At 43.2% G+C, this 72,089-nt stretch overlaps 2 protein-coding genes across 3 annotated transcripts; one reads left to right on the top strand and one right to left on the bottom strand.

The window, feature by feature from the left end:
- Positions 1-17,516: 17,516 nt before the first annotated feature.
- LOC140185540 (target of rapamycin complex subunit lst8-like) lies at positions 17,517-51,589 on the bottom strand. Of its 2 annotated transcripts, none has more exons than XM_072238872.1 (8): positions 51,432-51,589; positions 43,516-43,567; positions 42,911-43,073; positions 41,881-41,956; positions 39,977-40,129; positions 32,975-33,099; positions 18,538-18,701; positions 17,517-17,635 (listed from the first exon to the last, which is right to left on the bottom strand). In XM_072238872.1, the coding sequence occupies exons 1-8, from the start codon at positions 51,558-51,560 to the stop codon at positions 17,517-17,519; spliced, it is 981 nt and encodes a 326-aa protein (XP_072094973.1). In that variant the 5' UTR covers positions 51,561-51,589. The 2 variants fall into 2 exon arrangements, with proteins under 2 accessions (XP_072094973.1, XP_072094974.1); XM_072238873.1 differs by having other exon boundaries at positions 43,516-43,564.
- A 1,048-nt stretch (positions 51,590-52,637) lies between these two features.
- Positions 52,638-62,140, top strand: LOC140185539 (mitochondrial cardiolipin hydrolase-like). The gene is given in 3 exon segments (XM_072238871.1): positions 52,638-53,040; positions 61,907-62,090; positions 62,092-62,140. Coding segments are annotated over 3 exon segments (636 nt in total).
- Positions 62,141-72,089: the final 9,949 nt, after the last annotated feature.

Raw genomic sequence — 72,089 nt, 5'->3', positions numbered from 1 at the left:
AACTTTTCTGGAAATGGGGTTTGTAGATGCAGTTTAGCTCTGCATTCCTCCAGTGTTCATTATCCTGTCCATGTCTGATATGCCTACTGGGCTGACCACCTTTTCTTTTCAATGTTTGACTGGAACATCCCCTGAAATGTACATCCACTTTGTGCCCCATTTCCTTACCTAACCCCTCGCTAAGATCAGTAGCAAACATTCCCACCAGGGCGTTAGTCCTGTTTCAGTTTAGTACAACTTGTCCATCTTGTACAGGTGCCACCTTTCCCAGAAACAGTACCAGTGGTCCACAAATCCAAAGCTGTCACTCCTACACTGTCCCTTCAGTCGCATATTCATCTGACCTATTCTCCATTTCCAGTACCACACTAAAGGGCACCAGAAATACTCTAGGGAATATATTATCTAGCTCTCTCAATTCATGTTATCACAGATTAATTCTCCTTTTATCTATGTCTTTCATACCAATATAGACCATGGTCTCTGGCCATTTAATCCTATCCTTTTTAAATGTCCTGCAGCTGCTCAAGGAGGCAACACACCTTGTTTTTGGTCACAAAAACATTTACCTGCTCCCATCATAATGGAATCTCCTATCACTTTAGCTTCCCTCATCCTTTTCTCTCTTCCTACGCAACAAATATAGCTGTGATATCACAAACTTTGACATGGCTGCCTTCCTTTGGGAGGCCACCCCTCAGTTAGTTTCTACAGTATATCTATTTAAAATGGGGGGGGGAGCAACTCCTGCACTACCTGCCTGCACCTATTGCTCAGTTGGAATACAATTTTAAACAAGGGGGGACAGTGGAAACCCGATTGGCTGAGGACTAAATGATCAGGAGGAACGGAAGATGGGAGTTGAAAAAAAAATAAATATATTACATACATACACACTTGGCAGGGCAACTGGCTACAGCACTTGAGCAAATGCTATCTTGATATCACTTCACCTTTGTAATTCAGCCCTTTAATGAACGTTTGGACTGTTTAAGATGAAGTCTGGACTAAGTGATCTGCTGAACCCCAGACTGGCACCAGTGAATAGGTTATGGGCAGGTAAATGCCATTGAATCAGTCTGTCAATGACAACTTGCATTGCTTTGCCAAGTGGACTGAATGTGCAGTAATTAGCCAGAATGGACTTGTACTGCTTTGTGTGAACAGGACTTGCTTGTTTGTCGGAGGGATGAACAGTTTAGTGAGGAGCACGTGGTTTCAAAGATCAGGTTTGAGTTCTGCAGCTGGAATGTTGTCTGGTCCCATGCTGCATTTGGTGTCCAGCATGTATGTTGTCCTGGTACCAATTTTCTCACTTGCCTCTTGATACAATGTGAGGGAATATAATTGGTTGGAAACTGCCTTTGATAATATGAGGTCAAAGCCAAGATGGAACAACTGTTCAGCACTTCTGGCCGAACAAGTTTGTGATCACCTCCGCCTTGCTGTTTATTTATTTATTTTTTGAGATACAATGTGGAATAGGCCATGCTGCCCAGCAACCCCCGATTTAACCTTAGCCTAATCACGAGACAATTTACAATGACCAACTAACCTACCACCCAAGACATCTTTGGACTGTGGGAGGACACCAGAGCGCCCACAGGAAGCCCACACAGTCACAGGGTGAATGTACAAACTCCTTACAGGCAGCAGTGGGAATTGAACCTGGGTCACTGGAACTGTAAACTCTGTGATACCACAACATAATTGTGCTGACCTTTAGCACTCGCACGCCGGGCCCTGTCATTGTCGAGGATGGGGATGTTCCTCAAGCCTCTTCTTCCACCAGCTGTTTAACTTTACACAATTCTGGCCAGATGTGTTAGGAATGCTGAGTTTCAACCTTACCCATTGTTTGTGACATCTCCTAGCTCTGCATGTTCCATGTGCAAGGAATCCTTTATTTGCAGCTTCACTGAGCTGGCATCTCTTCCTCCTTAGGTATGCTTAATGCTCTCATTTTGTTTATCACTCAGTAAAAGTAATGTCAAAAGTGAAAAACAGAATAAATTACCGCGTGAAACTGGTGGGCAACAGGGATGAATGAGAGAGAGAGTTGACGAACAGAGTTTTCCATTTTGAAAGCTGGAATACGAGAGAGATGAGTTTCAATGGGAGATGCAATGGATCGGAGAATTAAGCCTGAATAGGAGTGATGAGCTGTGATTAGAAGATTGTTGGACTGAAAGAAAAGGCTAATGAATCAAAGTATTGTCCCTTACTTGCCTTCAATCCAATTTTCTGTGTTCCTTGAAGCAAAAAAAATAGCATCAAAATAGTGCTTCATACTGATGTAACACTCAGGGCTCGTGTTTATCTAGGGGAAACCCCGTCCACCCGCCAAACGATGTCTCAGGTTTGCGTAGTTGCTGTGTAATGCACCTTGGTTCAAATTCACACATCAAATATCAGACAGCACACGACGATTTACAGATTACACTTTATAGATCTTACTGGAACTATGTAATTAATAGAGATACAATATAAAAGGCAAGTAAAAGGTGCCAAACTTATCAGAGTTCAACCACTTCATGCACAACCGTTGGAGCTCAACTAACGGGGCCTTCTTTCCACCATGCGATCTTCTCCGACCCCCTCGACCCACCGCCTGGGACCAATCACGGTGGTTGACCAGAGCACGTCTAGCACATCCTTCCTCTTCGGTTCTCCTCCCAAAAAGCCTGCGCACTCACCCAGGTTCCCACACATGCAGATAGAATAATATGGAGACTCATTGGTTCATTCTTACTCTTATCAATAATATAACCCAAACAAGCAGGGAGAGAGAGAACTCCTTACATCACAGTTATCATTACAGAAAAGCCATTTTATATAACATACAAAGAAGCCATTTTAGACATCTCAGCCGCCGGTGTAACCAAGACCCAATTACACTGAGGTGCCTTAGAAGGAAAAGAAAAGCCATATTGTGCACAGTGCGAGTTAAGCAAGAAGACCAAAGTCAATGGTTAAAGAAGAGAATATTTTGCAGGGAACTAGTGTGTATATCAGAAACAATGCTGAAGGTTAAGAGGATTTTGAAATCAATAAATGGGGCGATAGGAAGCCAGTGGACGATTTAAATAGCGCAGAGGTAGGATGTACACACCACAAATATTTGCTGTTTCTTATTTTAGTTCAAGCAGCTGTTGATGTGGAGAAATGAAACTGAGTTCTCCAGATTGTATCTTGAGATACGTAGTAAAAGCAATGTGGACCTGCTACCTTTGGGAGAGCACATTGACAGCCTCTGTAATCACTCGCCTATTTACTGGCTCCAGAAAAGTAACAGTGAGTACTACGTTTTCTTTTACATTTCAATGATTACACAATGCTATTTTCTAAAATCCTAAGCTTCAGATTAGGAATGACATTCTTTCAGCCAGTTCATTTATACATGACAAAGCAGCTCAGATACCGTATGTAGTTTTTTAAACCCTGCCAGGCAAGCAGAATTGCTTATTGTTAGACAGTGCCTCAACAATTGCCATACAGTATCATGCAGTCATGGTGATGGGAGCAGGTGATACATATAATCTTCGATATCTAATGCTATAATATTTGGCAGTGCTTGTGACTCAGTTGCCCAAGATGCAGCTACTCTGTTTATTAATTAAATGTGCAGAAAGCAGGCTGAAAGACTGAAGTCCATCAGAGCTGCTGGTTCCTTTTCTCATGCTGTTACCCTTCATTTCCACAGGGCCTTCAAGGCTGATCTACTTCTGCATTGACATCTGCTTTCCAAATAATGTCTGAGTCTCAGTATGTTTTTACTATCTGCCAGATTAAACTGCATTTTTCTTCATACCATGGAACCATAGAAACTACAGCACAGAAACAGGCCTTTTGGCCCTTCTTGGCTGTGCCGAACCATTTTCTGCCATGTAGACAATATCCACTGCCTTCCCTTCATCCACTTTCCTGGTAACCTCCTTGAAAAACTCCAATAGATTGGTCAAACATGACCTACCACGCACAAAGCCATGTTGACTCTCCCTAATAAGTCCCTGTCTATCCAAATGCTTGTAGGTTCTGTCTCTTAGTACTCTCTCCAATAACTTACCTACTACCGACGTTAAACTTACCGGCCTATAATTTCCCGGATTACTTTTCGATCCTTTTTTAAACAACGGAACAACATGAGCCACTCTCCAATCCTCCGGCACCTCACCTGTAGACAGCGACGTTTTAAATATTTCTGCCAGGGCCCCTGCAATTTCAACACTGGTCTCCTTCAAGGTCCGAGGGAACACCCTGTCAGGTCCCGGGGATTTATCCACTTTAATTTTCCTCAAGACAGCAAGGACCTCCTCCTCTTCGATCTGTACAGTTTCCATGATCTCACTACTTGTTTCCCTCAATTCCATAGACTTCACGCCAGTTTCCTTAGTAAATACAGACGCAAAAATCCTATTTAAGATCTTCCCCATTTCCTTTGGTTCCGCACATAGCCGACCACTCTGATCTTCAAGAGGACCAATTTTATCCCTTACAATCCTTTTGCTCTTAATATACCTGTAAAAGCTCTTTGGATTATCCTTCACTTTGACTGCCAAGGCAACCTCATGTCTTCTTTTAGCCCTCCTGATTACTTTCTTAAGTATTTTCTTGCATTTCTTATACTCCTCAAGCACCTTATTTACTCCCTGCTTCCTATACATGTCATACAACTCCCTCTTCTTCTTTATCAGAATTGCAATATCCCTTGAGAACCAAGGTTCCTTATTCCTATTCACTTTGCCTTTAATCCTGACAGGAACATACAAATTCTGCACTCTCAAAATTTCCGCTTTGAAGGCTTCCCACCTACCAATCACATCCTTGCCAGAGAACAACCTGTCCCAATCCACGCTTTTTAGGTCCTTTCTCATTTCTTCAAATTTGGCCTTCTTCCAGTTCAGAACCTCAACCCTAGGACCAGATCTATCCTTGTCCATGATCAAATTGAAACTAATGGTGTTATGATCAGTGGAACCAAAGTGCTCCCCTACACAGACTTCCATCACTTGTCCTAACTCGTTTCCTAACAGGAGATCCAATATTGTATCCCCTCTAGTTGGTCCCTCTATATATTGATTTAGAAAACTTTCCTGAACACATTTTACAAACTCTAAACCATCTAGACCCCTAACAGTATGGGAGTCTCAATCAATGTATGGAAAATTAAAATCCCCTACCACCACAACTTTATGTTTCCTGCAGTTGCCTGCTATCTCTCTGCAGATTTGCTCTTCCAAGTCTCGTTGACTATTGGGTGGTCTGTAATACAATCCCACTAATGTGGCCATACCTTTCCTGTGTCTCAGCTTCACCCACAAGGACTCAGTAGACAAGCCCTCTAATCTGTCCTGCCTGAGCACTGCTGTAATATTTTCCCTAACAAGCAATGCTACTCCCCCACCTTTCATTCCTCTGCCTCGATCACATCTGAAACATTGGAACCCTGGAATATTAAGCTGCCAGTCCTGCCCCTCCTGTAGCCAAGTTTCACTAATTGCTACAACATCATAATTCCACGTGTCAATCCACGCCCTCAACTCATCCGCCTTCCCCGCAATACTCCTAGCATTGAAATATATACACCTCAGTCATGTTTGTCTTAATGTTAAAACACAAAATTAATGTTCCACTGTGCCACTTCCTTTAGTTCTGCAGTCTTAAGTCCCTTCATTCTCAGTACTTTTTCCAGTTTTCTGATAATTATTGAGCTCATTGTCGGGGGAGAGAAAGCACATTCCCCATTCTCACCCACTGAAAACCTGGAACTAACTGGAACAAGACATAGGGATTCTTGTTGTAATGGTAGATATTGAATGGGTGAAGACAGGATGAAAGGAAGGGAGCAATTGGAGAGGAAATAACTTTCAGGTAAATGTTGGTTTGATGGATCACTTCAACACCATTGTTTTTCCTGTTATTTTCAAAATCAAGATCTTTCAGTTCTTAAGTTAAAGTTTTTAATGTGACCAAAGTTTGACATCTTACTTTGGAATTCTAACACTAGAATATTGGTACATGTTATACAGATGAAGTATTTATTAATCTGCTGTGCTTCTCGGAGAACAAAATAAAACTGATGAAGTCAATCAGGAAAAGGTTTTGTGGCAGAATATGTATTACAGTACATTGAATAGATTAAAAATTGTACAGAAAGAGAAATATTTAAAAAGTGAGGTAGTGTCCAAGGGTTCAATGTCCATTTAGGAATCGGATGGCAGAGGGGAAGAAGCTGTTCCTGAATTGCTGAGTGTGTGCCTTCAGGCTTCTGTACCTCCTACCTGATGGTAACAGTGAGAAAAGGGCATGCTCTGGGTGCTGGAGGTCCTTAATAATGGATGCTGCCTTTCTGAGACACCACTCCCTAAAGATGTCCTGGGTACTTTGTAGGCTAGTGCCCAAAATGGAGCTGACTAGATTTACAACCTTCTGCAGCTTCTTTCGGTCCTGTGCAGTAACCCCTCCATACCAGACAGTGATGCAGCCTGTCAGAATGCTCTCCATGGTACAACTATAGAAATTCCTGAGTGTTTTTTTTGACATACCAAATCTCTTCAAATTCCTAATGAAGTATAGTCACTGTCTTGCCTTTCTATCGATATATTGGGACAAGGTTAGGTTCTCAGAGATCTTGAAACCCAGGAAAATGAAACTGCTCACTCTCTCCATTTCTGATCCCTCTAAGAGGATTGGTATATGTTCCTTCGTCTTGCCGTTCCTGAAGTCCACAATCAGCTCTTGTGTCTTTTTTTGCCTTAAGTCCTGCTGCAATCACGTTGCTTCTTCAGCTCCACCACCCCTCCACCTATCTTCGTATCATCTGCAACCTTTGCCATGAAGCCATCTAAACCATTGACAGTGTGAAAAGTAATGGTCCCAATACTGACCCCTGAGGAACACCACTGGTCACCAGCAGCCAACCAGAAAAGGCCCCCTTTATTCCCACTCACTGCTGCCTCCTGCCTGTTAACAATTCCTCTATCCATGCCAGTATATTTTCTGTAACACCATAAGATTTCTCGTTAAGCAGCCTCATGTGAGGCACATCATTAAATGCCTTCTGTAGTAAATAACATCCACTGCTTCTCCTTTGTCCACACTGCTTGTTACTTCCTTGAAGAATTTTAACAGATTTATCAGGCAAGATTTCCCTTTACAGAAACCATGCTGACTTTGACTTATTTTATCATTAGTCTTCCAGTACCCTGAAACTTCATCCTTAATAATGGACTCCAACACTTTCCCAACCACTGAGGTTAGACTAACTGGCCTATAATTTCCTCTCTTTTGTCTTTCTCCCTCCTTAAAGTGGAGTGACATTTGCAATTTTTCTGTCTTCCAGGACCATGCCAGAATCAAGTGATTCTTGAAAGATCATGACCAATGCATCCATTATTTCTTCAGCAACCTCTCTCAGAACTCTGGGATATAGTCCGTCTGGTCCAGGTGACTTATCCACCTTAAGACCTTTCAGTTTGCCTAGTACTTTTTCCCTTGTAATAGCAATGACATTCACTCTTGCTCCCTGACAATCACGGACCTCTGGCATACGGGTAGTGTCTTCCACCGTGAAGACAGATGCAAAGTAGTTATTAAATGCTGCCATTTCTTTGTCCCTCGCCAGCATGATTTTCCAGTGCTCCCTTTTATCCTTTGTATAACTGAAAAAACTTCTGGTATCCTGACTTATATTATTGGCTAATTTACCCTCCTTTTCATCTTTTCCCTTAGATCTTTTTTCGTTGACTTTTGTTGGATTTTAAAAGCTTCCCAATCATCCCTTCCCACTAACTTTTGCTTCCTTGTATGCACTTTCCTTGGATTTTATGCAGACCTTAACTTCCTTTGTCAGCCACGGTGGTGCAGAAGGGAGAGAAGAAGAGGAGAAATGCGGTAGTCATAGGGGATTCCATAGTGAGGGGAACAGACAGGAGGTTCTGCCAGCCTGATAGAGATACCCGCATGGTGTGTTGCCTCCCAGGTGGTAGGGTACAGGATGTCTCGGATTGGGTGCAGAGTATTCTGAAGGGAGAGGGGGAACAGCCAGAAGTCTTGGTAGACATTGGTGTTACGAAACTAATGTTTTAGAAACAAACCACACTGGAGTCTGGATTTGATGGTAAAACCACTATCTTTATTAGTATCTACTTATAATATCGTAACTTAACCAAGATAAACAAATGTTAACAGTGTTATGTGTATATAGTGTTGGCGCGTGGCCGAGTGGTTAAGGCGTTCGTCTAGTGATTTGAAGATCACTAGTTCGAGCCTTGGCTGAGGCAGTGTGCGTGTCCTTGAGCAAGGCACTTAACCACACATTGCTCTGCGACGACACCGGTGCCAAGCTGTATGGGTCCTAATGCCCTTCTCTTGGACAACATCGGTGGCGTGGAGAGGGGAGACTTGCAGCATAGGCAAATGCTGTTCTTCCATACAACCTTGTCCAGGCCTGCACCCTGGAAACTTTCCAAGGCGCAAATCCACGGTCTCATGAGACTAACGGATGCCTATGTGTATATATGTGTGTAATATAGCTCCCAAACTAAGTTAAGCTTGGGGAAACAAAGCTTAGAGTCTTGAGATGGTAAAGTATGAAAGTTCAGTTCATCCATGGAATAAATGGTGAGAGAGAGGTTTGTAATCCAGGGTAAATGTAGAGAGAATGCAATTACGTCGAATTCCACAGCTTCCATGATGGTAATTAATAAACGTCAGTTGTCGAAGATCCTCCGTCGAGCCATTCCAAATCCACGTACGAATTACCACCAGAATGATCTGTCACAGGGGTGTCGTCTTCAAGGGGTTAACCACATAATGTACCCAGGCAAGGGTTAACTTCGAGTAGTCCCACAGGACATTCCTTAATCCACTCCTATGTATTACATGAAGTGACCGCCACACATTCAATGTGATAATCAACTCAGCCTTGTGGGTGTAGCAGAGTTCCAAATCCCCAGCACCGACAAGCTGGAGCTGCTACCCTTTTCCAGGTCCACTCCTCTCTCCCTTCTGACTGTCTGTGTCCTTGCTTTAAAGGTAAACAAGCTGCAAATCAGTCAGTGAACAACATCATAGTCCTGCCTCACTGAAGCGCTCTTTTAAAGTGACAGTCCACAGTAAATGAAACCTATGGGTTCGTAACATTTGGTACCAGTGACATAGGTAGAAAAAGGGAGGAGGTCCTGAAGAGGGAATTCAGGGAGTTGGGTAGGAAGCAGAAAAACAAGACCTCCAGGGTAGTAATTTCATAGTAATTTCAGGATTGCTGCCTGTACCACGTGCTAACGAGCGCAAGAATAGCATGATCAGGCATATTAATGTGTGGCTGAGAGACTGGTGTAGGGGGCAGGGCTTCAGATTCCTGGATCATTGGGGCCTCTTTTGGGGGAGGTACGACCTGTACAAAAATGATGGGTTACACCTGAACCCAAAGGGCTCCGAAATCCTAGTATGCAGGTTTCATAGAGTTGATAGGGAGGGATTTAAACTAATTTGGCAGGGGGATGGGAACCGGACTGATAGGGCTGAGGAAGGGGAAAATGGAAATAAATCAAAGATAGCGTGCAACAGTGATGATAGAAAGGACAGGCAGAGATGAGGCATAATCACAGCCAGTGGCATGAGTTACAGGGCAATAGAGGCATGGTGCAATTAAAACAGAAAGCAACAAATACTGGACTGAAAGTGTTGTATTTGAATGCATGCAGCATAAGAAATAAAATGGATGATCTTGAAATTCAGCCACAGATTGGCAAGTACGACATTGTGGCCATCTCTGAAACTTGGCTAAAAGATGGCTGCCATTGGGAGCTGAATGTCCAAGGATATATGGTGTATTGGAAAGATAGGTTAGTAGGCAGAGGTGGTGCTGTGGCCCTGTGTTTATACATTTAATCATTATATATTTAATCATTAAAAAGGGATGACATAAGATTGGATGGTGTAGAGTCTCTATGGGTTCAGTTAAGAAATGGCAAGGGTAAAAGGACCCTAATGGCAGTTGTATACAGGCCTCCAAACAGCAGCCAGGATGTAGATTACAAATTACAGCAAGAGGTAGAGAAGGTGTGTCAGAAGGGCAATGTCATGATAATCATTGGGGATTTTAACATGAAAGTGGATTGGGAAAACTAGGCCAGTACTGGACCTCAAAAGAGAGAATTTATAGAATGACTAAGGGATGCCTTTTCAGAACAGCTTGTTGTTGAGCCTACTAGAGGATCGGCTGTGCTGTGTTGGGTGTCGTGCAATGATCCGAAGGTGATGAGAGAGCTTAAGGTTAAGGAACCCTTAGGGAACAGTGATCACAATATGATCAAGTTCACTTTGAAATTTGAGAAGGAGAATCTAAATTCCGGTGTGTCAGTATTTCAGTGGAATAAAGGAAATTACAGTGGCATGAGAGGGGAACCGGCCAGTGTTGACTGGAAAGGAACACTAGCAGGAAGGACAGCAGAGCAGCAATTGCTGGAGTTGCTGTGAAAAATACGGGAAGTGCAAGACAGATATATTCCAAATAAGAAGAAAATTTTGAATAGAAGAAGGACACCACCATTGCTGACAAATGAAGTCAGAGCCCAAAGTAAAAGCAAAAGAGACAGCATACAACGAAGCCAAAGCTAGTGGGAAGATAGAGGATTGGGAAGCTTTTAAAAACTTGCAGAAGACTTGCAGAAGTCATTAGAAAGGAAAAGATGAATTGTGAAAGGAAGCTGGCGACCAATATCAAAGAAGGTACTAAAAGCTTTTAAAGTATATAAAAGGTAAAAGAGAGTTGAGGGCAGATATAGGACCCATAGAAAATGACGCTGGAGATATTGTAATGAGAGATGGTAGAGGAACTGAATGCGTATTTTAGACCATAAGACCATAAGACAAAGGAGCAGAAGTAGGCCATTCGGCCCATCGAGTCTGCTTCGCCATTTTATCATGAGCTGATCCATTTTATCCGATTTAGTCCCACTGCCCCGCCTTCTCACCATAACCTTTGATGCCCTGGCTACTCAGATACCTATCAATCTCTGCCTTAAATACACCCAATGACTTGGCCTCCACTGCTGCCCGTGGCAACAAATTCCATAGATTCACCACCCTCTGGCTAAAACATTTTTTTCGCATTTCTGTTCTGAAAGGGCGCCCTTCAATCCTGAAGTCATGCCCTCTCGTACTAGACTCCCCCATCATGGGAAACAACTTTGCCACATCCACTCTGTCCATGCCTTTTAACATTCGAAATGTTTCTATGAGGTCTCCCCTCATTCTTCTAAACTCCAAGGAATACAGTCCAAGAGCAGACAAACGTTCCTCATATGTTAACCCTCTCATTCCCGGAATCATTCTAGTGAATCTTCTCTGTACCCTCTCCAACGTCAGCACATCCTTTCTTAGATAAGGAGACCAAAACTGCCCACAGTACTCCAAGTGAGGTCTCACCAGCGCCTTATAGGGCCTCAACATCACATCCCTGCTCCTATACTCTATTCCTCTAGAAATGAATGCCAACATTGCATTCGCCTTCTTCACTACCGACTCAACCTGGAGGTTAACTTTAAGGGAATCCTGTACGAGGACTCCCAAGTCCCGTTGCATCTCAGAACTTTGAATTCTTTCTCCATTTAAATAATAGTCTGCCCGTTTATTTTTTCTGCCAAAGTGCATAACCATACACTTTCCAACATTGTACTTCATTTGCCACTTCTCTGCCCATTCTTCCAATCTATCCAAGTCTCTCTGCAGACTCTCCATTTCCTCAACACTACCAGCCCCTCCACCTACCTTCGTATCGTCAGCAAACTTAGCCACAAAGCCATCTATTCCATAAACTAAATCGTTGATGTACAATGTAAAAAGAAACGGCCCCAACACTGATCCCTGTGGAACACCACTGGTAACCAGCAGCCAACCAGAATAGGATCCCATTATTCCCACTCTCTGTTTCCTGCCAATCAGCCAACGCTCTATCCACGTATGTAACTTTCCTGTAATTCCATGGGCTTTTATCTTGTTAAGCAGTCTCATGTGTGGCACCTTGTCAAAGGCCTTCTGAAAATCCAAATATACAACATCCACTACATTTCCCTTGTCTAGCCTACTGGTAATTTCCTCAAAAAATTGTAATAGGTTTGTCAGGCAGGATTTTCCTTTAAGGAATCCATGCTGAGTTCTGCCTATCTTGTCATATGCCTCCAGGTGCTCTGTAACCTCATCCTTGACAATCGACTCCAACAACTCCCCAACCACCGACGTCAAGCTAACAGGTCTATAATTTCCTTTTCGCTTCCTTGCCCTCTTCTTAAACAATGGAAGACATCTGCAGTATACCGGACATTCAAGAGTGTCAGGGAAGTGAAGTATGTGCAGTGAAAATTATGACTGTGAAAGTACTCAGGAAGCTTAATGGTCTGAGGGTGGATAAATCTCCTGGACCTGATGGAATACACCCTTGGGTTCTGAAGGAAGTAGCTGGAGAGATTGCGGAGGCATTAACGATGATCTTTCAAGAATCAATAGGTTCTGGCATTGTACCGGATGACTGGAAAATTGTAAATGTTACTCTGCTATTTAAGAAGGGTGGGAGGCAGCAGAAGGAAACTACAGACCTGTGGATGGGATGCTGTTGGAATCGATTGTTTGGGATGAGATTATGGAGTACCTGGAGGCACATGACAAGATAGACCAAAGCCAGCATGGTTTCCTGAAAGGACAATCCACTAACTTCTGCAATTTTTTGAGGAATTACAAGCAGGGTAGACAAAGGAGATGCAGTAGACGTGGTGTACTTGAATTTTCAGACGGCCTTTGACAAGGTGCCACACATGAGGCAGCTTAGCAAGATAAGAGCCCATGGAATTACAGGGAAGTTACTAGCATGTTTGGAACATTGGCTGATCAGCAGAAAACAGTGGGAATAAAGGGATCCTATTCCGGCTCGCTGCCGGTTACCAGTTGAGTTCCACAGGGGTCAGTGTCGGGACTGCTGCTTTTTAGAATGTATGTCAATGATTTAGACTGAGATTGATGGATTTGTGGCTAAATTTGCCAATGATACAAAGATAGGTGGAGGAGCGGGTAGTGTTGAGGAAACAGAGCCTGCAGAGAGACTTGGATAGTTTAGGGAAATGGGCAAAGAAGTGGCAAATGAAATACAATGTTAGGAAGTGCATGGTCATGCACTTTGGTGGAAGAAATAAACGGGCAGACTATTATTTAGATGGGGAGAGAATTCAAAATGCAGAAATGCAAAGGGACTTGGGAGTCCTTGTGCAGGAAACATAGAACATAGAATAGTACAGCACAGTACAGGCCCTTTGGCCCGCAATGTTGTGCTGACCCTTAAACCCCGCCTCCCATATAACCCTCCACCTTAAATTCCTCCATATACCTGCCTAGCAGTCTCTTAAACTTCACTAGTGTATCTGCCTCCACCACTGACCCAGGCAGTGCATTCCACGCACCAACCACTCTCTGAGTAAAAAGCCTTCCTCTAATATCCCCCTTGAACTTCCCACCCCTGACCTTAAAGCAGCGGTCCCCAACCACCGGACCGCAGACCGGCATTGGGCCGCAAAGCATGTGCTACCGGGCCGCGAGGAAATAATCTGATTTGGTGATATGAATCAGCTGCACCTTTTCTCATCCCCTGTCACGCCCACTGTTGAGCTTGTACGCACGCGAGGTCATTACCCACGTAGAAACATAGAAAGTAGGTACAGGAATAGGCCATTTGGCCTTTCGAGCCTGCACCACCATTCAGTATGATCATGAATGGTCATCCATGTCAGCGCAGGAAGGAGATCAACTCCTCGGGCTTGCAAATGACGGCGGGCTGAAAAGTATGTTTGACATGACATCTCTGCTGGCATTCCGGATCAAAGTCAAGGCTAAATATCCTGAGATAGCCATGAAAGCACTGAAAACGTTGCTTCCATTTCCAACATATCTCTGCAATGAATGCAACGAAAACTAAATTGCGGAATAGACTGGACATAAGGAACCCTCTTCGAGTATCGCTGTCTCCCATCACCCCTCGATAGGACCGTCTTGTTGCAGGGAAACAAGCCCAGGGCTCCCACTGATTCAGCGATATTGGTGCGTTGCAATGATTTTATATGTTCATACGAGGAAAATATGTGCTGTGTGTTTAATATTCAAACGTTACTTAAAGTGTTATGATGCTATTGACCTACTTATATAACCACGTAACAATTACAGCACGGAAACAGTCCATCTCGGCCCTTCTAGTCCGTGCCGAACGCTACTCTCACCTTATCCCACCGACCTGCACTCAGCCCATAACCCCCCCATCCCTTTCCTGTTCATATACCTATCGAATTTTACTTTAAATGATAATATCGAATCTACCTCTACCACTTCTACTGGAAGTTCGTTCAACACTTACTTCAAGCTCCCCTGTCCTCCCCTGATAATTGACTTAGCACTATATTCATGCGAGGAAAATATGTGCTGTGTGTTTAATATTAAATTCATTAGATAAACCCTTTTAGAAATGAAATTGAGTGTATTAGCCACTTATCACCTATATTCCGGTTGTGATTAACACCCCCCCCCCCCGAACAGAATCGCCAAAAACGATTTGTAGAAAAAAATTGGCACATACACGCATGCGCACACAGGTGCCTGTGCAAGGCTTCATGGTCATGGTAGTCTTTCTTGGGGTAAACCCAACGTATTTGACTGCTACTCTTGTCCGTTGGCAACCCTACCCACCCCCGGTTGGCCGCTCCGCAAGAATATTGACAATATTAAACCGGTCCGCAGTGAAAAAAGGTTGGGGACTCCTACCTTAAAGCCATGTCCTCTTGTATTGAGCAGTGGTGCCCTGGGGAAGAGACGCCGGCTGTCCACTCTATCTATTCCTCTTAATATCCCGTATACCTAAAGGTTAACCTCCAGGTTGAGTTGACTTGTGAGACCACATTTGAAGTATTGTGTGCAGTTTTGGGCTTCTTATTTTAGAAAGGATATACTGACATTGGAGAGAGAAGGTTCACGAGAATGATTCCAGGAATGAAAGGGTTACTGTATGAGGAATGTCTGGCAGTTCTTGGGCTGTATTTCCCTGGAGTTCAGGAGAATGAGAGGGGGATCTGCTAGAAACATTCTGAATGTTAAAAGGCCTGAACAGATTAGATATGGCAAAGTTATTTCCCATGGTAGGGGAGTCCAGGATAAGAGGGATTGACTTCAGGATTGAAGGATGTCCATTTAGAACTGAGATGCAGAGAAATTACTTTAGTCAGAGGGTGGTAAATCTGTGGAATTTGTTGTCACGAGCAGCTGTGGAGGCCAAGTCATTGGGTTAATTTAAGGCGGAGATAGATAGGTTCTTGATTAGCCAGGGCATCAAAGGGTATGGGGAGAAGGCAGGAGAGTGGGGAATGACTGGAAGAATTGGGTCAGCCCATGATTGAATGGCGGAGCAGACTCGATGGGCTGAATGGCCTACTTCTGCTCCTATATCTTATGGTCTTATTGTTGCCCAGCCCTGCCATTTGAGAACAACTTCTTCTGTGGGACACATCTATCCTGCTCCTTGTAAACTATTCTCAGAAACTTCAGCTACCTCTGTTCTGCCATCATCCCCTCCAGTATCCTCTTCCAATCCACCTGGGCAAGCTCCTCTCTCATGCCTCTGAAATTCCCTTTGCAATACTAATACATGTGACTTGTGCTTCTCCCTCTCGCACTGCAATATGAATTCAATGATTTGGGAATGATATCCCTATCTTCATGGGGCCTTCTGGAAGCATCCAACAGGGGAGACAGATCTCAATTTAATACATACACCCAAAAGAGGACTCCATTAATATTCACCCTCTGACTGACCCTCCCTTACTTGAATGCAATTTAAATATTCAAGCCAAAGAAGATCAATGGGATGGTAGAAGAAAAAGTGATCTAGTGAATAGGATCTATATGGGGTCAGGTCCCTGGGGTCAGTTTCTGCACTTGGACCTAGCAGCTGCTTAGAAAACAGGAACTGCAGCTGGGTGAGTGTAGCTCCAACAATCAAGAAGCTTGATAGGATCCAGGTCAAAACAACCACCTGATCAACACTCTTAAACAGTCAATTGGTTACAGTGCAAACCACTTACACATTTTCAAACTTCCTTTGAATGCCCCTCTCAGATCTGTGACCTCCACTACCTTAATGTAAAAGGGTAAAATGCTCATGGGAATGTTACAGCCTGCAAATTCCCCTTACAAGTTGCTCACTAATCTGGCTTGAGAAACACTGTTAATTAACACTATTAAAATCATGGAAATCCTCAGCCAGCATTTGTGTGGGACAAACTTCACTATAAACACTGCTGAGGTGCTGAAAATTTAGACGGGCCTTCCCAAAGACCCTCACATTGCATACATTCATTAATACAATGTAAGCCATAAAACACCAATAGAGGCTGAGAGGATTTGGTTCAGATTCAATTACTGAGCAGTAGAATAATAGGTATTAACTTTGAAACATTAATTAGGAAAGCAGTGACCAATCAAATGCAGATATGTAACTTCTCTCAAGTTTTAATGATTACACACAGCACCAGATTAATTATTCAACATCACCAGCTGCACTGATTTATAGCACTAGGTGCTAAGCATTTGCCTCCAGATGCCCATAGAGGAAAAACTATTTTCATCATATCTTCTTGAATGAACAGCTTAGGTAGGAGACCCAAGCAACACACAAAACATGCTGGAGGAACTCAGCAGGCCAGGCAGCAAAAAATGCCTAGCCTTCTTTGGCTTGAATATTTAAATTGATGCTGCCTGGCCTGCTGAGTTCCTCCAGCATGTTTTGTGTGTGTTGCTTGGATTTCCAGCATCTGCAGATTTTCTCTTGTTTACGTAGGAGACCTATTGCTATTGCCATTCGCTTCGACTGAATTACCAAGGGAACAAGCAGCATATGATGATACTGGAGAGAATAACTTTAACAATATTCTTAACTTGTATGAATGTTGCATAACAGTTTTACATGTCTTCATGCTGCACAAAATATTCTTAGTTTATTATACTGGCGCACAAATTCAGGATATCTGATGCAATATTACTATGCGTTAATTATATTGCATGAGGTATCCAGAACTCATTCTTCAAAACTACCATCTTCACTAACTGTAATGGACCTTTTCACACTAATATCCCTTTAAATGCTACAAATCTTACAGTCCTCGTCAGAATGTCCCGGTTTGGGAGAGCTGCTGGTTACTTTAACATAGTTCAAATGCACAGCACAAACCTTTCACTCACCAACATTCTGCAACTCTGAAATCCTGGTGTCAGAGCTGAGGCTTACTAACTGTTGTGTAAGTTACTGTCTTGCAGCTCAAGTGACAGAATCAAGTCTGGTATTAGAATATGCAGAAAGGCTCCAGCCCACAGCAACTCGGATCATAGTGACTCATTACAGCAAATGGACAGGAATCCATTTTAATGTGCTTGGAGTGGAAAAGGACACGGAGAAGGAAAGATGGGCACGCATCCTTTGGAGATATTCATCCCAGGACACTGTCATTGAAGGCCAAGCAAACAACTGCTTTCTGATGCCCACTGTACTCCCGTTTAATTTCACCAGTCTCCACACACCACAACCGGGCAAGGTTATCTGAAGAAGCTGTGTGTAGAAAGAAAGATGTTAGCCTTTTTGTGTAAGTGAAAGCTTGTAGATTACAATCATGTATATTGCAAACTCCATCCTCTCAAACAAGCCCTCTTGCTGGATAGTCACCAAAGCAAATGAACAGCTTGTATGGGTTAACATACATTTAAAAATAACAAAATAGTATCTCCCACTTATGCAATGCCATTCAAAACTACAGGATGTGCCTGCACATTTTTCAGCTAAATACTTCTGAGGTATATTCACTCTTATAACGCATTAGTCAAATCAGACTTGGATAGGTTTTATGATGTTGGTTGAAAGACTAATGTTGAATAGGGTTGAAGAGACCACCCTAATAGTCTTCAGGATGCCTCCATAAATTTTTTGTGTCTAAAAGAAAAAAATGGGATTTCAATTTAACACCTTACTTCCAACAAAACAGCACTCCCTTTTATTGCTATGGAATGATAGCCATGTCAAACCTTGGAGTGAGAACCACACTCACAACTTGCTGACTCAGAGCGGAGACTGGAAACTAAAATGTGGACAACTGCAGAATTTCTTAAAAGGGTACGTAAAGTTATCCAGCCACAAATGCAGTCTCATTCCTAATCCAACACAACTCTAAAAAGATTTCCTACGATACTTCTGATGTCCACTGCCCAAGGGATCTAACTTTGGTATTATTAGATTAGATTATGTTGGCAAACAAGGAATCCTTGAGACATTTTCCCAGCGGTCTAGATTACAAATTATTCCAGGATCCTAATTGTACTTTGGAGACCCAAGAGGGACATTGAGTGAGTGCATCTACTCTATATGAAATTGGCTACTGATAACAGAGCAGAACTATGTACTGGAATAAACAGTGCTTAAATAGCAGCAATCCCTTATTTGCATAGTTCACTTCTAACCTGTGACAATATATTGTGAGTCCGCTGAAAATGCACAGTCCCACATCCAGCCACATGACGTCTCTCCAGGATTATTGCTCTTGATGCTGAGCTCAGTCATTAGGGAGAAGTTGGAGGTCCTCCATATTTTGCAGGTCTGGTCAGCTGAGCACGTGGCAAGAAGTCTGTTGGTAAGGAATAACAGAGCTTAACGTAGTATATAATAGTATAATATATCACACAATTGTAGGAGAGCTGAAACAGGAATAAAATGATACACAACGAGAGATGTTGGAATGATCGTTCCATAATACATATTCTTTGCAACAGTTGTCAGATACTGTTAGAATCACAATTAAACCAGCTCAGCTCCATTTAGATGCTGGTCCAACGGTGAGGAGAGAATTAAATCAGCAGGACTAGTGCAAAAGCCAAAGTTCTAACCAGAAAAGTAGACACTGTGAAGAAAGGATGAAGAAGAAACTAGATACGACACAATCACTACAGATGTATTTGTCAAATATATGCCATTCAAGTCTGCTCCACTATTTAATAAGATCACGGCTGCTCTGATAGTAATCTCATCTACACAGTCCTATCTTTCCATGGTAGATTTTCACCTTCTTGCTTCCTATTGCAGCTGTTATCAGATTCCATCGAGACACTTAGCAGGAGTTCGTCAACATTTCTGATCCAGTCAGTAACGTCTCACACCTAGAAGGCTCAGCAGGTTTCCTTTCCACTGAAATTCAGAGCTGACACTGTCACTGAATAGATTATACAATACAAAGCTATAACTCCATGTATCTGAAAACTATAAGCAGATTGTGGTAGAGGCATTCCTGACTGAATTTAAAGAAAATACTCGTTTATGTTGTCATGTGGGAACGTAACTGGGAAGTTAACAGCATTCCCTTCTCAGTTACCTGTTCTGTAAATGCCTCAAGGAATAAATAACAGAAAACGTGCTCATAGGCTTCTGTGGTAAACCATGTATATATGTTGTAACTCGGTTACCTGTCTGGACACACCCCTCTGCTGACTGCCCCTGTGGCTCCTCCCACAGAGTCCTGTATAAAGGTGTTCGCCTTGCCCCTCCCCCTCAGTCCGGGGGCAGACACTCACTGTGGAGATCGTATTGTACAGCGAATAAAAGCCTTTCAGTATTTTACCAAACCTCAGTCTTTTGGAGTAATTGAAGGTGCATCAGGTTCTTAGTGTGACTCCAGAACCACCGCTTAAATGTTTTGCAACTACGTAACTGATTATGTCTGGAATCTTGGCGGCCATTTTCTCATAGTGAGATGCCCCCAATGACACTGAAACAACCGATCCACCAACATGTTTCAATAGTGTTGATTCAGCTAAGAGTCTGATTCCTCTGCTTCAAGAAAAATAAGCAGAGGCACAAAAAGGCTAAGATCAATTCAATAAACAGGTGGTTTACATTGAGGGCTTAGGAAAGTAGCAGCAGAACCAATGTATACTTGATCTGACAGAGCAAAGCATATAGGCAGCACAATCATCTTAGTTTACTCTTGCCTTAAACTTTAGTAGAAGATAATACAAATGCAAGATATGTACAGTTTTCACATACAGTGCCTATGAAAAGTATTCACACCCCTTGGAAATTTTCATGTTTGTTTTACAGCATTGAATCACACTGGATTTCATTTGTTTTTTTTAACACTGATCAACAGAAAAGACTTTTGTTCAAAGTGAAAACAAATTTTTACAAATTGGTTTAAATTAATATCAATTATTAAACACAAAATAATTGATTGCATAATTATCTACCCCCTTCAAGTCAGTGTTTAGTAGATGCACCTCGAGCCTGTGTGGATAGGTCTCTGTATCAGCTTTGCACATCTGGACACTGCAATTTTTCCCTATTCTTCTTTACAAAAGTGCTCAAGCTCTGTCAGATTGCATGGGGATCATGCGTGAACAGCACTTTTCAAGTCCAGCCACAAATTCTCAATTGGATTGAAGTCTGGACTTTGCAGGACATTAATTAACGTTGTTTTTAAGCCATTCCTGTGTAGCTTTGGCTTTATGCTTGGGGTCATTGCCTTGCTGGAAAACAAATCTCCCAATTCGCAGTTCTCTTGCAGAGTGCATCAGGTTTTCTTCCAGGATTTCCCTGTATTTTGGTTTTTACCCTCTACCTTCACAACCTTTCTAGGGCCTGCTACAGTGAAGCATCCCCACAGCATGATGCAGCCACCACCATGCTTCACGGTAGGGATGGTGTATTCTTGATGATATGCAGAGTTTAGCTTCTGCCAAACATAGCATTTAGTCTGATGACCAAAAAGCTCAATTTTGGTTTCATCAGACCATAGAAGCTTTTTCCAACTGACTTCAGAGTCTTCCACACGCCTTCAGGCAAACTCTAGCTGAGATTCATGTGAGTTTTTTCTCAACAGTAGCTTTCTCTCTGCCACTCTCCCATAAAGCTGCGACTGGTGAAGCACCCGGGCAACAGTTATTGTATGCACAGTCTCTCCCATCTCAGCCACTGAAGCTTGTAGCTCCTCCAGAGTTTTCATAGGTGTCCCTCACTTATCCCACTCTTGCACGGTCACTCAGTTTTTGAGGAAGGCCTGCTCTAGGCAGATCTGCAGCTGTGCCATATTCTTTCTTTTTCTTGATGATTGACTTAACTGTATTCCAAGAGATATTCAGTGACTTGAAAATTTTCTTGTATCCATCTTCTGACTTGAGCTTTTCAATAACTTTTTCGCGGAGTTGCTTGGAGTGTTCTTTTGTCTTCAAGGTGTAGATTTTGCCAGGATACTGATTCACCAGCAGTTGGACCTTCCAGATACAGGTGTGTATTTTACTACATTCAATTGAAACACCATGACTACACCAGTGATGTATCATATTGGTGTGTCATATCAAAGGGTCGGGGGGGAGGTGAATACTTATGCAATCAATCATTTTGTGCTTTATATTCATAATTAATTTTGATCACTTTGTAGGAATTTGTTTTCACTTTGACACGATCCTTTTCTGTTGATCAGTGTCAAAAAAAGCCAAATGAAATCCAGTGATTCAATGTTTTAAAACAATGTCTTACCAGCAGGATGCCATTGTCTACCTGCTGAACCGTGTCTACGCCCAGCCAGACAAGCCAGCGAGCACTGTGAGGGTCATGCTTTTTGACTTCTCCAGTGCGTTCAACACCATCCGCCCTGCTCTGCTGGGGGAGAAGCTGACAGCGATGCAGGTGGATGTTTCCCTGGAAACATGGATTCTTGATTACCTGACTGGCAGACCACAGTACGTGTGCTTGCAACACTGTGTGTCCGACAGAGTGATCAGCAGCACTGGGGCTCCACAGGGGACTGTCTTGTCTCCCTTTCCCTTCACCATTTACACATCGGACTTCAACTACTGTGCAGAGTCTTGTCATCTTCAGAAGTTTTCTGATGACTCTGCCATAGTTGGATGCATCAGCAAGGGAGATGAGGCTGAGTACAGGGCTACGGTAGGAAACTTTGTCACATGGTGTGAGCAGAATTATCTGCAGCTTAATGTGAAAAAGTCTAAGGAGCTGGTGGTAGACCTGAGGAGAGCTAAGGTACCGGTGACCCCTGTTTCCATCCAGGGGGTCAGTGTGGACATGGTGGAGGATTATAAATACCTGGGGATACGAATTGACAATAAACTGGACTGGTCAAAGAACACTGAGGCTGTCTACAAGAAGGGTCAGAGCCATCTCTATCTCCTGAGGAATGAGGTCCTTTAACATCTGCCGGACGATGCTGAGGATGTTCTACGAGTCTGTGGTGGCCAATGCTATCATGTTTGCTGTTGTGTGATGGGGCAGCAAGCTGAGGGTAGCAGACGCCAACAGAAACAAGAAACTCATTCGTAAGGCCAGTGATGTTGTGGGGATGGAACTGGACTCCCTGATGGTGGTGTCTGAAAAGAGGATGCTGTCCAAGTTGCATGCCATCTTGGACAATGTCTCCCATCCACTACATAATGTACTGGTTGGGCACAAGAGTACATTCAGCCAGAGACTCATTCCACCGAGATGCAGCACAGAGCGTCATAGGAAGTCATTCCTGCCTGTGGCCATCAAACTTTACAACTCCTCCCTTGGAGGGTCAGACACCCTGAGCCAATAGGCTCCTGGACTTATTTCCTGGCATAATTTACATATTACTATTTAACTATTTATGGTTTTATTACTATTTATTATTTATGGTGCAACTGTAACGAATACCAATTTCCAGCGGGATCAATAAAGTATGACTACGACTATAAAACATGAAAACTTCTGAGTGGGGTGGGAGGGGGGATGAATAGGCACTGTGCATTTACTGAAATAGCTCTGACGAAAAGAGCAAGTGGTTAAAGCAGATATGAAAACAACGTTGAAGAGATATTAAGACAAGCACATGAACAGGCAGGAAATGGAGAGATATAGACCACATGCTGACATATGGGACTAGTTTAAATGAGCATCATGGTCAACACAGACAGCATGGGCAAAAAGGCCTGTTCCTCTAAACTACTAACTGAGAGGGAGAAAGTTGCAAAGAGATACGCAGGGGAATGGGACTGATGCGTATACTCTGGGAGCCACTACTGAATGGTCTTCTTCAATAAGACTTTCCATTCTCATAGTTCCTTGAGGAAAGAGAGAATTGAAAGTCTTATTATAGTTTATTTAATCTTTTGGTCTTATAACTCTGACTCTGATGTAAGTTGTATACATTTCTCTGACATTAAATGTACCTATTGAACCTATTGATACAGTCTGCCTAGGTAGTTGCCCAGAAATTTAGATTTATTGGTACACTCTGGGCCACACAGTTTCATCCAGCACATCCAGTGTATAGTCCTGGAAGGCCTCCTCATTTTCTGGCTTGGGATAGATTTCCCATCAGCTGTCAAGACCTTCAACATCATGAATGCTTGTCAAAGATTTCACAAATGTTCAAAATTCACAAAGAATCTTTCAGAAATAAAACTTTAAACATAAAAGACTAAATATACATTATACTTAGAAACATTTAAAGTTACAAGTGAATCATAGAGAAATCTCAATGATTTAATTGCAACATTTACTTACATTTCACTCAGCAATAGTTCCTACTTTTGAATGGTTTGAGTGTATTAGCGTAAGGATAACTTGACTGAAGTGTCATGGAAGTCTGCATTTGGGAATAGCCGGGTCACAGGCAGATCTGATCAGAAGATTGGCTCCAGTATTTCTACTGCACACTTCACTGTTTGCAGTTATTGTTTACCCAGGGCTCACTTCCTCATAAGTTACTGTGCAAATAGGATGATGTTTTGGATCATAAGTGTGGTTGTTTATAGTAGGTTCAAATATATGTCCCTAACACCCATGTAACCCTCAGATTCGGCTAGTGGCAAAAACTAGCCCATTCTCATGAAACTCATGAAAGTCTCTTGATTTTCAAAAGGATTTTCAAAAGGCTTTTGACAAGGTCCCACACAGGAGATTAGTGTGCAAACTTCAAGCACGCGGTATTGGGGGTATGGTATTGATGTGGATAGAGAATTGGTTGGCAGACAGGAAGCAAAGAGTGGGAATAAACGGGACCTTTTCAGAATGGCAGGCAGTGACTAGTGGGGTACTGCAAGGTTCAGTGCTGGGACCCCAGTTATTTACAATATATCTTAATGACTTAGATGAGGGAATTAAATGCAGCATCTCCAAGTTTGCGGATGACACGAAGTTGGGCGTCAGTGTTAGCTGTGAGGAGGATGCAGAGTGACTTGGATAGGTTAGGTGAGTGGGCAAATTCATGGCAGATGAAATTTAATGTGGATAAATGTGAGGTTATCCACTTTGGTGGCAAGAAGAGGAAAACAGATTATTATCTGAATGGTGGCCGATTAGGAAAAGGGGAGGTGCAACGAGACCTGGGTGTCATTATACACCAGTCATTGAAAGTGGGCATGCAGGTACAGCAGGCAGTGAAAAAGGCGACTGGTATGCTGGCATTCACAGCAAGAGGATTCGAGTACAGGAGCAGGGAGGTACTACTGCAGTTGTACAAGGCCTTGGTGAGACCACACCTGGAGTACTATGTGCAGTTTTGGTCCCCTAATCTGAGGAAAGACATTCTTGCCATAGAAGGAGTACAAAGAAGGTTCACCAGATTAATTCCTGGGATGGCAGGACTTTCATATGATGAAAGACTGGATCGACTAGGCTTATACTCGCTGGAATTTAGAAGATTGAGGGGGGATCTTATTGAAACGTATAAAATCCTAAAGAGACTGGACAGGCCAGATGCAGGAAGATTGTTCCGGATGTTGGGGAAGTCCAGAACGAGGTGTCACAGTTTGAGGATAAAGGGGAAGCCTTTTAGGACCGAGATGAGGAAAAACTTCTTCACACAGAGAGTGGTGAATCTGTGGAATTCCATGCCACAGGAAACAGTTGAGGCCAGTTCATTGGCTATATTTAAGAGGGAGTTAGATATGGCCCTTGTGACTAAAGGGATCAGGGGGTATGGAGAGAAGACAGGTACAGGGTTCTGAGTTGGATGATCAGCCATGATCATACTAAATGGCGGTGCAGGCTCAAAGGGCCAAATGGCCTACTCCTGCACCTATTTTCTATGTTTCTATGAAACAGTCTAATGCGCAACATTGAAGCTCACAGTTTTCCTGTCTGTTCGCTCTCCATTGATTTTCCACCGGTCGCCGACTCCCGACCCCATTCCAAGTCCACTCCATTCTGCGGTCTATGACTTCCCCATTCTGGCATCTACTCTCTCCACCTTCCGCCAAACAAAAACCCGCGAAAACTTCTCTCGGCCCCACAAGAAAGAAAAAACACGCCTCTCATTGGACGGTGCACATTCCAAAGCCCCTGTAATCTCTAGTCATAACCCAAACACTGCTGTTACAGAGAAACCATTACCTTAGCATTGCAGAGTAGCCATTACATTAGCAGTGAAACCTTACAGAGCATTACACTCTCCCCCCACCAAATTTAGTCATGTCCTCATGACGTTGAGATAATTTGCCAACCCTTCCTGCAAGGCACAAAGTCCAATCCAGGTGTAAAAGGCAGTGACAAAGCTCCCCAAAACAGTAGGGGCCACACTCTGTTCCCCCATTGCTACACTGGCCAGCCTATCCAGTGGTCTTCTAACTCTCCGAGACCTCTGTTCCCCCTTACCTAACTCTTCAGGTTCAGACACGACTGGGGATACTTCTGGTCTACCTGGCGATGCCTCCCTGGCCTATCACTGGTGCCCACCTGCAGCTCCTCTGTACCGTGGCTAAGCCCCACTTCATCCCTTGCAGGGTCCAGCTGCAACCCAGGCTGTCCAGATAGCACCACCCCCCCCACACCCCCACAACTTCACTGGACTCAGTGGGAGAAGAGCTGGGAGTCTCTTTGTCAATCAATGGGGAGTTAGCAAAAGGCAACATATACCACACATCCAGGCCCGCCAAATCAGTATCCCTCTCAGGGGTGGGGGCTTATCCTCTCCTGCTGTTGGCCCTGCAGTCGCCCCAGATCACCGCAGAGTCCTCTGACTAGGTACCAAGTCGGGCTCTTGTCCCAGAGGCAGCAGGTGGTTCCGATGGAGAATCTTGACAGGCCCATTCCCATCCTCCGGTTTCACCCAGAAAACTGGTAGGCTTCGCATCTGACTCTCCACCACAAAGGGCGTAGCCACCCAGCAGTCAGCCAACTTATGCTTGCCAGGTAGCCCCAAATTCCTTATGAGGACTTGGTCTTCCGGCAGGAGTTGGGAGAACCTCACCTATTGATCATACCTCCTCTTATTTCCTTGATTCTGCTTGGCAGCTGCGACCTCAGCGAATTCACAAGCCCTTTTCAGCTTCCTTCTCATATCAGACACATACTTCAGATAAGTCTATGGAATTAGGGGAAACAAGTAGTGAGATCATGGAAACTGTACAGATCGAAAAGGAGGAGGTCCTTGCTATCTTGAGGAAAATTAAAGTGGATAAATCCCCGGGACCTGACAGGGTGTTCCCTCGGACCTTGAAGGAGACTAGTGTTGAAATTGCAGGGGCCCTGGCAGAAATATTTAAAATGTCGCTGTCTACAGGTGAGGTGCCGGAGGACTGGAGAGTGGCTCATGTTGTTCCATTGTTTAAAAAAGGATCGAAAAGTAATCCGGGAAATTATAGGCCGGTGAGTTTAAGGTCGGTAGTAGGTAAGTTATTGGAGAGAGTACTAAGAGACAGAATCTACAAGCATTTGGATAGACAGGGACTTATTAGGGAGAGTCAACATGGCTTTGTGCATGGTAGGTCATGTTTGACCAATCTATTGGAGTTTTTCGAGGAGGTTACCAGGAAAGTGGATGAAGGGAAGGCAGTGGATATTGTCTACATGGACTTCAGTAAGGCCTTTGACAAGGTCCCGCATGGGAGGTTAGTTAGGGAAATTTAGTCGCTAGGTATACGTGGAGAGGTGGTAAATTGGATTAGACATTGGCTCAATGGAAGAAGCCAAAGAGTGGTAGTAGAGAATTGCTTCTCCGAGTGGAGGCCTGTGACTAGTGGTGTGCCACAGGGATCAGTGCTGGGTCCTTTGTTATTTGTCATCTATATCAATGATCTGGATGATAATGTGGTAAATTGGATCAGCAAATTTGCTGATGATACAAAGATTGGAGGTGTAGTAGACAGTGAGGAAGGTTTTCAGAGCCTGCAGAGGGACTTGGACCAGCTGGAAAAATGGGCTGAAAAATGGCAGATGGAGTTTAATGCAGACAAGTGTGAGGTATTGCATGTTGGAAGGTCAAACCAAGGTAGAACATACAGGGTTAATGGTAAGGCACTGAGGAGTGCAGTGGAACAGAGGGATCTGGGAACAGATACAAAATTCCGTAAAAGTGGTGTCACAGGTAGATAGGGTCGTAAAGAGAGCTTTTGGTACATTGGCCTTTATTAATCAAAGTATTGAGTATAAGAGCTGGAATGTTATGATGAGGTTGTATAAGGCATTGGTGAGGCCGAACCTGGAGTATTGTGTTCAGTTTTGGTCACCAAATTACAGGAAGGATATAAATAAGGTTGAAAGAGTGCAGAGAAGGTTTACAAGGATGTTGCCGGGACTTGAGAAACTCAGTTACAGAGAAAGGTTGAATAGGTTAGGACTTTATTCCCTGGAGCGTAGAAGAATGAGGGGAGATTTGATAGAGGTATAAAAAATTATGATGGGTATAGATAGAGTGAATGCAAGCAGGCTTTTTCCACTGAGGCAAGGGGAGAAAAAAACCAGAGGACATGGGTTAAGGGTGAGGGGGGAGAAGTTTAAAGGGAACATTAGTGGGGGCTTCTTCACACAGAGAGTGGTGGGAGTATGGAATGAGCTGCCAGACGAGGTGGTAAGTGCGGGTTCTTTTTTAACATTTAAGAATAAATTGGACAGATACATGGATGGGAGGTGTATGGAGGGATATGGGCCGTGTGCAGGAAAGTGGGACTAGGCAGAAAATGGTTCGGCACAGCCAAGAAGGGCCAAAAGGCCTGTTTCTGTGCTGTAGTTTCTATGGTTCTATGGTAAGTCTTTGGTGGTAAGTCACCCTTGTCAGTACCAAAACAAAGGTCAATGGGCAACCTTGCCTCACACCCAAATATCGGATAGTATGGCGAGTACCCAGTAGCTTCATTTCATGTACAGTTGTAACTGTGGACCAGATGTCCAATATGTTGACTCCACCTGCTCTCCTTGTTGATCTCCAAGGTCCTGACCATGTCTAGCAAGTTCTGATTAAACCTCTCTGACTGGGGATCACCCTATGGGTGACAGGGCGTAGTCCTCGACTTCTCGACTCCAAGCGTGCCCAGTAATTCATGGATGAGTCTGCTCTCGAAATCCTGTCCCTGATTACTATGTATCCACCTGGGAAGGCCATAATAAATGAAATACTTCTCCCATAACACTTTGGCCACTGTGGACGCCCTCTGGTCCTTGGTAGGGAAAGCCTGCGCACATTTGGTGTAGTGGTCCGTGATGACTAAGACATTCGCTGTGTTGCTGGCATCGGGTTCTATTGACAGGAAATCCACACACACCAGGTCCAGGGGCCCTGCACTCTGCAAGTGGGGCAAAGGTGCTGCCCACATAGGCAGCATCTTCTACCGTATGCATCAAATGTACCACTTACAGTATTCTTCAATCTCAGACTTCATTCGGGGCCAGTAAAACCAGTCTATGAGCAATCCACAGGTCTTTTCAACCCCTAAATGTCCAGAATCTTCATGAAGTGACTTCAACACAATCCTCCGATACTTCTCTGGCAGAACCAGCTGTGAACGCCGAGGTCAGGATATATGTTAGGGAATTGCTGTCCGTCCTCACCTCAAACTTGACACTATAGAAATAGTCACTCAGCTTATCCACCACAGACCATTTCAACTCCAGAAACTCCAATTTGTGCGTGGGATAGTTTTTCCTCGGAGGGCGACAGACTCGGCTGACAAATGCAATGGGTCTCAACCCGGTGCCCTGATCCTGATACAGTATGCCCCCTTAGCCCTCTCGGCTGGCATCCATGTGCAGTACATACGGCAATCGGGGGGTCTGCAAAAGCCAGCACCGGCGCCTGGGTCAGCAGCTCCTTCAGCGCCTGAAAGGCCTCTTTACATTTTGCATCCCATCTTGGTCCAAAGGGCTCTGATGGGCGAAGATACTCTCCACCCTCCTGTCCTTTTCCCCCTCCCTTTCTTCCCCAAGGGAGGGTAACCACACAGAAGCTGATTCAACAGGTGACGCACTTTTGCGCAGCCTTTCACGAACCTCCGAAAGTAACCACAGAACCCAAGGAACGAGCGCAGAGTGCTCACAGTCTGGGGTCTTGGCCAGGTGGTCACCGCCTCTATCTTAGCAGGATCGTAGCTACTCCATCCGAGAGACTATGTGCCCCACATAGCTAACAGACATCTTGCAGAAGAGGCACTTGTCCAGGGAAAGTCTTAACCCTTCAGCCTTCAGGCAGCCCAACACCTTCAGCAGCCTCACTTCATGTTCTTCCAAGGTGGACCCAAGCACTATGAGGTCATCCATATACACTAATACCTCAAGCAAGTTCATATCCCCCACTGTTTTCTCCATGACCCACCAGAAGGTTGCAGGGGCTCCCGATATGCCCTGGAGCATCCTTTCAAACAGGAAGAATCCCAGTGGATATATAAATGCTGTCTTCTCTTTGTCAGCCTCACTCAAGGGGATCTGGTAATTTCCACTCCTCAAGTCCAGCACACTGAACCACTTCACACCACTCAGACAGGCCAGTGCGTCTTCGATCCTCAGGACAGTATACTGGTCAGGGACTGTACGCCTATTCAGAGTCCAATAGTCCACACACGTGTACCTTCTCATTCTTTCTGTCCACTACTATTGGAGACGCATAGGGGCTTTGGGACTCAGTGATGATCCCAGCTTCCTTCAACTTACACAAATGCTGCTGCACGTCTTCTACCTCTGCAGGGGCCAGGTGCTGGGACCTCTCTGAATAAGGTGTCCTCGGTCACCCGGATAGTGTGACGAGTGCTCTTGGAACAACCCACATCAAACTTGTCAGCGGAAAAGACACTTTCCAGCTTCAACATCTTCTCTACCAACTTCCCCTTCCAACCCACAGGAACCGGCGAGTCCCCGAAATTGAATGACTCAGCGGTCAACTTTCCCCCTTTTCCCATTGTTTCTCCCCGGCTTGTCTCACAGGGAAACTAGACATTATGGTCACAGGGAACAAATGCACCAGGGGCATCCCCTGCTCGAACGTGACCTCCCTCTTCGTAATGTTCCTGACAATCACTGCCATCCTGCTTGCCTGTACAACCGAGGGCTTCTGCAATTCGGGCCTCACCAGTACCTCAACAGGAAATCCTGACTCCCTCCCGTGGTCTTCTAAGAGGACCTCATTCTCAGGTATTCTGGGAAATTTGGGGTCCCCATCACTCTTGATACTTCCCCAGGCCATAACACTTTTGGCTTCGACTGGGTGAATCACACAGTCCCTCGTCTAAAGTCAGTACCCAGCCCAATGCAGCCATGCACTTCTTCAAAAGCAGCTCGAAACACCAGGTGCACAGACAATGTTCCCAGAAAGCTCTCCCCAGCCTTCTCCTTGCAGGACCCCATCAGCCTCCTCGCCAGAGGACTGTTGGTCCCCACCAGGATTGAAATACTGCCCTTGTCAGTGGGGTCCGGACAAACCAGCACTAGTGTATCAAGGACCTCAGACACTCCCATGTCAACCTCTTAAAACTCTGGTTTCACTGACAAATAACCATTGTATGGATAATCACCTGCACTAAGACCCCAGATCTCTAATGCACTGAATGGTGTCAATGGTAAATGCGTCAGATACCGGTTGTAAAATGAACGGTAGAACAACGTGACCTGTGACGCAGTGTTGAGTATGGCTTTAACATAATTACCTTCTATCGGAAACAATACACTGGAGCATAGCACCACTAAGCCTTCAGGAATAAAGTCTTTCACTTTCGGGGGTTCCTTGGTATATTGCTGGGAATGTATTCCCCCAGAGACACCAGGCTGTTCCCTCACTGGGTTGCCTCTAAGTTTTCCCAACAACTCTCTCTGCTTAGGTAGCCGGGGGCTTACTCCCCTTCTCGTATGACACTGGCTGCTAGCCAGCTCTCTGCATTGTCCGTCCCCTTAGGGGATCCGCACTCCTCCCATCAGCTCCATCATATGGTGGGGGGGGGGGGTCACACCCACTGATAACAGCCAAGACATCTCAGTTCTCAACTCTGCCACCATCTTTTCTACCATCCCCGGGACATGCTATCTATGGTCACCACCACAGGGGACAACTACCGAGGACTGTACCCTGCTGACTGAGGCCTCTCACGCCTCTGGCGCATTCTCCTCTTGAACTTCTTCAATCAGTTCAACAAACGAGGGAGGGGGATGCATCTCACGACAGTCGGTGACCCCAAGCGATCAGGTCCTGGGACTGGGTGCCCTTTACTATCTGGTCCATTATTAACCGATCCACCTGAGACTTTTGAATGGCCCCTCTGCGCGGTAAGTAATTTAGCTGCCTCCCTAACTGAAAGATGCAGGCAGAAAGCTTCTCCCCCTTCTCCTGACACATGTTCTGAAACACTGCCATGAGCTCCATTGGGCTTCCTGTCAAGCCAACGGCATTTTCCAGTGCTTGCATGTAATCGCCCATAGTTGCTAGGGGATACCGTAACCTGACGGCTCTCACAACGTCAGCAGCCTGCCCACTCAAACTCTCAACCAATCTCTGTCGCTTTACATCATCAGAGCACTGCCACTCATCTAACAACTGAGAAGTCCGCTCCGCCCAAGTCTCATACTCCTCTTCTCCTTTAGGGGTGGGCTTTGTTCCTGAGAATAGGCGGAGTCTACCATAGCTGGGACTTTGGCGAAAATGCCCAGATTCAGAGAGGCAAGGGCGAATACTAACTCAGCATTCTTACTCTTCCCTGGGAGATGGGGACTAATTAGACATTCTAAATCCGACCACTCCTTTCCCTCACTCCCCAGAAATGATAGAATCCTGCCTTTGAAACCTCCATCCCCAGCTGTGGGAAACTCGACTTGTGATTCAGCCTGCTCCACCACCGCTGGTCTGCATTAAAACGAGAGCTGAGCCCGCTATTTTATCAAACCTCTGCTCACAATTGCAACTTTAACAGTACTTAACAGGCAAATTAACAATTCATCTGGAGTACGAATACCTCCCGCACTGGTTCAATGTTCAGGGTAATCACACAGCATCCAATGAAATCAATCCCGAATGATACCCCCACAATTGCAACCCTCAAGTTCCACTAGCGGCTTACTCTGGGGAGACAGCCTCCGGCCTGGCCAAACTTGAGAAATCTTGTTTGAGTGGATGCTGCGTGACGTGTTCCCCTGTTACTGTACCACGAAATAACAAACAGTACACAATATGCGATTAAACAATTGAGCTTTATAATTCTTAATTTGACTATAGGGTCAGTAAAGAAACAAAAAAAGAAAAAGGGCCCATTCTCATGAAACAGTCTAATGTGCCATGTTGGCACTCACGGTTTTCCCATCAGTTTTCCCATTGGTTTTCCCCCTGGTCGCTGACTCTTGACCCCATTCCAAGTCCATACAGTCCTGCAGACTATGACTTCCCCATTCTGGCATCTTCTCTCTCCATCTTCCGCCAAACAAAAGCCTGCGAAAACTTCTCTCAGCCCCACAAGAAAGAAAAAAACATGCCTCTCATTGGATGGCGCACATTCGAAAGCCCCCCTTAGCTCAAGTCATAACCCAATCACTGCTGCTACAGGGAAACCTTTACATTAGCAGTGAGATATTAGAGAGGCCATTACAGAGAAACCTTACAGAGCACACCCATGTCCCCCAAACAAAATTTTGAGTAACAAGTATGCTGGGGATTAGAATGCCACAAAAAAGGAAAACACTTACATGGAACCCGGGCTGAACTTACAGCGAAGAGCATAGCGTTTGTGAGCTGGAATTTTGGTCTTAGGAATGAGTTGACTAACATCATCACCAATGCCCCCTGTCAGGTTCCACACGTAGCAATTACCCTAGTAGGAATGAATGAAGAAAGCAGATAGTGACCCAGAAATATCAGGGCAAAAATAAAAAGAAGTAAAGATGAAGGATTAGCTTTGTCACATATACATCAAAACATTGAAACGCAGAGTGAAATGCATTGTATGCATCAATGACCAACACCGTCTGAGGATGTGCTGGGGGCAGCCCACAAGCATCGTCAGGCTTCTGGCACCAACATAGCTTCCCCACAAGTTACTAACCCATATGGAATGTGGGAAGAAAGCCACACAGTCACTGGGAGAATGTACAAAATGCTTCAGACAGCCCCAGGAATTAGCGCTGTCAAACGCTACTCTAACTGCTACACTACCATGGCACTTGAGAATATCCCTGAAATCTGAGAGACAAAACAAAGTGCTAGAAACACACAGCAGGTCAGGCAGCACAAGTGGGAAGAGAAAGATTCCCCTCAACCTCACCTTCTCCCCTCCAGCCTCCACATTCCACAGATCACCAGCTTCAACAAAATTCTTCCACAAGACATGTGGAAGACACCTCCCATCTCCGTAATCCAAATGTGGATTTTCCTTTGTGATTACCTAGTCTATTTTTCTGTTCCTAGCAACCATCCCTTCCCTTCCCATTATCTTATGAACCAGGGGACTTTGAAAGATGGCTCAGACGCTTTGAGACCAAGCTTCAGAAGAGCATCAAGTAAGCACACTGATACACTGCATGGGGGTCAAAGCAGATGACAAGCAAAACAAGGAGCAGTTACAATGTCCAACTGCAGGATAAGCAGCAAGTCTCCATTCCACATCAAAGAGCCCTGTCCAGCAAAAGAAGTGAAATGCCACCAATGCAATAGAGTTGGCCGTTATAAAAGCCAGTCTCGCTCAAAGACATTTCTTCAGGAGGTAGGTCAAAGAAGACCATGATTCATACAAAGAGAGAGCTTTTCTTGGGGCTCTAGATTCAAATAGACAAGGCTGGTGTACTACAGTTCAGTTGCAAAATGAGGCAGAGGCATTCAAAATGGACACTGGGGCAGATATCACAGCCATCTCCAAATGCCTGTTCATAAAACTAATGAAGAAAACAGGCATTACACTAAATCTGACAAACAGAGTGCTCATGGGATCAGGGAAACACAAGCTCAGTGTGAAAGGGATGTTTTCTACCTCTATCGTAAAAATGAGAAACTGTTAAGAGAGGATATCTATGTTCAGAATCTCTCCTCACTATTGCTGGGACGACATACATCAAGAAGATGAACCTCATTGCAAGGTTGGATTCACGAAACAATGCTCAGTGGCAGAAGTACCCAGAATTGTTCACGGGCTAAGGGTGCTGAAAGAAGAGTACCTTATCCAACTAAGGCCAGGAGCAATGCCCTACTCTCTGACCACAGTGAGGCGTATACCAGAGTGAATAGACCTACTAACTGGTGTGCTGGCATTGTTCCTGGTTCCCAAGCCAGATGGCACAGTGACGATCTGTGTTGATCTAACAAAATTGAGTAATGCAGTGAGGTTGGAGAAGTTCATTCTACCCTCTGTTAAGCACACTTTGGGTATGCTGGGTGGAGCAAAGGTCGTCACCAAACCTGATCCATTTTGCTCCTGAGTCACAGAAGTTCACAACCTTGATCACACCATATGGAAGCTATCCTTCAAGAGACTCCCTTGTGGCATCTCATCAGCCCCTAAACTCTATCAGATGAGGATGAACCAAATTTTGGAGGGAGTAGTCTGCCACATGGATGATTTACTCATCTTGGGAGGCTCAGATGAGGAACATGACAAAAGAATGCAAGCTGCCTTGGTCAAACTGAAACAGGCTGGAATCACCCTCAACAAAAATAAATGAGAACTTGCAAAGTTGGAGGTGAAGTTCTTGGCCACCAACTATACTCAGAGGGAGTGCAACCAGATTCAGACAAACTGGCAGGAGTTCATGGACAACCTATGAATGTATCAGAGATTCGCAATTTCCTTGGCATGGTAAACCATCTGGAGTTCATTCCCGATTTGGCACAGAGAACAAAGCCACTATGTGACCTCCTCTCTCAGAGAAAAATTTCTATTCAAAAGGTTCAAAGGAACATCTAAACAAGCCTGATGCATTTTGGAAACAAGTCCTGTGGACTGATGAAGTTAAAATAGAACTTTTTGGCCGCAATGAGCAAAAGTATGTTTGGAGAAAAAAGGGTGCAGAATTTCATGAAAAGAACCCCTCCCCAACTGTTAAGCACCGGGGTGGATCAATCATGCTTTGGGCTTGTGTTGCAGCCAGTGGCACGGGGAACATTTACTGTTAGAGGGAAGAATTAATTCAATTAAATACCAGCAAATTCTGAAAGCAAACATCACACTGTCTGTAAAAAAGCTGAAGATGAACAGAGGATGGCTTCTACAACAGGATAATGATCCTAAACACACCTCAAAATCCACAATGGACTACCTCAAGAGCTGCAATCTGAAGGTTTTGCCATGGCCCTCACAGTCCCCTGACCTAAACATCATCGAGAATCTGTGGATAGACCTCAAAAGGGCAGTGCATGCAAGACGGCCCAAGAATCTCACAGAACTAGAAGCCTTTTGCAAGGAAGAATGGGTGAAAATCCCCCAAACAAGAATTGAAAGACTCTTAGCTGGCTACAAAAAAGTGTTTACAAGCTGTGATACCTGCCAAAAGGGGTGCTACTAAGTAACCATATAACAATTACAGCACGGAAACAGGCCATCTCTGCCCTTCTAGTCCGTGCCGAACTCTTACTCTCACCTAGTCCCACCGACTTGCACTCAACCCATAACCCTCCATTCCTTTCCTGTCCATACATCTATCCAATTTAACTTTAAATGACAACATTGAACCTGCCTCAACCACTTCTGCTGGAAGCTCGTTTCACACAGCTACCACTCTCTGAGTAAAGAAGTTCCCCCTCACGTTACCCCTAAACTTTTGTCCTTTAGCTCTCAACTCATGTCCTCTTGTTTGAATCTCCCCCATTCTCAATGGAAAAAGCCGATCCACGTCAACTCTATCAATCCCCCTCATAATTTTAAACACTTCTATCAAGTCCGCCCGCGCGTGCGCAGCCCTCCGGTGAAAATGATATCGTATCCGTTAAATAGGGGCCGTGGACAATTCTGATTTGATGGAGACGGACGTGAAAGCACAGAGGAACATCTGGAGAAATTTCTGAAACGCAGGTTCGCTGCTGTTGTTACTGCGCAATCGAGAATCTTCTGGAGGGAAGGCCTCAAAATCCCCGGCTTTGCCTGCTGTTGGTGACCGAGATTGAGGTTGAATCGTTCGGATAGAGATGGTGCTCGGTACTCGGTGTCAGAGAGCTGATCGGAGGCTCGAAGTTTTCGGACGACTCAGAGTCGGACTGTGGTCAGGCATGGCAGGGAGAGTTTTTCTTCCTTCTCCCGTCTGCGTGAGATGTGGGACATTTGAGAGACTGAATTTTTTACTGTGCTCATGGACTGTTCTTCATCAAGTTATGTTGTAACTATATGTTATAATTATGTGGTTTTGTTAGCTTTTTCAGTCTTGGTCTGTCTTGTGTGTTGTGATATCACACCAGAGGAAATATTGTATCATTTCTTAATGCATGCATTACTAAATGACAATAAAAGAGGACTGCATGTCTTCATAACCTAAACCTTCTACATTCCAAAGAATAAAGACCCAACTTGTTCAACCTTTCTCTGTAATTTAGGTGATGAAACCCAGGTAACATTCTAGTAAATCTTCTCTGTACTCTATTTTGTTGACATCTTTCCTATAATTTGGTGACCAAAACTGTACATAATACTCCAAATTTGGCCCCACCAATGCCTTGTACGATTTCAACATTACATTCCAACTCCTATACTCAATGCTCTGATTTATAAAGGCCAGCATACCAAAAGCTTTCTTCACCACCCTATCCACATAGGGTTGACATGGACTTCAACTACTGCACAGAGTCTTGTCATCTTCAGAAGTTTTCTGATGACTCTGCCATAGTTGGATGCATCAGCAAGGGAGATGAGACTGAGTACAGGGCTACGGTAGGAAACTTTGTCACATGGTGTGAGCAGAATTATCTGCAGCTTAATGTGAAAAAGACTAAGGAGCTGGTGGTGGATCTGAGGAGGGCAAAGGCACCGGTGACCCCTGTTTCCATCCAGGGGGTCAGTGTGGACATGGTGGAGGATTACAAATACCTGGGGATACGAATTGACAATAAACTGGACTGGTCAAAGAACACTGAGGCTGTCTACAAGAAGGGTCAGAGCCGTCTCTATTTCCTGAGGAGACTGAGGTCCTTTAACATCTGTCGGATGATGCTGAGGATGTTCTACGAGTCTGTGGTGGCTAATGCTATCATGTTTGCTGTTGTGTGCTGGGGCAGCAGGCTGAGGGTAGCAGACACCAACAGAATCAACAAACTCATTCGTAAGGCCAGCGATGTTGTAGGGATGGAACTGGACTCCCTGACGGTGGTGTCTGAAAAGAGGATGTTGTCCAAGTTGCATGCCATCTTGGACAATATCTCCCATCCACTACATAATGGACTGGTTGGGCACAGGAGTACATTCAGCCAGAGACTCATTCCATCGAGATGCAACACAGAGCGTCATAGGAAGTCATTCCTGCCTGTGGCCATCAAACTTCACAACTCCTCCCTTGGAGGGTCAGACACCCTGAGCCAATAGGCTGGTCCTGGACTTATTTCCTGGCGTAATTTACATATTACTATTTAATTATTTATGGTTTTATTACTATTTAATTATTTATGGTGCAACTGTAACGAAAACCAATTTCCCTTGGGATCAATAAAGTATGACTATGACTATGACATGAGATTCCACCTTCAGGGAACTATGCACCATTATTCTTAGATCCCTCTGTTCTACTGCATTCCTCAATGCCCTACCATTTACCATGTATGTCCTACCAAAATGTAGCACCTCACATTTATCAGCATTAAACTCCATCTGCCATCTTTCAGCCCACTCTTCTAACTAGCCTAAATCTCTCTGCAAGCTTTGAAAACCTACTTCATTATCCACAACTCCACCCATCTGCATACTTACTCATCCAATTTACCACCCCATCATCCAAATCATTAATGTATATGACAAACAACATTGGACCCAGTACAGATCCGAGGCACGCCACTAGTCACCAGCCTCCAATCTGACAAACAGTTATCCACCACTACTCTCTGGCGTCTCCCATCCAGTCACTGCTGAATCCATTTTACTACTTCGATATTAATACCTAATGACTGAACCTTCCTAACTAACCTTCCATGTGGAACCTTGTCAAAGGCCTTACTGAAGTTCATATAGACAACATCCACCGCTCTACTCTCGTCAACTTTCCTAGTAACCTCTTCAAAAAATTCAATAACATTTGACAAACACGACCCTGCACACACAAATCCATGTTAACTGTTCCTAATCAGACCCTGTCTATCCAGATGATTATTTATACTTTCCATCAATTTACCCACCACTGGTGTCAAACTCACAGGCTGATAATTGCTAGGTTTACTCTTAGAACCCTTTTTAAACAATGGAACAACATGAGCAGTACTGCTATGCAGGGTGCCCAAACTTTTGCTTCAGAACCTTTTCCTTTTTTGTTATTTTGAAACTGTAAAAGATGGAAATAAAAAAGTTTTCTTGCTTAAAATATTAAAGAGATGTGTCATCTTTAACTTTATGCCTTTTGGAAATCAGTTCATCTTTTACTCAGTTAGCTATTCACAGTAACAGAAATTTTGACCAGGGGTGCCCAAACTTTTGCATACCACTGTAATTTTCAATGCCGTTCTATAGACAAGAAGAACTTAACCTAGATTTTCTTTTTTTTCATGAAGGTGATCTGTCGTGTAGTTTCACGAACACAAGAAAATCTGCAAATATGCAAATCCAAAGCAACACACGCAAAATGCTGGAGGAACTCAGCAGGCTAGGCAGCATCTATGGAAAAGAGTAAACAGTTGATGTTTCAGGCCGAGACCCTGTCCTGGCGAAGGGTCTCAGCCTGAAATGTCGACTGTTTACTCTTTTTCATTGGTGCTGCCTGGCCTGCTGAATTCCTCCAGCATTTTGTGTATGAGGTGGTAGTTAATGGGTTAATCCTTAGCCACCCCCAATTCACCGCTCCCACATGGGAGTAGTTCATGTATTGTACAAGTAGCATTATCAATAAAGTTCAGTTGAATAGCCTGCATGGTGTGTTTCTCTGCATTCTTCCTCAATATCAAACACAATCCCCTCAACACAGATGTTCCCTTTCTTACCTCTGCAAATTGAAACTAATTTTCTTTGTCTTTCTTTAAAAGGACTGATGAAGTAGTCTTTAACCAACCATATTATCCATTTCACTTTGCACAGATGTGCTGAGCAAATGAGTGCTTCCAGCATTCTTTCAGAAACATCAAGCAGACCTCCCTTCCTCCTCCCTCAAGGATTCAGATTCAGATACAAAAATTATTCAGAAAGAGAGGGGATGGGGATGGTCATCTTTATTGCCCATCTTTAATAGTCCCTGAAAACCTAAGATGAGTGGCCTTCTGGAACCACAACTGTGAGGGAAGGAGTGTCCAGGAATTTGATTGCTCTGGCAAATATGTCCAAATCATAGTAGTGTATAACCCAGGGGGAGTGTGAGGATGGGAATACTAACTGGCACATAATGTTGGTTTGAGAGGTGCTGTATAGATGCTTGGCAAGTTGTTTAGCCTATCTTGATGATTCCAGCCCCACCTTACAAACAGCTCACTCTACCATCACCAATGCCACCATCACACAAGTGCAGACCTCAAGATGTTGTTCCCATCTAACTTTGAGCACATCATGAAGACACGCGCTATGATTGAGGTTCAAAATAATTTACCGAACTGTTTACTGCTGCCATGTAGCTTGCATCCGGATCAATGTGAACAGCATTAACTGATACATCTGGCTCAGGGGTCAGCTGCTCATTGTGGTCACTTTTCAGGTCCCAGATGCGAATGGCTCCACTCTGATCACCAATAATTAGCTCTGCCTACAAAGACAGAACAAAACCCATAGATACAATCTGCACAGGTAGGAAGAGTCCGAAATTGAACTGAAACTTTTCAAGGAGAATGAACAGGTGTGTAGGTATGTGAATATCCTGGAGCTGCTGTTAATAATACACGATGGCATGCTTGGGGATTTTGGGAATCAGTATCAAACATCGTCAGTACAAAGTTATAAGAGACTGCAGGAACTAAGGTCATTCTTAGAATACAGAAGGCTGAGGGAGATTTAATGAAAGCCTTTGATGGACGAGATGTGGATTTACTATTCACTCTAGAAAGTGGATCAATAACAAGAGATTACAGATTGAATGTTTAATTGAGGTTGAGTCAATTATGTAAAGCATTGTGGAGGTGCTCACTTTCAGGCAAGTGTATTCCATCACAATCCTGCAGTGTGACTGGTGTCATTTCAAAACAAAAGCTGTGCTGTGGGGATCACAGTCAAGGTCAGTATTCAGTCCAGCCCTGAATGCCCTTCCTGCAGGACTAGTGGTAAAGGTATGCCCCTCCCTTGTGTATCCTCCCCCCATGGTGCCCAATGGCTAGGGAGTTCCAGTGTCCAGATCCAGCAACATGAAGGAATCGAGTCATATGGCTTCAGGGTACAGTTAAGTCCCTGGTCAACAATGAGCAATCACAAGGGAGCACTCACAATGGTCAATGTCTTTGAACATCAAGGGAAAAAGTGTTTAATTTGCTTTTTAGTGCTGGTCATTGTCTGGTACTTTATTTGTCCTTTATCCACACCAAAAAGATGTTTTACTTGAACAAACTGCTACATTCACAGTAATTGCAACTAGAACAGGACATTGAGCAGCCACTTGCAAACATCTCCACCTCTGACCTCATGCTGGAGGAGAGGCCATTTCTGAAGCAAATGAAGATGGTTGTGCCCATGACTATGCTCACAGCATTTTCCACAGTGAGATGTATGGCCTTCTACAATACCCATTTTCATTTGCCAAGGGATGGCTCCCACTACTGGACTATTCTCTTCAAATTCCAAGGTCTTTCATTTTCCCCGGACCACTTACTGTGAGCAAAATGCTGCCTTGATGCAAATGATGATCATCCCACCTCATTTCTGAAATTCAGCTCAAGGGTGTAGTGAGGTCTGGGGTGTCAAATGAGATTAGACTGGGTTGGGGGATGTTATTTCAGAACCAAAAAGCTACAGAAAAAAAAACTTTGTAAAGAACAGCAGTGCCACACACCGGCAATTAATGTAAATTGAAGCATGGATTTCCAGCTGCAAATCCCTTTGCAGTGGAGAGAATGCAGAGGTGATTCAGCAGGATATTGCCTGGACTGGATGACTTTTGATACAGGAATAAAGGAACAGATTGAATAGGCTGACCTTGTTTCCCTGCCCCAATTTTATACGTTTTATTATTATCTATATATATCGATGAGGTTAGTGTTTTTTTTACAAACTAAGGGATTGATAGCTAGAACACACTGCCAGAGAAGGTGGTGGAATCAGATGCAATTCGTATCTTTAAGAGACATTTAGGCAGATATTTAGATCGATAAGTCCAAGAAGGTTGCTAATGTGGGCAAATGGAATTAGTATAGATAGGCTAAAGGGCTGGCATTGAGGGTTGAAGGGTCTGTTTGTGCTGTACTGCTCCTGGCTCTATACATCTCCATTGGAAACAACAATAGACAAAGTCTGAGGGACGGTGGGGAAGCGCTGTCTGTTCTTTTGGTGCCGTGCAATATTGCACCTTACCTGATTGGGATGCAAGCAGACACAGTTTATCGGAGCGTTGACCTGGAAGATTCTCTGGCACTGCAGGCTGCGTGACCTGTTGGAAGACAGAAGGATAATTTGAGGTTCCATATAGACTACATCAGCAGTTGTGCCTTGATAGAGCCAGGGTTCAGAAGTCTCCCCTCTTCTACCTTTGGCCTTCAATAGACTTGCTGTTTCTAGGTTGATGTAGCAGCTGAGGAGAAATGTCAGCGATCAGTGACACCAGCTTGCTGAACCTGCTGAAATTGAACCAGTTACTCATTTTGAAGGTCTATACATTAATTTAGTTACTGCCAATAGCAATGCAAAAGAAATCAGAAGTTTAGTGAATCCTACCCCTTCATTCCATGGATCAGCATTCAACAATCAAGCAAAGGAATGGACAGGATTGTACGTCTTCGTGTGGGTATACAGCAATCAATTATTGTGTTGCTTTTGTATCACTTTATCAAGTTCCTCATACCTGGCAGACAAGATCTCATGTTGGAGAAACATTCATCAACTCTTCCTTTCAACTAAGGCTACCCCATCCAACTATTACATGAGAGTGCATGCACTTACAGGGTCATAGAGAGGTCCAGCACCGAACAGACACTTCAGTCCTCACTGACAATCAATGACCCATTAACAATACTGCAAACACTCTACATTCTATCGACTCTCTGCAGATTTAACCACTCATCTACACACTAGGGGCAATTTACAGTGGGCAATTAAGGTAACAACCCCACACATCTTCGGGATTGGGGAAAGCAGAAACAGCCAGAGGAAATGCACATAGACAAAGTGAGACATATCTGTCAACAAAACATGTCTGGCAAAATATTACTTAGATCCACCCAACTACAGGATCTAATACCTTATCCAAAGGACATCACCTTGCTTCTGCAGCACTCTCTCAGAACTGTCAATGTAGAGTTTCTACTAAAGCAGAACTTGAACTACACTAATATAGGTGTAAAAGTGGCATCAGCCAAGTCAACTTCTTATGGGCCCTAATAAATACCTGAGGTCCCAGATTCGAGCCATGCAGTCCTCACCACCAGTGTACATCCAACATCCATCCTTATGGAACCCAACTGAGGTGATGTTTTTGCTGACTCCATCATAGCTGACAACTGGGTTTGGGTTGTTGGAATTCAAGTCATACATTCGGATGTGCTGGTATCCTACAAGATGAAGCAAAGAAAATATCCAAATACTATCTGCACTATTTCTCTTGCTTCTGCCACATGTTCCAAACAGTAACAAAGTCAAAATTCTGTTCAAATCTGCTGGTACAGATGAGGCAAAGATGCACTGTGTCTTTCTTTGACTGCTTGCAAATACCACTAACTTTCACCTTTCACAAACAGAAAACTCAAGACTCTGAGGTAAGACTAAAGAATAAAAAACACTTTCCTCTCCCCTCTCCCTACTACAGGCTAAAGGATATGTGATGCAGCACCTCTAAAGTGGAAATAATGTTAATTTTACAGAAACTACTTCCATCTCATGCATCCAGAAATAGTGTATTAAAAGCACCTTTAGACTTTCAACAAGAGGAGTGCAATAAATTTTGGTGGTTAAGGAAGCAGAGGCACATTGGTGGATGAAAGTACAAGTGCTCACCTGCCGCTGCAATCATACTGTGGTCCGGAGTGATTTCCAAAGCATTCACCTGCTAACACCTTTGCTAAGGAGATGAAAGGAATGAAGTAACTCACAGCAACTCAAACTCAACTCTGAATACATTCAGAGATGGAGGAAATGGAGCACCCCAGTACTGTACCACTAGAAAGGCAACAGAACACTCAGGCCATCAAAAATGGACAAATGCAAAAACCTTTGTAAAACATAAAAAACATCATAACAGATAATTGGATGATGGTGGATGTTGCTTCTATGATTGAAGCCTGTGACCAGCAATGTACCAGAAGGATACAAAGTACAAAGTAAATTTATTATCAAAGTACATATGTCACACATACAACCCTGAGATTCATTTTCTTGTGGCATACACGATAAATCCAAGAAATACAACAGAATCAATTAAAAATTGCACCCAACAGGATGTACAACCAACTAATGTGCAAAAGACTCCAAACTGTGCAAATACAAAGGAAAAAATAAATTGGCAATAAATATAGAGAACATGAGATGAAGAGTTCTTGAAAGTGAGTCCAGTTCAGTAACGGGATGAGTGAAGTTCTCCCCTTTGGTTCAAGAGCCTGACTGTTCCTGAACTTGGTGGTGTGGGTCCTGAAGTTCCTGTACCTTCTCATAAGACATTGGAGCAGAAGTAGGCCATTTGGCCCATTGAGTCTGCTCCACCATTCAATCATGGGCTGATCCAATTCTCCCAGTCATCCCCACTCTCCTGCCTTCTCCCCATACCCTTTGATGCCTTGTCTTATCAAGAACCTATCTATCTCTGCCTTAAATACAGCCAATGGCTTGGCCTCCACAGCTGCTCGTGACAACAAATTCCACAGATTTACCACCCTCTGACTGAAGTAATTTCTTTGCATCTCTGTTCCAAATGGACATCCTTCAATACTGAAGTCGAACCCTCTTGTCCAAACTTCCATACCATGGGAAATAACTTTGCCATATCTAATCTGTTCAAGCCTTTTAACATTCGGAATGTTTCTATGAGATCCCCCCTCATTCTCCTGAACTCCAGGGAATACAGCCCAAGAGCTGCCAGACGTTCCTCATATGGTGACCCTTTCATTCCTGGAATCACTCTCATGAATCTTCTCTGAACTCTCTCCAATGTCAGTATATCCTTTCTAAAATAAGGAGCCCAAAACTGCACACAATATTCCAAATGTGGTCTCACAAGTGCCTTATAGAGCCTCAACATCACATCCCTGCTCTTATATTCTATATCTCTAGAAATAAATGCCAACATTGCATTCGCTTCTGCACCACCAACTCAACCTGGAGGTTAACCTTTAAGGTATCCTGCACAAGGACTCCAAGTCCCCTTGCATCCCTGCATTTTGAATTCTCTCCCCATCTAAATAATAGTCTGCCTGTTTATTTCTTCCACCAAAGTGCTTGCCCATACTCTTTCCAACATTGTATTTCATTTGCCACTTCTTTGCCCACTCCCCTGAACTATCTAAGTCTCTCTGCAGACTCTGTTTCCTCAACACTACCTGCTCCTCCACCTATCTTTGTATCATCGGCAAATTTAGCCACAAATCCATTAATCCCATAGTCCAAATCACTGGCATACATCATAAAGAGCAGCGGTCTCAACACGACCCCTGTGGAACTCCACTTGTAATCGGCAGCCAGCCAGAATAGGATCTCTTTATTCCCACTCTCTGTTTTCTGTCAATCAACCAATGCTCCACGCATGCTAGTAACTTCCCTGTAATTCCATGGGCTCTTATCTTGCTAAGCAGCCTCATGTGCGGCACCTTGCCAAAGACGTTCTGAAAATCCAAGTACACCACATACACTGCATCTCCTTTGTCTACCCTGCTTGTGATTTCCTCAAAAAATTGCAGTAGGTTAGTCATGCAGGATTTTCCTTTCAGGAAATCATGCTGGCTTTGGCCTATCATGTCATGTGCCTCCAGGTACTCCGTAATCTCATTCCTAACAATCGATTCCAGCAACTACCTAACCACTGATGTCAGGCTAACAGGTCTATAGTTCCCTTTCTCCTGCCTCCCACCCTTCTTAAATAGCAGAGTAACATTTTCAATTTTCCAGTCATCCGGTACAATGCCAGGATCTATCAATTCTTGAAAGGTCATCATTACGCCTCCGCAATCTCTCCAGCTACTTTCTACAGAACCCGAGGGTACATTCCATCAGGTCCAGGAGATTTATCCACCCTCAGACCATTAAGCTTCCTGAGCACCTTCTCAGTCGTGATTTTCACTGCACACACTTCACTTCCCTAATGCTCTTGAATGTCTGGTATACTGCAGATGTCTTCCACTGTGAAGACTGATGCAAAATACGCATTCAGTTCCTCTACCATCTCTGTGTCTCTCATTACAATACTTCCAGCATCATTTTCTATTGGTCCTATATCTACCCCCAACTCTCTTTTACCCTTTATATACTTTAAAAGCTTTTAGTATTTTCTTTGATATTAGTTGCCAGCTTCCTTTCATAATTCATCTTTTCCTCCCTCATGGCCTTCTTAGTTTCCTTTTGTAAGTTTTGAAAAGCTTCCTAATCCTCCATCTTGCCACTAGCTTTGGCTTCACTGTATGTCCTCTCTTTTGCTTTTACTTTGGCTCTGACTTCACTTGTCAGCCATGGTAGTGTCCTTCTTTCATTCAAAAAAGTCTTATTTGGAACATATCTGTCTTGAACTTCCCTCATTTTTCGCAGAAACTCCAGCTGTTGCTGCTCTGCGGGAGGAGGAGAGAGCAGCACGCTGCACGTGCGCAGCCCTCTGGTGAAAATGATATTGTATCCGTTAAATAGGGGCCATGGACAATTCTGATTTGATGGAGACAGACGTGAAAGCACAGAGGAATATCTGGAGAAATTTCTGAAATGCCAGTTTGCTGCTGTTGTTACCGCGTGATCGAGAATCTTCTGGAGGGAAGGCCTCAAAATCCCCGGCTTTGTCTGCTGTTGGCGACCGAGATTGAGGTCGAATCGTTCAGATAGAGATGGTGCTTGGTACTCGGTGTCGGAGAGCTGATCGGAGGCTCCAAGTTTTCAGACGACTCAGAGTCGGACTGTGGTCGGGCATGGCAGGGAGAGTTTTTCTTCCTTCTCCCGTCTGCGTGAGATGTGGCACATTTGAGAGACATTGAACTTTTTACTGTGCTCATGGACTGTTCTTCATCAAGTTATGGTATTGTTGCATTGTTGTAACTATATGTTATAATTATGTGGTTTTGTTAGTTTTTTCAGTCTTGGTCTGTCCTGTGTTTTGTGATATCACACCGGAGGAAATATTGTATCATTTCTTAATGCATGCATTGCTAAATGACAATAAAAGAGGACTGCGTGTCTTCATAATCTAATCTAATCTGCTGTCTTTCCTGCTAGTGTCCCTTTCCAGTCAACTATGGCCAGTTCCCCTCTCATGCCACTGTAATTTAGTTTCTCCTTCTCAGATTTCAAAATGAATTCAATCATATTGTGATCACTGTTCTGCAAGGGTTCCTTAACCTTAAACTCTCTTATCACCTCTGGATCATTGCACAACACCGAATCCAGCACAGCCGATCCCCTAGTGGGCCCAACAAGAAGCAACAATTGCCTTTCTGACACACCTTTTTTACCTCCTGCTGTAATTTGTAATCTACATCCTGGCTGCTGTTTGGAGGCCTGTATACAACTGCCATTAGGGTCCTTTTACCCTTGCCATTTCTTAACTCAACCTATAGGGACTCTACACCATCCAATCTTATGTCATCCCTTTTTAATGATTTAATATTATTTCTTATACACAGAGCCACAGCACCCCCTCTGCCTACTAACCTATCTTTCTGATACACTGTATATCCTTGGACGTTCAGCTCCCAATGGCAGCCATCCTTTAGCCAAGTTTCAGAAATGGCCATAACGTCATACTTGCCCATCTGTAGCTGAATTTCAAGACCGTTCATTTTATTTCTTATGCTGTGTGCATTCAAATATAACACTTTCAGTCCAGTATTTGTTGCTTTCTGTTTTAACTGCACCGTGCCTCTATTGCCCTGTAACTCATCCCACTGGCTGTCATTATGCCTCATCTCTGCCTGTCCTTCCTATCATCATCTTTGATTTATTTCTGTTTTCCCCTTCCTCAGCCCTATCACTCTCGTTGCTATCCCCCTATCAAATTAGTTTAAACCCTCCCTGACAGCTCTATTAAATGTGCCTGCTAAGATATTGGACCCCTTTGGGTTCAGGTGTAACCTGTCCTTTTTGTACAGGCTGTACCTCCTCCAAAAGAGGCCCCAATGATCAGGAATCTGAAGTCCTGCCCCCTACACCAGTCTCTCAGCCACGCATTAATATGCCTGATCATGCTATTCTTGCGCTCATTAGCACATGGTACAGGCAGCAATCCTGAGATTACTACCCTGGAGGTCCTGCTTTTCAGCTTCCTACCTAACTCCCTGAATTCTCACTTCAGGACCTCCTCCCTTTTTCTACCTATGTCACTGGTACCAACATGTACCAAGACTTCTGGCTGTTCACTCTCTCCCTTCAGAATACTCTGCACCCGATCTGAAACATCCTGTACCCTGGCACCTGGGAGGCAACACACCACGCGGGAATCTCTATCAGGCTGACAGAACCTCCTGTCTGTTCCCCTCACTATGGAATCCCCCATGACTACCGCATTCCTCATATTCCTCTTTCCCTTCTGCACCACGAAATCCCCAATGACTACCGCATTCCTCATCTTCTTCTCTCCCTTCTGCACCACGGAACCAGGCTCGGTGCCAGAAACCCGATCACCATGGTTGTCCTCTGTCAGGTCACCTCCCTCAACATCAGCCAAAATGAGATAACGATTACTGAGGGGGATGGCCATAGGGGTGCTCTCTACTACCTGAGCTCTTCCCTTCCCTGACACTCACCCACTTATCTAACTCCTGCAGCCTCGGGGTGACTAACTCCCTGTAGCTCCTATCTGCCTCCTGCTCACTTTCCCTAATAAGCTGTAGGTCATCAAGTCACAGCTCCAGATCCCTAACACGGTCTCTCAGTAGCTGCATCTCGGTGCACCTGGGACAGATGTGGCCATCTGGGAGGCTGGAAAAATCCCAGGATTCCCACACCTGGCATCCAGAGCAAAGTACTAACCCTACAGACATGTTCTCTATTCCTCAAAAAAATGCAGTTTGTTATGCACATCAACAACTAACATGAGAGGGCACAGTTTTAAGGTGTTTGGAAGTAGGTACAGAGTGGATGTTAGGGGTAAGTTTTTTTTAAAAACGCAGAGAGTGGTGAGTGCATGGAATGGGCTGCCAGCGACTGTGGTGGAGGTAGATACACTAGGGTCTTTTAAGAGGCTCCTGGATAGGTACATGGAGCTTAGAAAAATAGAGGGCTAAGGGTAATCCTAGGCAATTTCAAAAGTAAATAGTAAGTATTTGTTCAGCACAGCATTGTGGGCTGAAGGGCCTGTATTGTGCTGTAGGTTTCCTATGTTTCTAACTGACAAGTAAATGCAGAAGGCAACATTCGTAAGTTTGCAGATGACACAGAAAAAGAGATGTGGTTGAGTGACAAGAATAGTGTTAGGCTACAAAATGATATTAATCAGTTGGTAAAACAGGCAGAGCAACGGCACATGGAATTTAATTCGGACTAGAGTCATATAATTGTTTTTTTTGGGGGGGGTTGTCTACTAAGTGTAGGATATATGCCATGAATAGAAGAAAGAGATCCTGCTGTATAATTTCATAGATCCCTAAAGGTTACAGCATATGTAGATAAGGTGGTTTAAAAAAAGTTTACAAGATGCTTGCCTTCATTAGCCAGGACATAGACTGTAAGAGCAGTGGAGGACTTGATAAGATTTTGGTTGGACCACAGCTGGAACATTGTGTGCAGACCTAATTGCCAGACTACAGAGAGGATATGATCATACTGGAGTGGACGCAGCCGAAATTTACCAGGGTGTTGTCTGGTATGGAGAGTTATAAGAAAATAAATAAGTTTGTTTTTCTTGAAAGCAGAGGAGGCTGAGGGGACACCTGACAGATACACAAAATTGAATAGGGTTGATGGTAGGAAACTTTTCTCCATGGCATAGATGTTGATGAGTAGTGGGCATAGGTTTAAGGTGAGGAGTTAGGAGGTTTACAGCGGATCTGAGAAATAATTTTTTTTCAACCGGGGGTGGGTACAATCCCACACACACTGCCTGGTGGTGGTAATCAGTTCTCCCTCTCCTCAACATTTCAGAGTCCACACAGCAGGGCAAAGTAAGCTAAAGACCAAGTACTGGTTAATAGAATCAATTGTGACCCTCTTACTCCACAAAGAAATGAAATGTTGAAAATCTGAAAAATGAACAGAATATTATAAATTTAACATAAATCACAATACAGCTGGATCTATATAATTCAAAAGAGTAAGCACACAATTCAGCTTAATCTGTAGAGCTGCTGTTCATGCAATCAGTCAGCCTCAGAGTTGACAAATCAGATTATATTTAATACCATGGAGAGCATCTCAGATGGGTGATCACAAACATTCCTACGAGTCTTGAGCATTATACCTAGACTGACAGTCCACAGAATAAGTACACTGCTTTCAATATAGTGTAGGGAAGTGTATGGTCATGCATTTTGTCGGAAGGAATACAGGCGTAGACTATTTTCCAGATGGGGAGAAAATTCAAAAATCAGAGGTGCAAAGGGACTTGGGAGTCGCTGTGCAAGATTCCCCAAAGGTTAACTTGGTTATTGGTGGTAATGGAAATGCAATGTTAGAATTCATTTTGAGAGGACTAGAATATAAGAGGAAGGAAGTGATGCTGAGGCTTTATAAGGCATTAGTCAGACCATACGGAGTATTGTGAACAGTTTTGGGCCATCCAAGAAAAGATGTGCTGGCATTGGAGAGGGTCCAGAGGAGGGTCACGAAAATGATTCCAGGATTGAAAGGGTTAACATATGAAGAGTGTTTGATGGCTCTGGAACTGTACTCATTGGAGTTTAGAAGAATGGGGGGGAGGGGTTCTCATTGAAACCTCTCGAATATTGAAGGGTCTATATATAGTGGATGTGGAGAGGATGTTGAGGGACATCCACTTAGAACAGAGATGAGAAGGACTTAGCCAGAGGGTTGTGTATTTGTGGAATTTGTTGCTGTGGAGGCCAAGTCACTGGGTTCTTGGTTGTTCAGGGCATTAAAGGATACAGGGAGAAGGCAGAAGAATGGGGTGAGAGAGATAATAAATCAGCCATGATGAAATGGCGAAGCAGACTCAATGGGCAAATGGCCTAATTCTGCTTCTATATCTTCTGGTCTTTATAGAATATGAGCGAATACTGCGCTGTCAGAGATGATGAATTCTATTTTACAAAGAACTCCCACCCCCCCCCCCACACTCCACAAATCCCCACAAGTTTAGTGTAAAGGATTTGAGAGGAAAGCAGATGATTTCCTAAGCAACACCGTAGTGAAGTTAGTGGATCTACTGCTTCCCACTTCCAATGACCCAGGTTCAATTCTTACCACCAGTACTGTCTGTGTGGAGTTTGCACATCCTCCCTGTGACTGTGAAGGTTTCCCCCCTCATCCCAAGGATATGAAGGCAGGTAGATTAATTAGCCACTGTGAATTGCCCCTTGTGTGAAAGTGAGTGGTTGAATCTAATGGGAGTAGATGGGAATGTTGGGTAAATGAAATGGCATTCATGTGGGATTGGTATAAATGGCAGATGTTTGATGTTATGTGGACTTGATGGGCTGAACAGTTTATTTCTGTGCCATATGACTAAGATTTCTTCTTTGAATTTTACCAAATTAAACCAATTGCGCAATTATCTAACTACAGTTTGCTGCACCGTGAAAAAAGTAATTTGCTGAGATGAACTTCAAGGATACGGAGTCCTGATGCTGTACGGTGCGGGTGCAGATCCCACTGTGTGCCTGCCAGAAGCGAACAGTGTGATCGTAACCAGCAGTGGCCAAGATGACAGGGTCGCTGCCCACAGTGCCTGGACTTGTGTTCATGGTGTCACCCTGTGTAGATAACTCACACCTGTAATAAGAAGTGAAATTAGCATGAGAAGGCTGCTGCTGTCACAGTCTTTAAAGAAACAATAAAGATTTGTCACATGCTCATCAAAACATACAGTGAAATGCATTGTTTGCGTCAATGGCCAACACAATCCGAGAATTGTGCTGGGGGCTGCCCACAGGTGTCACCGTGCTTCTGGCACCAATATAGCATGCCCACAACTCACTAATATTAACCATATGTATTTGGAATGTAAAACACTTGTTACTGAGCCACCCGCTAACATTGCCAGCTTTAGCCAGTGTGGTAGCACAATGGCAAAATACTGGACCACAAATTATGTCCCCATCACTGAAAATAATTAAACTGAACTTACTACCAAATGGATAAGTACTGCTGCTGAATGCAAGGGTAAAAAGACACTGATGGGTGTTATATACAGGCCTCTGGGTCCCCCTCCCCCTTTACTTTCTCCCTGGGCCTCCTGTCCCATGATCCTCTCATATCCCTCTTGCCAATCACCTGTCCAGCTCTTGGCTCCATCCCTCCCCCTCCTGTCTTCTCCTATCATTTTGGATCTCCCCCTCCCTCTCCCATTTTCAAATCTCTTACTAGCTCTTCCTTCAGTTAGTCCTGACGAAGGGTCTCGGCCTGAAACGTTGACTGCACCTCTTCCTAGAGATGCTGCCTGGCCTGCTGCGTTCACCAGCAACTTTTATGTGTGTTGCTTGAATTTCCAGCAACTGCAGAATTCCTGTTGTTTGCGTTTAATAATGGCAATAACGATAGAGGCTTTTTCAGGTAGATTGGGAAGATCAGGTTGGTGCAGGATCAGAAGATAGGAAATTTGTAGACTGCCCTTGAGGTGGCTTTTTAGAGCAGTTTCTGGTTGAGCCTGGCAGTGATCATAACATGACAAAGTCCCGCGTGCGTGGCACGTGGTGCGCTCGGTTGGGCGAAGCCGTTGGGCAAAGCCGTTGGGCAAAGCTCGCAGCCCCGCGGGCGGGCGGGCAGTGGCGGTGCGCGTGCGTGGCACGTGGTGCGCTCGGTTGGGAGAAGCCGTTGCGAGGATGTGCTGGAGCGTGTTGGCATGGCGGAGCCTGGCCGTGTTTACCGGCGCTCTGTTGACAGCCGAAGGATTCTATTACCTGCTCCGTTACGTGAGGAAGTGTCGTGAGCAAAAGCCCAAGGTGCTGTTTTTCCCGGCACCGCTCACCTGCGTGCGGCCGCTGCTGTGGAGTCCCAGACGCTGCGATTGCAGGCTGCCGCATGGGGAAAGCGCGCTGAGTAGCCTGGCCCGCCTGCTGCTGGGCGCAGGCCGCTCGCTCGACGTCTGTGTGTTCAGCATCTCCAGCTTCGACCTGGCCAGCGTGGTGCTCGCCGTGTACAGCCGCGGGGTGCGGGTCCGTGTTGTCACCGACTCCGACTACATGGCACTGGCTGGCTCCCAGGTGGGCAAATTCCGGAAGGCAGGTGAGTGATAATGGCCAGTTTGCGTCACTGTCTCCATATGCAACTCCCCAGCCCATATCCTGCAGCACCCCACTCTCTGCACTCCAACCCCAACGTGGTTTGCCTGCTCCACCTGCACGCAGCGAATGCTTGGCCTAACCTTCATCTGCTTCGCTGGCAGCTAAACCACGTTGCGAGGTGCTCAATGTATGAAAACAAACAGACGGCACGAAAATGGAAGTACAAAAGACTGCAGGTGGAATTGAGATAATGGTCTGGCATATCTGAAGCCCCGTGATACAGGCTCTTCACTTGAAATGTCGACAATTCCTTCCACGCCACTGAGCGCGCCAACACTGCCCTGTTCTCTACCCGCTCTGTTCTTCCAGCAGTTTGCTGTTCTTTGCTTTAATGCTAATACAATGTGATTGAACAGTACAGGAGTTTTAAAAAAAACTGGTAGATCCTCGTAGCAAATTACAATTCAATTGAGTGGTGCCAAGAATCAGCAGAAGATAGAAAACATTTGTGGAATTATTCATGGGTCTCATTATGTATTTGAAATGTGCTTGGTATAAATAAGCACGTTAATGGTATGTTTAATGGGGAGACTTTAAAGGTTTGGGGTTTGTTGGCTGGAAGCTATGCCAGAGCAACACACACAAAAAATGCTGGTGAATGCAGCAGGCCAGCCAGCATCTCTAGGAAGAGGTACAGTCGATGTTTCAGGCCGAGACCCTTCGTCAGGACTAACTGAGAGAAGAGCTAGTAAGAGATTTGAAAATGGGAGGGGGAGATCCAAAATGATAGGAGAAGACAGGAGGGGGACCAAGAGCTGGACAGGTGGTTGGCAAAAGGGATATGAGAGGGTCATGGGACAGGAGGCCTAGGGAGCTCTGTGAGAGGGTGTGTTGATGGCTAGCATTTAAAGAAATACAGAATTCACAGCAAGTAAGTTCCTTAGGCACAGAGACATAACTGGAAAAGTGGTGCAGCCGTGGATTACAAGAGAAATTGCAGTTGGTACCAAATGTTAGGGAAAAGACATGCACAGTTGCCATAAAAATGCAAGTATGATTTATTTAGCGATACAGGGTGGATGGAGTAGGCCCTTCCAGACATGCCGCCACAGCAACCACACAACCCTAACTCCAACCTAATCACAGGACAGTTTTTACAGTGGCCAGTTAACCTAGCCTGGGAGGAAACCGGGGAAAGCCCACACATGCCATGAGGAGGACGTACTGACTCCTTGCCAGAATAGAACTCCAAATTCTGTATGGCCCCAAGTTGTCATAGTGCCCCGCTAACCGTGCCAGGAAAAGTGTGCAATTTGGTAAAAGGTGTCAAGGGTATTGAGAAGGAAAACTAAGACAAAATGAGAGTAAACTATTGAGAAGCATAAAAGCTGAATTTCTATACTTTAGAAGTGAAATAGCTAGCAGGAGCAACTGGGGTCTACTAAAATTTAGAGCCACTAAAATAATCAGGATAAAAGATCCCAATCCATTACCGCTTGCCATTTCTGGTAACTTTGCTTGCCTTTTCCTTTGATTTAAAGATTTTCTTCTCTTGTATGTTTGTGCTTTTTTTGTGCCTTAAAGGAATTTTTTACAAGTGATGTGTTATTTCTGTAAATGTCCTAATTTACTACAACCACCTGGCCTTCATAGTTTTGCAGTATTCTTGGTTAGATTTAAAATCCTATATTCACCGACTCTTTCGAGCACTGCTGTGCCGGACGGCTCATGGGAACTGCATGAGAGAGGTCTAGGATACCTTTCTCGGGGGTGAAGGGAGTTCAGAGAGGTGTGACTAGAAGTGTCCCACTCAGGTTGAAGAGACCATCCCTGCAATTCCAGCTTGACTCACTGTAGGAGGCACACTCACTTCCTTCTGAATATCCACATTCAGCTCCCTGTTCTACAACCCACAACTTCACCTATGTTATCCCTTCCTACTTTTCACCTTTCTCATGTTCCTTTTGCTGACCCCACCTCACTTCCTACAACTCATTGGTGACTCAACTCCTGTCCCTGCACTCTTGCCCTGTCAGTGGCCCTCTCCTCAATCCTTGTCCACTTTGAGTGTACTTTACCATCCAGACTGCCGGTCCTCTAGTCTCCCTCTCAGGAGCTCTGATTGGGTACCAAAGACTGGCTGTCTAGCTCACAGCTCTATATTTATTGTGCTCATTAACTTAAGTGTCTCCATACAAAAAAAAACTGACTGCATTTGGAAATGCTTGCCCCTTCTGAAGCATTCTTTATTAGTTGTTTAATGGTCTACAATATTAATAAAATAACTAAAACACTATGTAACTATGGGCATCAATGTGCAACCATCAATTCTGCAAATATTTTACTGATGCAAATGAGGCAATTTTCATTCCATAAGGACCAGTACGTTCTTCATCCTTTTTTGCCAAGAAACCCATTGGCATGTGAAGTAGCAAAGGTCCATACTTAAGTGGAGGTAAATTAATGTGCAAAATCATTTAACTTATTTGATATTTAAAAATATTTGGCAATTTAAACATAACTGCACAGTGCATCATACCTTTCTTGGGAGCCAACAGAGAGGCTGTGAAGAGAATTTGAAATCATAAGTGATATAATTTAACTTGAAATCAGGGCTATATATCAGATTGTAGGAAAATCACTGAAGTATGAGTTGACTCTGCTAGATAGGGAAATTGCATTAAAAGTTACGACAGTAAATTATCAGTAGCTAATTTATAAATTGTTAATGTGCGTTTTCAGAACAGTCAGATGAAACAATAATTGATCTAGCTGTCGCTGTCAAGACAGCTATCAAAAATTTTAGACTGGAGGAATTATGGTATTTTCTCCTACATCTCAAATGAAATATGTAGATTGGTAAGTTATTGTCCCTACTTTATAAATGTGCAGTATAATTTGTGGGGGGGAAAGGTAGGAGAATGGGGAGGGAAGAGGAAAATAAAAATGGGTTGGAATAGAATTGTGTTGAAATGGGTGCTTGAGGATTACCACGGACCCAGTAGCTGAAGACCCTGTTTCAATGCTGTGTTTCTCTGACCTTATGATGAGGCTAGAACCATCAATGTCACACAGTAGCAAGACTAATTTGGTAAATTGGGACCAATGTATCTATAAAGAAACGGAAAACAGAGTGTGAGCAATGAAATAAGGCAAAAAAAAACTTCAGTTGATGTATAAGAAGGAAATATTACCAAAAGTTAAAATGTTGGCAAAGACTAATATACTTTGAGGAATAAGAAAATGAAAGTGAAATTGAACAAATTTCCTCCGTCTTCATGGAAAAGGATAGATAAAACCTAGGAACATTGGGGTGCCATGGCAGTGTAGTGGTTAGCATGACGATATTATGGCTCAGGGCTTCAGAGTTTGGAGTTTAATTCCCACACCATCTGTAATGGATTTTTATCTTTTCTCCCTTTGGAACGAGGGTTTCACCTGGGTGCCCCAGTTTTCTCCCACATTCCAAAGACTTACTAGTTAATTAGTCATTGTAAATTGTCCTAAGACTAGGCTAGGACAATTTCCTACGACTAGGCTTATACTGGTTGGATTTTAGAAGATTGAGGAGGGATCTGATTGAAACATATAAAATTCTAAAGGGATTGGACGGGCTAGATGCAGGAAGATTGTTCCCGATGTTGGGGAAGTCCAGAAGGATGGATCACAGTTTCAGGATAGAGGGGAAGCCTTTTAGGACCGAGATTAGGAAAAACTTCTTCACACAGAGAGTGGTGAATCTGTGGAATTCTCTGCCACAGGGAACAGTTGAGGCCAGTTCATTGGCTATATTTAAGAGGGAGTTAGATATGGCCCTTGTGGCTAAAGGGATCAGGGGGTATGGAGGGAAGGCTGGTACAGGGTTCTGAGTTGGATGATCAGCCATGATCATACTGAATGGTGGTGCAGGCTCGAAGGGCGGAATGGCCTACTCCTGCACCTACTTTCTATGTTTCTATGACAAGGCCACAGTTAAATAGGTGGGTTACTCGGCGGTGCCGTTTGTTGGGCTGGAAGGGCCTGTTCCATGCTTTATCGCCAAATAAATAAACAAAGTTGGACTACAGTTTGGGGTACATGTACTGCTGTCTCTCTACAGACCCTAATGGCATTCTGTCTCAACTTCCAGCCTCCCATTTGGCCTGTTCAGTGTGCTCTGGCATTCCATCATGACTGATTCATTTTCCTCTCAGCCCAATCTCTTGCCTGCTCCCTGTATCCCTTTGTGCCCTGCTCTAAACTTTGGATTCCACCACCACTGGGAGCATCTGATCATCTTGTCCACTCCAGTGTGTCCTGAGGCGTGTATTTGCTATGCCAGATAAGGAAGCAATGTAGTTGGACCTACTAGTCTGTAACTAGTGTCATAATCACTGTATAATTTCCAACCATTCTCCATAATCACTTTTGCAGAGTACTGAGTTTGAATCTTTAATAAATTGTACAGTATGTGATAATTCAAATTTGTTTCCGTAACTTTTCTGTTGGTTCACCTCATTTGCTTTCTGTACTTCTAATTCTTTGGTTTCTTTTACTACTTTTATCCCTTCCCAGGCTCGCTTTTTTGCAATTTTGTCTGCGAGTGCATTTCCATAACTTTCCATTGTATTCCTTTTGGAGTGGCTTTAACATTTTAAATCAGCCACTTCTGATGGCAATTGTATAACATACATTAGTTCTTTACTAGCTCGTCATGCTTGATTGGGTTTCTGCATCCATAAGAAATCCCCTTTACTTCTATAAGTTTCCAAAGTTGTGAACAACTCCAAAAGTATATTGCGAATCCGTGTAGATGTTAGCTGATCTTCCTTCTGCCATCTTTTTAAAAAAATTTTTATTTTTATTTAGATAAGGAATTCACAAGTATCATGAACTTTTTTCGCATGTATAACCTTTTCCTTTTTTATATATGTATAAATCTATAATTATTTATACATTCCTAAGTACACATTAAGATGATATAAAAAGAAATTAGACACTTAAATAGATAATTATGTGCAGTTGAAATTCTACTCTATTAGGCTAAGTAATGATACTAGTTAAGAAAAATAGTAATAATAGTGGCTTAATAATAATTTCCATATATCTCTTCTGGACCATTTATTTCTGGTCCAAAATATTGTATGTAAGCCTATGTAACTACCATTGTAGGTGTTTATATCTGAACTCGTTCATGTTTGCTCCTACCCCCAAACATAATTATCCAATCCCTATGTACTTAATTACTTAATTTTATCATTTTTATCCCTTTCCCAAATCTTTTCCTTTACTTGTGTTAATTCTCCATTTTCCAAACAAAAAAAAACAAAAACAGTAAACATTTAGACTAGGGGTGCTTACATTAGCAATATTACGGTGTTGATGAGAAGAGCAGTATAAATCATTAGGAGAGTCATCTAAAGTCTGCTCGCTTTGGGGTTATATATTCAATCTATTTATTCCAAATTTGATAAAATTTTTCTTTTTGAATTGTCAGAGAGTAAGTCATCTTTTCCATTTTAAATATTTACAAGATAATTTTGTGCTAGTCTTCTAATGTAGGTGGTATTGGATTTAGCCACTTGATTTCTTACTTGCCGCTAAAAGGGCCTGCAGCAACTTTATATCTTTCTTCTGTTCAAGAAACAATACATGCCCCAAATAGAGCGTCTCAAAGTTCAGAGGTATCTGGGTATTAAGTACCTTAACTAATGTTCTATGAATACCTTTCCAATATAAACTTAATTTAGGGCAATCCCAGAAAATATGGAGATGATTTGCCTCCTTGGAGCCACACCTTCTCCAACACGTCACGTTTGTGTCTTTATATTTTTCCTGATATGGGGTTTTGAAGTATCTTATAATATTTTTCCAACAATGTTCTGTCCAAGTCAAAGAGTTAGTCGAAGACCACTGAAAGCTGCAGATTTTCCCCCAAGCCTCCTCTGAAAGTACCAACCCCGCTTCTTTCTCCCACTTCTCTTTAATATACAATGTGTTTACATTTTTAGCATGGGAGAGTGCATTATATAATCGAGAAACTGATTTACTTGGTATTGAACTGTAAGCCGAATTCAGAATCTTGAAAAATTCTAATTCTACTGTTGATAAGTCTGTATATCTACAACTCTGATTAACATAGTGTCATACTTGAAGGTACCTAAAAAAAAGTCATTGTGTTCTAGGCCATGTTTGTCCTGCAGGAATTGGAAACTTTGTAATACTCTTTTATGTATAAATGAGAGGTAGGTTGTAAGACCTTTCTTTATCCATAGTTCAAATCTTTTATCTCCTCTGTTGGGAAGGAATTCAGTATCATATGCACACCATCTGAAAAGTTTTAACATGTTATTGATTCCACATGAATTAACCACCTTCTGCCATACTTTTAATGTAAGATTTATCTAGCTGTTTTTAAACTTTTCAAATTGGGCCATCAATCCTTTGTCTGCTATTAAGGCCTGTAGAGGAAAACTGTCAACCAATCCAAATTCTATTTCCTTCCATCTAGCCTTATATTCCCTATTACACCAATATAACAGAGGGGTTATCTGTGAAGCATAAAAATAATTTCTCAAGCAAGGAAGTACCATACCTCCTCCTTCCTTCCCTAACTGTAAGGTGTTATATCGAATTCTAGGTTTCTTTCCTTGCCAGATAAAGCGGGAAATCCATTTGTCCCATTCCCTGAATTGATTATCATCCACCTCCACAGGTAAAGTCCGGAAAAGATAGAGTAACTGAGGGAGAATATTCATTTTTATGGTATTTATCCTTGAATTTAAACTTAAAAGGGGATAAGATTCCATCTATGCATATCTGCTTTTATCTCTGAAATTAATGGCCCATAATTTACCTGTGACAGCGTTGAAAGATCCTTCGGCAGGGTTATTCCTAAATATTTTAATGATTTAGCTTCCCACTTAAGAGCATATGTATCCTGCAGTTTTTTGGATGGTGTATAATTTAGGGACATAGCCTGCGTTTTCTTTACATTTGTTTTATAACCTGGTATTTTCCCAAGGTCATCCAACAGTGTAAACAATCCTATAAATGATTTTTCTGGTTCACTCAGATAGACCAAAACATCATCTGCGAATAACGCCACTTTCTGTTCAATCCCTGCCAACTTGATACCTTTTACAATTTCGCTCTGTCTTATTAGTTGGGCAAGCGGTTCAGTGTATAGCGCAAAAAGGAGAGGAGAAATTGGGCATCCCTGTCTAGTGCCTCTCTCTAAAATAAAGGAGTCAGAAAGGTCCCCATTTATCTTAATTCGAGCTGTAGCGCTGTCATATAAAGTCTGGATTACTTTAATAAACTTCTCTTGAAAGCCGAATCTTCCTAACACTCTGTATAAGGAATGCCCAACTAATTGAATCAAAAGCTTTCTCAGTGTCTAATCCCACTACTATTGTCTCTGTCCCGTTCTTAGTAACCTGCTCTAATATGTGTAGAGTTCTCTTTATGTTGTCCTGTGTTTGTCTTTGTTGAATAAATCCAGTCTGGTCTAAATGGATTAGGCCAGGTAAAAGCTTTTGCAATCTGCGCACTAATATAGACGTAAATAATTTGTAATCTAAATTAAGAACGCTAACTGGCCGATAATTACCACATTCTAGTTTATCTTTTCCCTCTTTAGGAATAACTGAAATAATCGCTTCTCTCCAGGAAGGTGGAGTTTCTCCTCTCTGCAAGATCCAATTAAAGGTGTTAAGTAGTAATGGGGCTAACTGTGTCTTCAGGGACTTGTACCACTCTGAGGTAAACCCATCAGAACCCGGGGACTTTCCAGCCTTTAACCTAGAGATGGCCACATTCAGTTCTTTGGCAGTTACTGGTTCTAATAGGCATTCATTTTGTAAATCTGTAAGCTTGGGTAGATCTAAAGAATTCAATAAAGTGTCCATATAGGGCTCATTGGAGGCCTGGGGTTGGGAGTACAGCTCTCGATAATATGTTTCAAAACTCTCTTGAATTTTCCCTATTGTACTCTCCACAAGCTTTGTCTTTGGATTCTTTATTTTATGAATTGTATTGTCTGCTTGTTGTTTTCGTAATTTATATGCTAGTAATCTAGCTGATTTACCTCCTACTTCATAATTCTTTTGTTTCAGGTAAAGAAAATTTCTTTGAGTTTCCAACGTATAAATATCATCAATTTCACTTTGCAATTTCCTAATTTCCTGTTTTAAATTTGAATTACTTTTGTTGCTATCTACAACTTGAGGTTGTTTTAATTTTCCTTGAAGGTCAGCCTGATTTTCCCAATTTACCTACATATTGAAATCCCTCATGACTCACTACATTACCCTTATTACATACCTTTTCTATCTCAAGTTGTAATTTGTTGCCCACATTCTGGCTATTGTTTGCAGGCCTGTATATAACCCCCACAGAGTATTTTGACCCTTGCAGTTTCTTAACTACCCATAAGGATTCTACCTCTTCTGATCCTATGTTACTTCCTCCTAAGGATTTGATTTTATTTTTTTTTACCAACCCCTCTGCCTACCCTTTCCATAAAATGTGTATCCTAACTGCGATCTTCTTTCAGCCATGACTCAGTGCTGACTTCACTGATATACCGGTCTATCTCTTACTGTGCCACAAGATCATCTACCTTAATCTGTATGTTGCGTGCATTAAACTATAACACTATAAGTCCTGTGTTCATCATCATTTTTTGATTTTGGCCCCTTGATACATTTTAACTCATCCCACTGACTTCAATTTTGCATTATCATCTGCCTGTCCTTCCTCACAGTCCTTCCACACACTGCATCTAGTTAAATATCAATTGCTCCATAGATTAACTATGATTTTAATGAGTGACAAACTAGGTACAAGAGGAAAATGGCCTAATTCTACTATGTTTCGCCTGACAGGTATAGAAGTCCGACATGATCAGGATACAAGCTACATGCACCACAAATTCGCACTGATTGATGGATCTATTCTTGTAACTGGATCTTTGAACTGGAGTGCCCAGGCTATATTTAGAAATAAAGAGAATGTAATCATAATTAAAGACATTGACATTGTGAAAGCATTTATAGAAGAATTTGAACGACTGGAATGAATATGATCCGACAAAGTACAGCTTTTCTCCACAAAAGTAACTAGAAACTACTAATTTAATCCTTCATAGATTCTATTGTAGTCCATTGACAAAAATTGTTGTCAAATAATACAAATTTCTGTAGATAAATATCTTGTTTTTCCTTGATGCTTTATATTTTTATAAAATATTCATGATTAAAAGAAACAAGTGACTATAATCCATGTTGTTGTGTGAATGAAATCACCAGAAACAGTTACTGTTTGATAGAAAGCAGCTTCCTTATTCGACAAAACAAGGTACAGTAGGCATCATATGGAGATGCTCTCAGTGGAAAGGTCTGCTGGCCCAATGTGGGGCTGGATATTTATTTGCTAAACACAAAGGACAATCCATATTTACAAAGTATAGACAATGCTTTCTTTTGAAGCTACATACAAACCTCACACCTACTGATTCACATCCATCCCACAGATGCCAGCGGGTCTGTGGACTGGGATTCACAACTTCTAGGAATGCATTGTTCCAAATTAAATTGACAATACATTTTCAAGGAACAGAAGACTGGTAGCCAAAGCCATTTGCTAAATGTAAATGACCTAAACCCAAAAATCACTCTAAAATGCATATTCAGAAACATGTTTCTTATTGATGTTTTAATTTTATGATAAAATGCTCCAGTTTAAAATTGGGAAGGAGAAAGAAAGTACAAATAGTGAAATTTGGCTCTGAGTTAACACATTTTAATAATGTTTAGTAGAGGCAATTGAATATTGGAAAGAACACTGATACAGGTAAGAAAGAAATTAAATTTTGGTTCATGTCATAGGGCTTTAAGGAGTGTTGAATCAGTAACTCAGAAATGCAGAAGAATTACTTCTGGAGTTTGGAGCCACAACAGCTGAAAGCACATTTGCCATTTGTGACTGAAGTGAGGATTGTATGAAAGACTAGAGTTGTAGGACAGAAATATGAGAGGGAGGGAAGGATGAGCAAGGCTATGAAAGGAAATTAGATTGATACTTGGAACTCAGTTAATTCTGTTGGCCCTCCTAAAACAATTGCAAAGTGTATTTTGGGCTATTAATGGTAAGACTCTTGGTAGTGTGGAAGATCAGAGGGATCTTGCAGTCCGAGTCCACAGGACACTCAAAGCTGCTGCGCAGGTTGACTCTGTGGTTAAGAAGGCATACGGTGCATTGGTCTTCATCAATCGTGGGATTGAGTTTAAGAGGCGAGAGGTAATGTTAAAAATATAGAAAACCTACAGCACAATACAGGCCATTCAGCCCACAAAGCTGTGCCGAACATGTCCTTACCTTAGAAATTACCTAGGGTTTCCTATAGCCCTCTATTTTTCTGAGCTCCATGTACTTGTCCAGGAGTCTCTTAAAAGACCTTATCATATCTGCCTCCACCATTGTCGCCGGCAGCCCATTCTATGCACTCAGCACTCTCTCTGTGTAAAGAAAAAAACTTGCCCCTGACATCTCTGTACCTACTTTCAAGCACCTTAATACTGTGCCCCTCATGCTAGCCATTTCAGCCCTGGGAAAAAGCCTCTTGACTATCCACACAATCAGTGCCTCTCATCATCTTATACACTTCCATCAGGTCACCTCTCATCTTCCATCGCTCCAAGGGAAAAAGGCCGAGTTCACTCAACCTATTCTCATAAGACATGCTCCACAATCCAGGCAACAGCCTTGTAAATCTCCTCTGCACCCTTTCTATGGTTTTCACATCCTGTAATGAGGCGACCAGAATTGAGCACAGTACTCCCAAGTGGAGTCTGACCAGGGTCCTATATAGCTGCAACATTACCTCTCAGCTCCTAAACTCAATCCCAAAATTGATGAAGGCCAATGCACCATATGCTTTTTTTTAACCGCAGAGTCAACCTGCGCAGCAGCTTTGAGTGTCCTATGGACTCAGACCCCAAGATCCCTCTGATCCTCCACACTGCAAAGAGTCTTAATATTAATACTATATTCTGCCATCATATTTGACCTACCAAAATGAACCACCTCACACTTATCTGGGTTGAACTTCATCTGCCACTTCTCATCCCAGTTTTGCATCCTATCAATGTCCCGTTGTAACCTCTGACAGCCCTCCACACTATCCACAACACCCCCAACTGTTATATCATCAGCAAACTTTCATCCAGGTCATTTATAAAAATCACGAAGAGTAAGGGTCCCAGAACAGATCCCTGAGGCACACCACTGGTGACTGACCTCCATGCAGAATATGACCCGTCTACAACCACTCTTTGCTTTCTGTGGGAAAGCCAGTTCTGGATCCACAAAGCAATGTCCCCTTGGATCCCATGCCTCGTTACTTTCTCAATAAGCCTTGCATAGGGTACCTTGTCAGTAGCCTTGGTGAAATCCATATACACTACATCTACTGCTGTACCTTCATCAGTGTGTTTAGTCACATCCTCAAAAAATTCAATCAGGCTCATAACGATGACCTGCCTTTGACAAAGCCATACTGACTATTCCTAATCATTTTATGCCTCTCCAAATGTTCATAATTCCTGCTTCTCAGGATCTTCTCCATCAAACTACCAACCACTGAAGTAAAACACACTGGTCTATAATTTCCTGGGCCATCTCTACTCCTTTTCTTGAATAATGGAACAACATTCGCAACCCTCCAATCCTCCGGAACCTCTCTCGTCCCCATTGATGATGCGAAGATCATTGCCAGAGGTTCAGCAATCTCCTCCCTTGCCTTCCACAGTAGCCTGGGGTACATCTCGTCTGGTCCCGGTGACTTATCCAACTTGATGCTTTCCAAAAGTTCCAGCACATCCTTAATACCGATGTGCTCAAGCTTTTCAGTCCGCTGTAAGTCATCACTACAATCACCAAGATCCTTTTCCATAGTAAATACTGAAGTAAAGTACTCGTTAAGTACCTCTGCTATCTCCTCCAGTTCCATACACACTTTTCCACTGTCACACTTGATTGGTCCTATTCTCTCACGTCTTTTACTCTTGCTCTTCACATACTTGTCCAATGCCTTGGGGTTTTCCTTAATCCTGTCCACCAAGGCCTTCTTATGGCCCCTTCTGGCTCTGCTAATTTCTTTCTTAAGCTCCTTCTTACTAGCCTTATAATCTTCTAGATCTCTATCATTACCTAGTTTTTTGAACCTTTCGTAAGCTCTTCGTTTCTTCTCGACTAGATTTACAAGAGCCTTTGTACACCACAGTTCTTGTGCCCTACCATCCTTGTCTCATTGAAATGTACCTATGCAGAACTCCATGCAAATATCCCCTGAACATTTGCCACATTTCTTCTGTACATTTCCCTGAGAACATCTGTTTCCAATTTATGCTTCCAAGTCCTGATAGCTTCATATTTCCCCTTAATCCAATTAAATGCTTTCCTAACTTGTCTGTCCCTGTCCCTCTCCAATGCTATAGTAAAGGAGATAGAACTGTGATCACTATCTCCAAAATGTTCTCCCGCTGAGAGATCTGACACCTGACTAGGTTCATTTCCCAATACCAGATCAAGTACAGCCTCTACTTTTGTAGGCTTATCTACATATTGTGTCAAGAAACATTCTTGAACATACCTAACAAACTCCACCCCATCTAAACCCTTTGCTCTGGGGACTGCCAATTGAAATTTGGGAAATTAAAATTTCCCACCACAAGAACCCTGTTATTATTACACTTTTCCAGAATCTATCTTCCTATCTGCTCCTTGATGTCCCTGTTACTATTGGGTGGTCTATAAAATACACCCAGTAGAATTATTGACCCTTTCCTGTTCCTAACTTCCACCCACAGAGACTCCGTAGACAATCCCTCCATGTCTTCCTCCTTTTCTGCAGCTATATAGGACCCTGGTCAGACGCCACTTGGAGTACTGTGCTCAGTTCTGGTCGCCTCACTACAGGAAGGATGTGGAAACCATAGAAAGGGTGCAGGGGTGATTTACAAGGATATTGCCTGGATTGGGGAGCATGCCTTATGAGAATAGGTTGAGTGAACACGGCCTTTTCTCCTTGGAGTGACGGAGGATGTGAGGTGACCTGATAGAGATGTAAAAGATGATGAGAGGCATTGATCGTGTGGATAGTCAGAGGCTCTTTCCCAAGGCTGAAATGGCTAGTACGAGAGGGCACATTTTTAAGGTGCTTGGAAGTAGGTACAGAGGAGATGTCAGGGGTAAGTTTTTTTTTAACACACAGAGAGTGGTGAGTGTGTGGAATAGGCGGCCGGCGACGGTGGTGAAAGCAGATACGATAGGGTCTTTTAAGAGATTCCTGGATGGGTACATGGAGCTTCGAAAAATAGAGGGCTGTAGGTAACCCTAGGTAATTTCTAAGGTAAAGACATGTTTGGCACAGCTTTGTGGGCCAAAGGACCTGTATTGTGCTGTAGGTTTTCTATGTTTCTATTCCCTTCATTGGTGTACTGCCAAAATTCTTCTAACATCCAATATAAAATGTACATTATTTTTTAATCTCCAGTGACATACACTGCATTAATTGCCATATTGGTTGAAAGGCTATTGAAATATGATCACTAGAATAGATATGTGTACTGACAAAGTCTTGAAACAAAATAGACCTCAGCGACCCTAATATTAGATTGTTTATAAAGGATATACAGTGGATTCCATTTAACTGGGACGCATCGGGACCCATACATTTTGGCGCAATTAAACACCTGTCACAGTTAGTTGAAATTTAATTGAAATCGTTGAAAAGGTATATAATAAAAGCAAGCTACCATTTAACAGAGTAACAAATTATGTATTCAAATGAAATAAAGAATGAATTAGAATGCTGCTAAAATACTATAGTACTATAAAACTATATTAGTTCCAGATAATTATCGACGGAGGAATTCATTCAGTGTATGCTGCTGTGTAAGACAATTTTTTCAGCTAGTGTCAAATCTTTTCATGGTATCTTGGTAAGGTTCTGAAAAGTTTAAAGTCAAAATAAACAATCAAAATGATTGAAAATCGCTACTTTTTGTATTGGCGTATGACAGGCCAAATGGATAACGTAAACACAAATCCAATCAATTGATGCTAGTTCAAAATTTTTCATTATTAAGCATGGTGTAGTTTCTAATAGACAGCTGACTCTGTTGCCATGAAAGACAAGCCAGGATGGTGTGTTGCCTCCTAGGTGTTAGGTTCCAGCACGTATCAGAGCAACTGCAAATGATTTTTAAGAGAGAGGGTGAACAACCCGAGGTTGTGGTATACATTAGTACCAGTGACATGAGTTTTAAAAAAATGGGGGAGGTATGGGAAAGGGGTCTAATGTAGTGAGTATAACAAGTTAGGGTTGAAGCTGAAGAGTCGCACCTCCAAGGTAGTAATCTCTGGATTACTCCCAGTATGTGCTGCTCAGGGCAGGAATAGGTTGATGCAGATGATTGAGTAGCTGAGGGAGTGGTGCCGTGGGCTGGGTTCAGATTTCTGCATCATTGGGATCTCTTCTGGGGAATGTATGATCTGTACCAAAAGGATGAGTTGCCTCTGAACCAAGGGGACCAATATCCTTGCATGCAGGTTTGCTAGAGCTGTTAAGTGGGGTTTAAACTAATTTGGCAAGGGGATACGAACTGGAGAGGTAGGGCTGAGTACAGGCAATTAGTAAACAGGTAGATGCATTGTGTAGTGAGACTGAGGAAGGACGAGCTGAGAAGAGGGCAAAATTGGTGTGAGTTGGATGAGTTCAAGTGTAATGGGGAAGATCAAAGGGCGCTGAATACAGGACTGAAGGTGCTATATTTGAATGCACATAGTACATGGAGTAAGGTAGATGATGCAGTGCAGTTAGAGATTCACAACACGCTGGAGGAACTCAGCAGGTCAGGCAGCATCCGTGGAAAAGATCGGTCGACATTTCGGGCCAGAACCCTTCGTCAGGACTGTGAAGGGTTCCGGCCCGAAACGTCGACCGATCTTTTCCACGGATGCTGCCCGACCTGCTGAGTTCCTCCAGCGTGTTGTGAGTGTTGCTTTGACCCCAGCATCTGCAGATTATTTTGTGCTTGTAGTTAGAGATTGTTAGGGATGACATTGTGGGCATACTGAGTTGTGGTTCAAAGAAGATCATAGTTGGAAGCCTAACGTCCAAAGATACACGTTGTATCAAAAGGTCAGGCAGGTAGGCAGAGGGTGAGGAATGGCTCTGTCGATAAAGAATGAAATCAATTCTTTAGAAAGAGGTGACACAAGATTGGAAAATGTAGAACCCTTGTGGGTAGAGTTAAGAAGTTGCAAGGGTAGTGTCACGTACCCCGTGATGGGTTAAAGAACCAGCAGAAATGGAAAACACCTTGGAGTCTGGTATTGCTGTTAACTAATGCTATTTATTAGTAACTACGTAATACAGTAATATAAATTCAGATATATCAAACAGGTTAGCAATGATTATATATGTGGAAATATAAAAACCAAGCTTCTTCAAGCCTAGGAGTAAATGGATACAGTCTTACGGTGATGGGTAACATTCAGTTCAGTTCGTGGTATTGAGTTGAGTAGTGATGGAGAGAGGGAGAGTTGTTGTGGTTGTTCAAGTAAGCCGATGCCATCAATTCTTCCTGTTGTCCTCCAAAATCCTTTAGAAGTCACCAAATGTGACCACAACAAGGGGACCGTTTTCTGTGGTGAAGTTATCAATCCAGGTGAGGGTTGGACACACGAATAACTTCCCACCGGTCACACCTTTTCCACACTGCGAGAGCCACTGATCGATCCTCCAAAAACCCACCTTTCTGTGGGCACAACAAAGCTCATCCAGTGTCCAAAATCATGTATCTCTAACCACCAGCTGACCTTGTATTTATCTCACCATGCTGAACACCAGCTGTCCATCAAGTAGCTCCTCCCTTCTCTCTCTGTAGGAACTCAGAAGCTGGCAGTGTCCTTGCAGACATTCCAAACAAACTGTGAGCAGTCTTTGCCTCTCTCTCTCTCTGTCTCTGTGTGTGTGTGTGTGTGCTGTACAGCTCTCTCTCTCTCTCTCTCTTTTTAAAAGCACAGTTCATCAGGATAATTAAGGATCCCGTCACAGTAGGAAAACCCTGATGGAAGTTATATACATGTAGCCCCCTGGCCACCCTCAGGGTCGCTCGTCTCGCTGTCGTCTAGGGAAAAAGCCCTCGGCCCCGCCAAACTGAGTAATTAGTTTGTGTGGATGCTGTGTGATGTACCCCACCCCGCCCAAATAACAGACAATACACCAGATACAATTAAATGATTTACAGTTTATAGATATTACTGGAACTATATAATTAATAGAGAATAAAATATAAAAGGAAAATAAAAGGCGCCATACTTATCAAAGTTCAATCTCTTCGTGCACAAACGGAGCTCAGGACCCTTCTTCTTCACCCTGCGACCCCTCAGACCACCTCGACTGGCCACCTGGGACCAACAACGGTGGTCGACCAGACACTCCACACGACTCTGTCTCTATCTCCTCTCCTCGCCGAACGCCCTCCTCGGGGTCCGACCCCATTAGTGGACTCACAGGACCTGGTCCATCCTCTGTCTCTCTCTCTCGCCTTCTCCCCCCAAAACCCCGTGCATACAATCTCTTACAGACACCCCACAGACATTACAACTAACCCAATTGGTTCATTTGTCCTCTTATCAGTAGATAATCCAAAACAAACTGCCAGCGCAAGAACTTTCTCAGCGTTTAACAAAACAAAGAAGTATTCCCAAGTATAACATAACAAAGAAGCCATTTTAATTTGCCTACACGGTAACATAAAAGATGAAACCCCCTTACATACAGGCCCCCAAACAGTTGCCAGGTTATGGGATATAAATTACAACAGACTAAAGGAAGGTATGGCAGGCCAGACAGCATCTATAGAAAAGAATACTGTTGACGTTTTGGGCCGAGACCCTTCATCAGGATACTTTACTTTTTTCCTTTGATGCTGCCTGGCCTGCTGAGTTTTTCCAGCATTTAGTGTGTGTTGCTTGGATTTCCAGCATCTGCAGATTTTATCTTGTTTATGTATCTATGGGCAATGTTACGATAGTCATGGGGGATTTCAGTATGCAGGTGGACTGAGACAATCAGGTTGTTGTAGGATTGTAGGATCCCAAGAGAGGAAATTTGTAGAATGCCTACATGATGACTTTTTAGAGCAGACTGTGGTTGAGCCCACTAGGGGAAAGGCAATTCTAGTTTGGGTTTTGTGTATGTAATGAACCAGATTTGATTATGGAGTTTAAGGTAAAGGAACCCTTAGGAGACAGTGATCATAATATGATAGAATTTACCTTGCAGTTTGAGGGGGAGAAAATGGAATTAGAGGCATGAGAGAGGAGCTGGCCAAAGTTGACTGAATGGGAACACTAGGGATGTTTCTAGTGTTGAAGTGGCTGAAGTTTCTGGGTGCAATTCAGATGATGCAGGGTAATTACAAACCAAAGATGAAAAAGTATTCTAAACGGAGAATGAGGCAACCGTAACTGACAAGGGAGGTCAAAGACAGCATAAAAAGAAGAGGCTATATAATCTAGCAAAAATTAGTGTGAAGTTAGAGGATTGGATAGCTTTTAAAAACCAAAAGAAGGCAACTAAAGAGGCTATAAGAGTGAAGATGAAATATGAAGACATGTTTTATTCATGTATATAAAAAGTAAGAGAGGCAAGAGTGGATATTGGACCACTGAAAAATGACGCTGAAGACATAGTAGTGGGGGACACAAAATGGTGAATGAACTTAAGTATTTTGTTTCTGTGTTCATGGTGGAAGGTAATAGCAGTATACTAGAAATTTGATAGTGTTGCTATTACTAAGGAGAAGTTGAAAAAGGAAGCTGTTAAGTAGATAAGTTTTCTGGACCAGATGGACAACACCCCTGGTTTCTGAAAGAGGTAGCTGAGGAGATAGTGGAGGCATTAGTAATGATCTTCCAAGAATCACTAGATTCTTGAATAGTTCTAGAGGGCTAGAAATTTAAAATGTCACCCCACTCTTCAAGAACAGAGGAAGGCAGAAGGAGGGAAATTATAGGCCAGTCAGCCTGACTTCAATGATTGGGAAGGTGTTAGAGACCATTATTAAGGATGTGGTTTCGGGTGCTTGGTAGCGCATGATAAAGTAGGCCAAAATCAGCATGGTTTCCTTGAGAGGAAAACTTGCTTGACAAATCAGTTTGAATTCTTTGAGGAAATAACAGGCATAATAGACAAAGGTAAGTCAGTGGGTGTTAGATTACTGACTGGCAGAAGGCAAAGAGTGGGAATAAAGGGGGCCTATTCTGGTTGGCTACTGCTGACTAGTGGTATTTTGCAGGTATTGGAACTGCTTCTTTTCACATTGTGTGTCAACAATTTGAACGATGGAGTTGATGCCTTTATGACAAAGTTTGCAGATGATACAAAGATAGGTGGAGGCTCAGATAATATTGAGAAAGCAAGGAGTCTGCAGAAGGTCTTGAACAGTTTGGGAGAATAGATAAAGAAGTGGTGGGTGGAACATGGGGAAGTGTTTGGTCATGCAATTTGGTAGAAGGAATAGAAGCGTAGACTATTTTCTAAACATGGAGAAAATTCAGAAGGCAAAGGTCCAAAGTGAGTCCTTGTGTAGGGTTCCCTAAAGGTTAACGTGCAGGTTGACTCAGTGATAAATGCAATGTTAACACTCATTTTGAGAGGAATAGAATATACGAGGGATGATTGATAAGTTAATGGCCTAAGATAGAAGGAGTCAATTTTAGAAAACCTAGCACATTTATTTTTCAACATAGTCCCCTCCTACACGTACACACTCAGGCGGATTTTGGACCTCCAGAAAGTGTCCACAGCAGGGGCGATTGATAAGTTTGTGGCCTAAGGGTGAAGGAGATGAGTTATACAGCTTTCGTTACATGCACATACAGCTCAACTCTTTGAGTGATTACGCAGAAAGTTTGAAGTTAATAACTCATCGCCTTCTACCTTAGGCCACAAACTTATCAATCACCCCTGATGAGTTATTAACTTCAAACTTT

Source organism: Mobula birostris, chromosome 20, assembly GCF_030028105.1.
Source record: "Mobula birostris isolate sMobBir1 chromosome 20, sMobBir1.hap1, whole genome shotgun sequence".
Taxonomy (NCBI): Eukaryota; Metazoa; Chordata; class Chondrichthyes; order Myliobatiformes; family Myliobatidae; genus Mobula; species Mobula birostris.
This window is presented reverse-complemented; position numbering and strand designations above follow the sequence as displayed.

Coding starts and splice junctions, on each gene's coding strand:
- LOC140185540 (XM_072238872.1), bottom strand. CDS start 51,560: ATGAACACAAGTCCAGGCACTGTGGGCAGCGACCCTGTCATCTTGGCC. Junction 33,100..39,976: donor TGGCAGCAGTAAACAGTTCG/GTAAATTATTTT, acceptor CATTCCTACTAG/GGTAATTGCTACGTGTGGAA. Junction 18,702..32,974: donor AAGTTCAGCCCGGGTTCCAT/GTAAGTGTTTTC, acceptor CCTTACCAACAG/ACTTCTTGCCACGTGCTCAG.